Source organism: Athene cunicularia (genome assembly GCF_003259725.1).
Source record: "Athene cunicularia isolate RWA chromosome 8 unlocalized genomic scaffold, athCun1 chr8_part1, whole genome shotgun sequence".
Classification (NCBI taxonomy): Eukaryota; Metazoa; Chordata; class Aves; order Strigiformes; family Strigidae; genus Athene; species Athene cunicularia.
Window position 1 is genome coordinate 8,871,054 of NW_020799109.1, and position 62,459 is coordinate 8,933,512.

The 62,459-nt window shown below is 44.0% G+C and overlaps 2 protein-coding genes across 2 annotated transcripts in view; one reads left to right on the top strand and one right to left on the bottom strand.

The window, feature by feature from the left end:
• Positions 1 to 15,824, top strand: part of SPATA6 (spermatogenesis associated 6) — a 47,389-nt gene extending 31,565 nt beyond the window's left edge. The window contains exons 12-14 of the mRNA XM_026853883.1: positions 4,559 to 4,658; positions 9,339 to 9,424; positions 13,248 to 15,824. Of these exons, the coding sequence (XP_026709684.1) occupies positions 4,559 to 4,658; positions 9,339 to 9,424; positions 13,248 to 13,428 (367 nt within the window). The 3' untranslated portion in view covers positions 13,429 to 15,824. The remainder of the gene's footprint in view (positions 1 to 4,558; positions 4,659 to 9,338; positions 9,425 to 13,247) is intronic.
• Positions 15,825 to 27,341: 11,517 nt separating this feature from the next.
• On the bottom strand, positions 27,342 to 51,688 carry SLC5A9 (solute carrier family 5 member 9). Its single transcript, XM_026854068.1, has 14 exons — positions 51,545 to 51,688; positions 49,483 to 49,554; positions 46,894 to 46,998; positions 44,849 to 45,013; positions 42,194 to 42,299; positions 41,539 to 41,619; positions 40,555 to 40,760; positions 39,613 to 39,748; positions 38,612 to 38,719; positions 38,282 to 38,432; positions 36,909 to 37,077; positions 36,137 to 36,352; positions 29,709 to 29,856; positions 27,342 to 28,293 (listed from the first exon to the last, which is right to left on the bottom strand). The coding sequence occupies exons 1-14, from the start codon at positions 51,671 to 51,673 to the stop codon at positions 28,085 to 28,087; spliced, it is 2,001 nt and encodes a 666-aa protein (XP_026709869.1). The 5' UTR covers positions 51,674 to 51,688; the 3' UTR covers positions 27,342 to 28,084.
• Between the last annotated feature and the right edge of the window lie 10,771 nt (positions 51,689 to 62,459).

The following is a 62,459-nucleotide window of genomic DNA, read 5'->3' on the forward strand; positions in this document are numbered from 1 at the left end:
TCCTCTTCAAATATTGTGAGAACATAAGGATTTTTATGTTGGTGTATTTTCATTACAATTCAGGAACCAGTATGTACCAATATAGTCTCTAAAACACTTTTGTGCTGCATCTACACTAAGGGCCATAGCCATCAAGCATTTTAAGAAAAAGCAAAACAAAATTGTGTCCTTTACTAAGTCGACCAGTAAAACTCTTCAGTATAGCCCAGCCTTTCTATTGTGCCTCCATACAGACCAATATACACTGAGAACCCAAGTTCATTGTACTGAATTACCACTTCATGTCCTCTTAAATGAGAATAAAGCAACTTCTCCACTTACTGTGAAAGCTGCATAAATGCCTACTTGGATATAAAATCTGGGAGGGTTTTTTTTTATTTCAGAATTAAATATATTTGGTTTCCTCAAGAATCTCTCTTATTCAATGTATAAGTTCTTACAGATTGTGTTTTTTTCAGGTTATACTTAGCTTTAAGAGCTCTTTCTCCCTCTTCCCCCCAATTACAGTAGCGTTTCTCCAGGCTGGTACTACAGTACTTCATTGATTTCTGTCCTCTGATAGTTTGTCCTTGTATGTGGTTTTGCTCAGCATGAAGTCTGTGTCTTTGAAGTTGATGAATTCTTCATGGAGGCCACATGCACCGAGTTGTTCACAAGGCTGGGAGGTGTGATGGTGGGGGAAGGGGTCATGATAGGCATTGCAAATGTTCTGCAGTAGGCTTTTGCATTAATCCTACTGATATGAAATGTATTAGTATCTCCTGCTGAAATGTGATATTAACATTTTTGCTGTGTGCAAGTGGATGATTGGATTGTCTGACATTTGAAAATTCCTATTTATTACAGCTCTCAAGTTCGCAAGCTGCTGTTTGACTAGAGTACATGGGTGGATGTATCCTGTTTGTATTTCTAATGGAGTATTTCATCCTAATGGATAAAATTATACATGAAAATAACTTTAATCTTTAGCACAAGATCTAGGCTGTCTTGGCTGCTTTTTTTTTTTCCCATCAAGGTAGATGTTGTCTGCATGACCTTAAAAAAATCCTCATCTCATAAAAGAAAATAAATGCCTTTAGTCACATTACAAGGGAAAATGGTTCTGTTTCCTTGATCAGACTCGACACAACATCTTTGAAATTAATCTTGAGAAGTTCTCTGATTGATCTGGCTTTTTCTAGGTCACTGAGCTATATTTCCAAAGTGTTTATACAATCTATTGGAATCAATAAACAATTTAAACTGATGTAACTGCAGAATGTTTGCAAGTCCCAGGGAAAATTGAAAGTATGACAAAGAATACAGCTGTAGAAGTTTATTTCGTTTATCAGGACAAACAGTCATTGAAATGAAATTACTTTCTTTTCAACATTGCAATGTGATAGTGACACCTTAATCACATAAATAAGTAGCTAGTCATTTTAAAAACTTGTTACTGGTGATTTTAGCCAAATGGAATTCCTTTATTTATACTCTAAGAAGCTGTGCTAGAAAGCCTGTTTTATAAAATATTTCCAATAGAAGAGTTAGAATATCATAAAAAGGTTTTACTTCAAATTATGGCTGTTACATTTCAGGCATGATTTTATTTTAGTTTGAGTTTTGGTTGGTGTACATATTAACATTATGACTTTAAATGTGGATTGGACGCTGTAGTTATTACTAAAATTATATAATAACAATACTAGAAAAGCTAATTAAAAAGAAGCCGATACTGGTTTTAATCACACTTAAGGCTTTTTTTTGTTGTTGTTGGGGGTTTTTTTTGTGAATTCAATTTGGGGTATGTGCAAGTGGCTAACGTTTCTTATACCACAGCGCACACTAGTGGATTGATCAATAAAATCATCTGAAGAAAAAAAATTTAATAGTTCTTGAATTAAGTACTTAAATCTTCTTCTTCTTCTTGCAGACATAGCCATGTATTTTCTAAATGAATACAATAGCAACCTGGGTTTTCTTTTTTCCAAAAGTAAATACATTTATCTCCAAGGATATTTGTAAATTTAAGATTAATAACAATGATCTGAAATCTTACATACGAATTTCATAAAATTTATTTCCCAAAGGCAATCTATTCCAACTCTCTTCTCAGTGCCGGCAACCTGGATGTTGGAAGAACAGCAACTGCTCTATAAATAAGAAAATGCCATGACTTCATGGGTCTATCTTTTGTTTGTCAAATGGGAAATGACTCACTCTTACTGCATCTAGGATGCAGATTTTTAAACATGCATTCAGAGGTTCTGTAATATTAGTGTTTGTAAATGCCAATGGGAAGTCATAAGATGATAGTAGCACTTCCACCCGTTTCCTTTACCTCTCTTTAAAAAAAAAAAAAAAAAACACATGCATGGTAATGCAGTACATCAAACTGGGTTTGACTGTGTTATGGAAATGAATGTTCCTGCCTGCTTAACGCACTTAAACTTCTGTTTCTTTAAATGCAATGCTTTCCTCCCCTAATCAAATTCACAAACCATTTTGCTTTCTTTTAGAAAAAGTTATATGAGATCTTTTAGTGCAACAGATCGTTAGATTCTAGTATGCAAAAGAATTGAACAGTATGGATTTGCCATACATGCTGTTGGGTTTGAAATTAATTGTAAATGTTCAGGATGCTAATATGAATGTTACAGCCAGCTTCGTGAAAATGGTTGCCTGTAATGATCCAAAGATAAACAATGTTAAATGTCACTAGAAATATGGAAAATACATCCCTCTATAGATTATATGATTCATCCTTCCAATATTGTGTCATTCCTTGGCACCCTTTCTTGAAGAAAAATAGAAGCATTCAGAAATAGATTATTTGATTTAAGGAAATTCATAAATAGGCTGAAAGTGTTGGGGCTGTTAAGAACAGAGAGAGATATTTCGGAACGGTAAACAATGGTAAGTGAGTCCAAATAAGTGGATTAGATGCAAAAAAAATAGGAGAATGTTACTCAGAAGCAGACAGCTGGTCACTTTCTACTTATATCTCTATCCCTGTGGTAATAGAAGGAATGAACCAAAAGATTGGTTCATTCAAAGAGCTCCTTGCCCTGCCTGTAACCTTCAAGGCAGCCTGGCACTTCCCGTTTTCAGGATTCTGCTTCCATTAATCTTAATGTTGCCAATTTACTTGTTTTAGACTGAAGCTTTCTGTGTGTATTTGGTTTGTTCTTTTTGGAAGGAGCTGTAGAGTTATGCAGTTGTACTGAAATTTCTGGAAGTTTGATGAAGGTAAACTCAGTCAGGCACAATCAGATTGGGGATTTCAGAGTGATAGACTGGGAATAATAACACAGGGAATGTGATAAATTGGAGAGAAGAGGGCAGGCGGGCTTGCAGTCCCAGGCTCACAAACCCATCCAGAGCCCACTGTAGAATCTCACGGCTCAGAGTCATGATGTTTCTCCAGTGCATCAAATTTGTGAAGCAAACTATCAAAGCATGTCACTGTTTCTTATGCTTCTTAATCCACCCAGAGTACAGCAGCCAGTACTGCTGTTGGCTGTTGTTCCATTACCTCAGATTGCAGCGGTATGGCTTGCCAGCTCGCAGCTTGCCTGGTGATCTGTATTCCTATTAGCATGATACCACATCATGAGTTTTTATTTTCTTGGTGCAAAGTCAGGTTCTCAGAGGTTGGGAAGCATTGAAAGGAAGATGCACAATCTTGATCTAGTGCCCTGTTTCTATCCACTGTGATGAGATTGTGTAAGTAAACATTTCATAATTTCTCCCCAATATTTTTTTTTCCTTATGTTGATCTCCCTCCCCTCTTTTTCTTTAAATAATACATTTTTGAGTGTACTAACATGTGGTTGATGTGTAAACGATCCTATTCTTAAAATCTTAGTTGCCTTTCATAAGTCTGAGAATAACTATTGATACGAAATTTCTGAAGGCTTCTGAACTTTCTGAGAAGGATGAGTTGGCTTTGGTTTTTTTTCAGTAAAGTGGAAAAAGTGTGCTGCAAAAAATGAAATGGTAAAATCCAAAAGTAGCTGTTGGTTTTAAGTCACTCTTATCAAGCAAGCTACCTCATTTTTATTGAAGAAAAGCAACTTAAAATTCAGTACCATCTTGTGAAATAAAATTGTGTATTTGCAGGTTTTTTAACTCCATGGGCTTTCCAATTTGCACACGTTGGGGTTATCTTCCTGATAATTTATTCCAGTGAAAAGAGTTTTGTGTGTAATACTTGCCTTAAAAAGAGGAAAATGAAGCTTGATCACTGGGAACAGAATAACTATAGAGCTTTTTTATTCTTTAGGGACAATAAAAACATTATGGAAATATTACGCGTTGCAAAATCATCAACGTTTTCTATTTTTTGTATTTTCTGTTGCTAATGTGGTTGCATATGATTTGTGCACTGATTTGAAATGTTTCTTTACTTGTATCCCAGAGGAGGAAAAGAATCAAATCTAAACACTGTGTATGTTCCAAATAGAAGGAAGCAATGCATGCTTCATAATTAAAAAAAACTTAATCTGAGTCAAAAGCATGTTTGATCTTTTCAACTAGAAAATATTTCTTCTGTTTGTTTTCCCTCTTCCTCTTGCAGATTTAGCTCTAGTTGGCCTTCACCAGCAAATGGAGATGAGATCCATAAAAGAGTGAAAAATATTTTAAGGACACACAGTGCTAGACAGCGCCTAATTTTTGTAAGTTTGACTACAAACTAAATCCTTTATTTTCTCCAAGATGGCTGAGGAAGGGAACTGTGCCTACAGTCTTGGATTTATTATAATGTTGTCCTTTCAGGCAGCTTTCATTGTAGAAATATGGATTCAGTATATAAGTTGAACTGTTTCATAATGATTTCAGTAGCCTTCTTTATGTTTAGCATTTATGGACAGCTGGTATAGGTAACCCTCTCATGGGTTATTAAGGACAATTACATTTTTTTTTATATCTGTTTCTCCATTTCTGATTTAATCAAAGACTATGTTACAGATCTGTAGAGCATTGAGAATTAACACGTTGTGTAGCTGCGCATTGGCAGCTGCTTGTGTCCAGCTGTTTGTAGAGCTAATATTATTCTTTAGATGTGTGCTTTTTTCCCTTAATTACCTGGCTTTGTCCGTGAGTCTGATGGAATCTCGAAGTGTGGTTTTTAGACAAATAAAAATTTTTGATACTGCAGTCTGGAGAAACCCAGTTATGGCATAGTATCTCCCTGACCAAAGCATTGTACAAAGTGGAGAGCAGTGACGAGTGATGTTCCTCGGGGCTTAGTGTTGGGGCCAGCGCTGTTTAACATCTTTGTTGGTGACACGGACAGTGGGATTGAGGCACCCTCAGCAAGTTCACCGACCACACCGAGCTGTGTGGTGCGGTCGACAGGCTGGAGGGAAGGGATGGCATCCAGGGGGACCTGGACAGGCTGGAGAGGTGGGCCCGGGCAAACCTCATGGAGTTCAACAAGGCCAAGGGCAAGGTCCTGCCCATGGGCCGGGGCAATCCCAAGCACAAATACAGGCTGGGCGAGGAGTGGGTTGAGAGCAGCCCTGAGGAGAGGGACTCAGGAGTGTTAGTGGATGGAAAACTGACTATGAGCCAGCAATTTACGATCACAGCCCAGAAAGCCAACCGTGTGCTGGGCTGCACCCAGAGCAGTGTGGGCAGCAGGGCGAGGGAGGGGATTCTCCCCCTCTGCTACGTTCTTGTGAGACCCCCCTGCAGTGCTGGGTCCAGCTCTGGGGGCACCAACAGCAGAAGGACACGGACCTGCTCGAGTGGGGCCAGAGGAGGCCACGAAGATGCTCAGGGGGTTGGAGCAGCTCCCCTGTGAGGACAGGCTGAGAGAGATGGGGGGGTTCAGCTGGAGAAGAGAAGGCTCCGGGGGAGACCTTACAGCATCCTTCAGTACTTAAGGGGTGCTACAGAAAGATGGGGAGGAACTCTTTATCAGGGAGGGTAGGGATAGCATGAGTGATTATGTCTTTATACAAAAAGAGGGTAGATTTAGATTAGATATAAGGAAGAAGTTCTTTCTTGTGAGGGTGGTGAGACACTGGCACAGGTTGCCCAGAGGAGCTGTGGCTGCCCCATCCCTGGAAGGGTTCAAGGCCAGGTTGGATGGGGCTTTGGGCAACCTGGGCTAGTGGAAGGTGTCCCTGCCCATGGCAGGGGGGTTGGAACTAGATCATCTCTATGGTCTCTTCTAACCCAAACCATTCTATGATTCTGTAGTTCTATGAAACTGAGTAACAAGTTTGTTGATGTGCAAAACCTTAGCATCTTTAAGTGTAAGATGAGAAAAGAGAAACTTAAGATAAAAGGATATAATGATGACAGGTAGGTAAGATTAAGATTAGGAGCTGTGATGAAATTGTTATTTTTGTCTGACAGTCTATACAGAAATATTATTGGTCAGTTAGAAGAGACACAAGTCTCTCAAAGTGGAGAAAGACATCTTTTTTGCTTGTTTCTCCTCTTAGAAAAATGAGTGGTGACAGCAATCTGCTTTTTAACATTGCTGCAATTTTTAAGTTACTGCTTTCCCCAATTGTCCACCTTTCCCCTCTGACTTATTTTACTGTATCAGTGGGAAGCATGATAAAGATTGAGAGCACCCTGCCACCCCATCCCCACCTCACACTTCAGCACAGGAAGGGCAGGCGTGACACTAGTGCACTGGCATGTGAGCTGTGCTGATGTATTGACTACAGTAAAGCCATGGCAGAGCGCAGGGGCAGAAGGGAAGGTGGGTTTTTTTCAATCCGCTGCTGCAAGATGTACTGAAGAACATCTGTCTTAGCTCTGAAATCTCAATTTATTTATTTATTTCCCTAAATTTAGTTATCCTGGGGAGCTCCTGATGTTGCCTGTGTGCTCTCTTAATCTGATTATTTTCTCATTTTGGTTCAATCTTCATTTTTAGCTTAGTTGTTGTGCTTTTTGTTTTAAACTGAAAAACCTTTTCTCGGGCATGCTAAGACTGTTTAATCTAGTCCATGCTGTACCTCCCTGAGTTGTATACAAATGTTATGATCTTGTGAGCTGCTGCCTCTCAAATAAAAGATGCCCATCACATTTTTCTGTGCTTCAGCCACTCCAAAATAGGTACAAATCATGTCAAAGGCTTCTCTGATGTTTCAATGAACTTAAGATAACAAATTGGACTTCATGACGGTCCATCACCTACATGTAATGAAAGTTTGCACAGCCTGAACTATCTGCAGTGGTCCTTGACTACTTTCCTTGAACAGTAGACCATGACTTTATGATAAAAGATTTACTAGTTTGTTAGGAGAGCTGGATGGCTGGTTACACGGTCTCCATACAGTCATAAAGACTATTAAATATAATAATGGGTAAAGGAGAATTTGATGATTTTCGTCTTATTTACTTATTTTACTTATATAATTTAAAACATTCTACTCTAAAATGACTTACACTATGCTGGTATTGACTTGTTGCAGCTATATTACACAAATACACACAAATTTGCAAGCATGATGTTAGAATCTTACAGCACGGTACTTTCTGTTGGCTTTCCGTTAGCGTACCTTGTCACTTCCAGTATGGAACACTTGCTGAATACTCACAAGGATTAATGATCAGAGATTATGCTTTTCTATTTCCTCTCCTGTTGGAAAACCTCATGTTTCTGCCCTAAAAAATGAGATATCGGGGTATTGGGTAAGATTTTTCAGCCTTTAATTACCAACCTGGTCAGAGCAATACTGGAAAAGAACTGTTTTTCTCAGTCCATTTTTTTCCACAGAGCAAAAGGAATAGGAGGATGTTACAGAGAAGTCTCATGGTGTTTGTGTACAGCTACCTTGTGAAAGCTGTGCTAACAGCAACTGACCTGCTTAAAAAAAAAAAAAAAAAAAATCAGGTCTGCTTGCAGTGAGTTGTGTAAAATACAACAGGATTGGTTGTGTTTCCCCAGATGGCCCAAAATCTAGGCTGTGTTGTTACGCAGTGGATGGATGAGCTAAATGGGTCATCTTGAAAGTAGAGAATAGTAAAGCAAGTGCACTGGCAATGTAGTGAGTAGATTTTGGCTCCAGTCTGGATTCTCTTCCAAACTTTGAAAGGTTACAAAGTCTCTCTTACTCTGTTTCATTCCAAGGAGCCTAATGCTAAATAACTATTCCCAGAAGCATCCAGCTGTGTTTTCCAAAATTTCGTTTCCATAGTGCTCTGTAAAAATAGTGTGACTGGAGCTCTGCTACAGATTCCTTAGGGTGTCCACTGTAGCTTTCTGCTGTGACGTTCTGACAATATTGTAATGTTTCCCTCTTTCTTGCTTTTCAGAACATAATTTGCCTCTGGCAAATGCTGTGGTTTTATTTACCACTGTACCCCATTTCCTTTTCAGTGCTTTGTTGTCTGTGACTGCTGAAGGAGGAGTTTTCCTGTTTACAAACACACTTCTTACCTTGTATTTCACCACAATAAATTGTCTTGGGTTTTTCCTCATCCATATGCCTGCCATTTAGCTCGCTCTGCATCTTATTGCCATCTACTACTATATTTATTGTCTTTTCTTCCAGTTATTTCTTCTATAGCATAAAAGATTATTTTGTTTACTAATCCTTACAGCAATTGGTTTCTGCTGAAGCTGTGAAAAAGAGGTGATCACTTAGTATCACCTCTTAAGTAGTGTCTTTGCTCTTCAGAGTACAGTAAACGTGGTTGTGTATGGTGGAATTTCTACCATCCTGTCTCAGGTGAGCATCTGGCTCCCTGCACATGAGGTGTTTTGTTTCTTACATACCTAAGAGGGCAAATATGAGTTAATTACTGTCTAGATAGCATTTGGAAGGTAAGACTGCTTTCTAGAGACTCCTGAGAATACTACTGAAGGGTCATTAAGTGTATCATAGATTTTTTTTTTTTAAAGTTGGGTAATCATGTTCTCAGACCTCTGTGTAGAACCAAAGTATTCAGATGTATAGAATGCTTCTGTCTGGTAAAATGCATTCAATGGATAATGATAGCTCATGATAAAAGCTAATAAATAGTAAGTTTTAGGTTCTTTTTCCCCTTTTCTGCAAGAATCAAAACGCATTGAGCAGTAGGTTTCATAGTGTTTTACCAACGTTGTTTGTTGAAGATAATTGAAGCTTGTGCTGTCTGCATAGTTCTCTAGATCTGCACTGTCAGAAATTCTTTCCAGTTTATTACCTGAAAATTATTAGCTGAATTGTACTGAACTTAATTAAAAGTGTTAATAAATGGCATTTGTCTCATACTTTGTCCCTTTCTCCCTCAAGAAATGTAAGCACTTTAATAGTCTTCTACTAAATGGAAAGAAAGTATTTTTGAAATGAGATTATTGTAATCAGAAACCAAGATAATGAGAATTTGATTTCTGTTTTTTTTAGGATGAGACTAACTCATCAAAAGACTTGACTAAGACAAGAGCATCTTCGCATAAAGCGCCCTTATCCCTGAGTGAACTGCAGAGCAGGTATGGAGTTTTTCTCTGACCAAGACAGAACAGCCATGCTCATGATATTGCCCTTTAAATTTAGCTAAAAATTTCTCTTCGTATTTTGAGCTATGTAATATATTGCACTGGGCAAAGACTTCTGTAGGAGTTAGTCCTACCAAGCTTTTTCACCTTAAAGCAAAATACGGTTAACTATAATTATGCCTTTCATGCTGTTTGGCAGTGTGTCAGTGTAGTCTTCAGTAAAACACTGATTTTGGAACTGGACTTGGTCATAAAAATTATATTTGGGCAGTAGTTTTTAGATTTTATCAACCAGAGAGCAAATGTCACTTCAAAAATAACCAATTGGTTGTTTTTTTTCTTAAAACTACAGGAGTGCAAAAATAAACTGAAGTTTATTTAGTAATATGGTTTGGGGCTGTTTTGTTGGTTTGTTCTTTCTTTTCCAAAACACATTTGGAAAAGAGAAGTATCTTAAAAAAACACAGCAAATATATATAGTATGGTTTAGTGATTCAGCATGCCATATTTCAGAAGACATCTTGAAAACCTGAGGTCTTCAAAACCTGGTTTAAGTGGGTTAGTTATTCTGTGCACTCCTCACATATATGACTAGGGTTTCATTTGAACGTTTACTTAAAATACACCAATTGAACTAATTTTGACAACTTCTGTAGTAGAAGTTATCAATGTGGGTGTTCTCTATGTACACACACGGTATTTTGTACAACATTTTAGGTACTTGCTGGAGGAAAGATACAAAGTCATGTAAAACATTTTTTGGGTTACATGGCTTTTCTGCTTTTCTTCATAGTAAGAGAGAAGTCCTAAAACTGTGGTGCTAAATTTGAGAGTGCTTGACATTAGGAAAAAAAGGGTTTAATTTGATAGTTAAATGTGATGCAGTATTTTGTAACAAAGGCTTCCTGAATCACCAGTGTATACCACTGAAAGGAGGGTAATTCGATTTGGATGTAATAGTCAACTTCTGCTTGCAATTAGTAAGCTCAGAAAATTTCATTTATGATTTATTGGCTTTTTTAAAAATTCCTGTAATTTGTAGTCACCTCTGCAGGGGATCTAGTTAGTCAGATTTTCATATGTATGTGAAGTTGCTACTGGCGTTGTTAGTATTTCTATACCTGTGCTCACTCCTGTATTCTCTGTGTAGCCTTTTTGCTCCCTTATCCTTTGTCCTGACAGTTGCTGCAATTAAATTGTGTAGGATGTGTTTGTGAGAGAGAAAGTGCAAGTTTTTGTTCTGAGGCAGCTTTGGGACTTTGAGATTGATGCTGAAACTGCAGACTGTGAAAAAAAAGAAAAAAGAAACCCTAATACTACAGAATCATGGGATACGAAATGTGGTACTCAAGTTGGGAGAGGACTGCTCCTTGGGTTTAGAGGCTGGTGGCACTAGTCCCATTCACTGAAGGGCAGGACATAAAAGGACTCGAGGACAGTCTGATTGCTGAGTGTTTGCCACAGTGCTCATAAACAGGATACAAGGACAGAGACAGAGTTCATAGAAGGACATGGTACTGTCGACCAAATGTTGGCAGTAAAGTAGATAGATGATTGAAAACCACTGGGAGTAAGGAAAAGGACCGTGTTTTCTGAAATATTTAGTATATGATTCACTCAGAAAAGAACTTCTGGGACTCTTAAAGGAGATGTATGAGGGAACAAAAGCATATGACAGGTATTTCAGAGCAGGGAGTTGCGTGCAGAAATCCTGCTGTTAATATGATTTGTGAGTGTAATTCCCAGATTGCTTAGCTCGAGTTGTCAGCTGGTTTCCAATTGAGACAGGAGGAGGACTCTTCCCTAGCTTGGCTGTATCTTTGTCCTCACTGGTGCTATCTCATGTGCAAGGACTGGCTAAAGGAAGTACATACACACACACACACACACACACACACACACCCCCTCCAAAAAAAAGAAGAGAAAATTAAGCTTATGTCTTTTTTTATGTCTTTGTCAGTACCAGAATAAGGAAATTGTGAAACTTACTGTTGTTTTTTGAGTCTTTCCTTTCCTGAAGTTGAAGTGGTTAGATCTTGAGTGTCTCTATGTAGATTAAACTTTTAGTAGAAGAAAAGACAAACATAAGGCTGACTGCCGAAAATGGATTCCAAGGAAAAGAGAGTCCAAGCTGTTTGTGTATAGTTACAAGTGCTGCTCCTAGTGCCATGCTTATTTGTTGGCCTGAGAATTCTCCATCGGAAGTGAGGTAACACAGACTGCAGAAAGGAGGAGGTAAAACTTCAGTTGTTGGTGGGTCCCCAGGGTATTGACTTGTCTACATTTAACACAGGCCTGTGTAACCTCTCTGTTGATTTTGCTGTTTGGTAGGTTGGTTTCTTTGTGTCCAAACTGTGAAAGACAGTTCACCCTCTCCAGGATGATAAACCAGTTTAAATTTGCTTCATGCTGTTGACTGACTTTACATGTTGGAGCTTTTTTGAAAAAGTGTGAAAGTGGCTTTCTTCCCTTTTTAATATTGGAGCTACATAGAGATCTTGTTGCTTTATGTGGTATAGGTTGGCATTGCCCTAATTATTTCAATGTAAGAAATCTAAAAGCAAAAGCTTCTTCCTTCTTTTGTTTTGCATGGGACAGTGGAAGCTTAGAAATGTGAATTTAGAAAACTGATCCTACATCTCCCTCTTCTCCTCTCACCATTTTCCTTTCTTAAACTGAAAATCTTGTGTTTTGATGCACCTAGCTAGAAGTATAATTGTGAGTCATTTGACATAAGGTTTCTTTAAGTTTTGTCACAGGTGTTTACTGATATTAACTGGAAGACAAAGTTTTAAGTACTGGTTTGTCCACAGTAGATTGATTAAATGATATTTATATAAGAAAATGTAAAGCTTCTCTGTGAAATGTAATCCATTTCCTAAGTGAAGATGGTTACTCTAAGCTTCACATCTCCAGTTTCATATCCCAGACTGAGAACATTCACAAAAGGCTGAAGATAACTCAATCCTAATTTTTAAGTGTCTTAAGTGCCTAAGTCTCTGAGCAGATGTGAAAAATGTCACCTCAGTGGTCATTTTTTGCTTATGAGTTTTGAGCTACCTCTTTCATTCTTTGTTACAGGAAAATGGCTCATTTCATTAGATGACATAAGCCTTTGTTTTGAAAGTTTCAAGAGAAGGCAAATAGTCCTGAAGTTTAGACATATACACTTCAGATTTGTCAGTCTTTTGTAATGATTTTCAGAGAATAAATTTTACTTCATAGATCCAGGAAATAATTTCTCAAAGCAACTGAAATATGAGACTGTATTTGTGTTTAGTATTACAACAGTGACACAGAAGATGGGGTGGGGAAGGAACACTCGATTGCCACTATATCATAATGTATTTGGTAGAATACTTAATCCAAGATGCTTCTGATAGAGCACTTTGCAGCTGCAACCACAGTAATTTAATATACCTCTGATAGATTGTCTTCATATTGAAATAGCTGCTTGTGGTTTCATTTTGACCTTCAAAGGACACAAAAATCCTACTGTGTTGCTCTTGCATAGGCTTAGTGCCTAGTCACACTACCTATCAAAATACAGCAAAATTACTGCATGCTCTTTGAAAATTAATTCTTTATTTGGGAGGTATTACCGGGTGCACTCAGATAAGTGGGGGAGAATCTGTGTGAATTAATAACATGGGGCTCCCATTTCTTAGAAGTAGCTCCAGTGCAGGTTTTTTATCAATTTGTGAAAGGTAATCTGTGATTAGCAGCTCTGCATTTGGATTTCTGGTGGTTTTGTGCTTCTGATTCCTCTTCTTTATCTTGATTTGATCATTATTTCTTATCTTCTTTCTGTTGACAGTTCACCAGTGCATCAGAAAACTACTGTTCACTTGAATAATGGTGAATATTGGTCTAGTCGTGCGGCCGTATACAAGGGGAAGCCTCACAGAGTGATCTTTGAAGAGAGTCTCGAAAAAATATACAGAAACATGTACCGAAAAGCTTCTGGCACTGTTTCAGACCAAAAAACACACTCCTGATAGTAATTCACCTGGAAACGCACAGTACACAGTGTTCATATTTGTAATGAAACCTATTTTTATGTAACAAATATTTGTGCTCTGTTTTTAAGGTGGAATTATGGTTGGGCCGGGTTTTGGAGATACAGGGGTTTGGCCTGTGTTGCCAAAAGGGAACTATTAAAATCCTCCTGCTCCCCTGCCTCGCACCTCCCCTCCTCCTCCCCCAAAAAAACTCAGCAACTGAGCCCCTTCATGGTTAAGCACGATGTTGTTGCTCCTTTGAGACTATGAAAAGGTAATCATTTGAAGACTAATAGGTCTGCTGGACACGCCTGTCTGACATAACTCAGGTTTCAGCTGCAGCCATTTCTTATTAAATAATTAAAGCTATTTAGTAATATAACCAGAATTGATTGAAGGAGCAATATGTCCTAGTGTTCAGACAAAGGGTCTAAAGATGAAGGTGAATGTGAGTGTTGATTTAAAAGCATCTTATCTAGGACAAAGGGAATTGTTTTCTAGAAAATTGCCTTTGGATTGTTTATTTTTGAGAAGGGTAGAAACTGATACTGACCTATAGACACACTTTCTAAGTAGTTGCAACCACCTTTAGTCACAACTTTTCTAATACTGTCAAATTTTAAAAGAAACCACCCAGCCCAGCAGCCTTTGTATCAAAAGAAAGGTCATCTTCACACACCCTGTGCATTTGAAAGTTTCCAGGTTCTCTTGAATGCAGCCATGACATTTGCCAGTATACTTGTAATTTTAAAAAATATGAATAAGAAAGGAGTGCAGAGGGGAAAAGACTAGAGCTAGTCAGCAAGCTCCTCATATACCCCGTACAGGCCGTCTGAAGTTCCTGCATCACAATCCCACCTAATTTGGAGCTTGTCCTTCCCGGTCTGCTGGGATCCTGTTGGCAGAAATCTCATCGTTTTTGCTAAAGGCCACCAAATGTTCATCAGCAGTTTGATGCTTTCCCTGGGGATGGAACCTTTTCAGCCTTGCATTGAACAGATCCCACATTAGCAGACCGGGGCAAATTGCCCATCTACTGAAAAGCAGAATGTTTTAAAAGGGCAAGAGTGTCCATCTCCTGCTTCCTTTCAGAATGGGGGGGGGGGAACAAATGCCTGTTCTGGCTCCTTCCCTGACTGAGCGAACAGATTCAGTTACACCAGTGCCATTTTACCTGTTATGATTGGATAAAGGATGAAGCTAGCAGTACAGATGGCAGAACATATGACTGTAACCTGCCAGCATGCCTAGATAAACAAAAAGTTGGTCTACTCTGCCTTCCATCCTTTAATGCTGAGACAACATAATTGATTTGAGAAAGCAGTTGGTGAGCAATTATGCTAGTGGGGAGGCACATTGAAAGGCTGTGTGCTTCTGTTTCAGGCAAGGGGACTCTCAGAGGAAGTGTCTTGCATATAGACATTTCTATTCCTTGTAACTGTTAAACCAGTTGAAGTGGGTTAACACTGGTAACTTCCTGTCCCTGATGCCATTTAGCACATTAGTGCTTTCAAAGGGCATTAGTAGCACAGTCTTATGCTATGGGTAGGTGTTGAGTCACTCTGTGAAGTAGCAGTACACTTTTTTTGCAGAAGTGAGAAGTCGAACTTACCCAAGCTGTGCCACTGAAGGCATGGTGGCCATGGAGTATTGTGCTGCTGGTACCTGGTATTCATTCGTGAGCCTGTTCCTGTCACCCCATATTATTCCATAAAGAAACAGTTCTTCCTCCCTGCTGTTCAGGAAAGTAGGTATATTCAGATGGATCCTTAATAAGCGGGACATATTCTGAGAGATCCTTTCCAAGCTTTTGCTTTAAAATGTTATCTACTGGAACCTGAAGGTTGCTTCAGTTTCCTGTATGTGTTTTGAGTCATAAGATTTAGTGTTCTCATGGTATCCCACAGTTTTCATTCAGTATTCTCTGTGTTTTCCCTCCCCAGTGTCATAGTTTGGTAAAAGTTACAGTCTTCTGAAGGTTGGCTGTTCCCCTTTGGCCTAATCTGGTTCTGTGACAGAAGTACCGTTCGATTTTTCTCTCCCCAGCAATGCAGCACTGCAGATGTTGGTCCCTGTTTGTTCAGCATGTGAGAAGGTCTGAATGCTGAGGCGTTGGGTTTTTGTATGGATGAGTAAGGACACAAGTTGCCATGAACTCAAGGCACAAGGAAGGGATGAGTAAGGTTGATTGGAGGCCGCTGTGAAAAGACAGGGGAATGTTTTTGAGGGGTCCAGAGGAACGACAGGGGTGCATCAGTTTTATTCCCCCAGCTAAAGAAAGGAAGCACATGGTAATATAACAACCTTCAGATTTTCATCAAAGATGAAAAATTTTTCATCAAAGGTGAAAACTGGATGGGAAAAAAAAAAAAAAAAAAAAAAATTTTGACCGGTATGAATATTCGCACTGTAGCCTTCATATGCAGCATAACAACAAATGAAGCAGATAGACTACGAGTGTCTCTGGCCCTGCTCCAGCTGCGAGGGGAGATGGTGTGTATAATGTCTTTCTGAATCAGCTGCTGCAGGATATGTGTTTCTCTCTTGGGTCGGAGTCATTCTGCAGCTTATATGCTGTGATACAGCAAAGAGCGTTCTCTTCCAAGCACTGTGCTGAAAATGCCGTTTGGATAATGGAAAACTTTTCTCTGAAATGTGACTTAAGTCCCAAATTACTCCGATCTGTCCATAAAATCTGCAAACCGCTTTTTTTTCCGAAGCATTTGGCCCCTTCCCTGTTTGCTCAGCTAACCCTCATATTAATATGCATAGAGCTCCAGTGCACCGAGCACTGCTGCTCCTTTGCTACTGCAGTATGTGATAAGTATAGGTTCAGGCAGTGAACCAACATAGTAATAAACTGTAATTGTTTAGTGCACCTTGCCTTCTAATACAATTTAAATCCCTTCTATCAAATGCAAATTTCTAGGTTCCTGAGTGGAGCTTTAAATAGCATTTTCTATGCTCATTCCTTATCTTTTGCCATCCACAAAGTGGTCTGTTAGTGACAGTGGGATGGCATAATTCCACCCCCATCATTTTACCTCCTAAAGGAAAGCTGCCTACTCAAATCTAGAAATAATGGGCTAGATTAAGAGTGAATTAGTGTTTTTTCTGTAGAGTATGTCTCTTTCTCTTGCCTTCCCCAAGTTATTGTAACCCATGAGTATTCTCACCAAATGCTGTTCAGCATCCAGTGTTGCTTGCAGTATGCAATCAGTGTAATATTGTAATCACTTCCATTTTAATAAGTCAGAGTCTGCTTCCTATTGCTCCCTTCCCTCTTTCCTGCAAATAACTTGATCTAGTTTAGGATCTTGGGGTGGCTTTAGACAAACTGCCTGCCTGTATTCAGTAGAAATGCAAATCCTTTGCTGACTAGTAGTTGCTTTGGAAATCACTCAGTCATTGACCTGTTGTGGATTAGAGGCAAAAATGTCAGAGTCTTTAATGATTTGCCTTATCTAAGTTTTAAACTAGAAGAAGGGAATCTTAAGTGGGTCCACTGGGGCCCAGAGGCACAGGGATGGCTAGAGTAAAGGGAACAGCTAGGAGCAGCCTTGTAAGATAGATGGGCAGCAGTGTTTATACTCCAAATCTGAGCAGCTTGGAAGATGATGAGGGCTGTTCTTTAGATTGTGCATCGCATATTTGAGTTTTATTATTACTTTGGAGGCTGCCAAAATGGTGAGGGGAGAAAGAAATCTACCTATAGGTGTTGGGAATCTATTTTTTGGGCAAAATAACAGAACATTTAGCTCTGCTCAGTATTAAACAGCCTTTTCCAAACTCCCTCTCATTGTTACCTCAGCTGTAAAATGGGGAGTTTGTGCTCTGTTGAAGCTTAATTAAATGACTGTGAAGTGCTTTGGGATCCTGAGGTGAACATTACAGAAATTATTTTGTAGAAGCCTGGCTGAAAAGTCCCATCTCATCTCCAGGTTACTAAAAAGGCTTTATTTTAATTTTCCCAGGTTTATTATATTTTAATCAGACAATTATTAAGCAAGTCTTAATCTTATCAAGATAGAAATCTATTAAATCTAAGAGATGGCTGAAAAAGATAATGAACTGCTTTACTACATGTGCTTTTAGAAGCTAATCTTTACAGTTGGTATCCTACTCAGCTTCTGTCTCCTGCCTGATCTGGGTTCATCATACTTATACTGATTGCTCTCATGATATCTTTTTTTTCTAATTTTTTTTTTTTTTTTTTGTGTCATCCTGATGTCTTAGTGCTGTCTTCTATGTGTACTAATCAGCACTATTACCATCTATCGCATCCTCTCCCCAGGAGCAAGGCATGCAGTGGTGTGTGCAACTTGACAGTTTGTGTGGTAAGAAGTTTGCGTGCTGTGCCATAGGTTTGTCAGAGAACGTCAGTTGGAAGGAATCTCTGCCTTTGCAGTCTGTGTACAGTGCTCTTCCTAATTTGCTTGAAAGTGTTTTCTGAAACACTGAACTATGCAACAAAATTCCTAGCCTTTTAGCAGTGGTCACTTAACTGTATAAATCTCGCAATGTGGAATCTCTGGGTCATAGCAAGTCCTACCATAATGTTAGTTCAGTGGTTATGGAGGGATCATTACCGGGATGCTGAGAGTATCTCAAGAGATTTGTTTACCAGTCGAGGAATTTGGGGAAACTTTCAGTGAATTGTAGCATCTTGGTTCCGGTGAAAACAACTGAAGCTATGAGAGAACAGCACTTCTGTGGATGATCTTAATGATCTACCTGATCATTAGATCTTAATGTTAATCTTAATAATTAGATCATCTTAATGATCTACTGACAGAAACCATGTCTGGTTTAGGTGATGGTCTCTGGTAGCAGCAGAGAACCGGTCTTTGCCCAGTTTCTTTCAGTTTTAACAAATAAACCAGTGTTGTGGGAAGTGATCAAGAATACCTAATATTCCTGTGCAGGATTAAGCACCAGCCCCATTGATTGCATTGGATTCTACTGCTTTCTCCGTAGAATTCAAAACATCATCGACCAAAGCCCTTAAAAGATGAGGCTGTAGCTCCTTTTGTTATCGGTGTTGGCTTGCCAAAGACGTGCAGTTTGTTCCCTGTTTGTCTTCAGTGAGAAATTCTCTGAAGTGCAGTGATAATTTGTCTGGATGGCAACATAAAGGAACTGTAATCTTTCTCTTTGCTTGATCAATGTGGAGATTGTGCTTTTTCTTCATGTGTCTTTCCATTTACTTCTGGGTGATTGCTTCTGACCTAGCCAAGAACTCTCTGCAGTCTGAGAAGTGGTGATCTGAGCCGCCTTCTCACCTCTTCAGGGAAAGGAGGTGTCTGTTGCAAAACAACATCCCTCTTTGTTCGTAAGGATTTACTGATCCTGAGGATACAGCACAAAAATTTTGTTCTGCGTTCAGGTGTTTGCGTAGCCCTGTAGGGCTGATTCTATAAAACAGAGCTTCACACAGAGGGGGGGTGGGAGGCTGAAAGCAGGGATAGACTTTGAAAGTGGTTTGATGTGTGGCATGCCATGAATTACCAGTGTGTAAAACAACCTGTGAACTTCGTAAGTGTCAGAAGCACCACTTACATCACTGAACAGTGGTGAATTCTAACACTCCTGTTGGTATTGTTACACAGACTTGAATTTTTGAATGTTTAGCTAATTGTGCTGTTACTAAGACTATAGTTATAGGAACTGTTTCATTCAGTACTCCAGTAGTAAACATTTGCTGAGAGGTTGCTTTCCCTGCCTGCCTTGTTTTCACCACAGTCATCTAGTGTTTACATACATTTTAGCCTCTGTGCCATTTTTGAAGGCTTTATTTGTCTCATTTACGTTGTTGGTTTGGATAATACTTAAATATGAAATCCATCTGGGAAACATATTGTATATTCACGTTGAGGGGTAAAACCAGTTTTTAATTAAAATTTTATACAGCACTTGTATTTCACTTTGTCCTGTTTTATTATGAAACACTTCAATCTTCTTCCTAAAACACATATGTCTCGTGCGTTTCAAGATGTTCCTTGTTGCTCATGCAGAACCAGTTTCTGAGCTCTGTCAGCAGAGTGCCATATGTTCTGGGGTTCATTTAGCTTCTCTGGCGTTTGTGTAGGCAGCATATTGGATGTAATGCAGCTAAGCTCTGCTCCATTCTTTTCTTTGTAAACTTGTCAAGAGATGAAAAAAGCAGGGAGAAGAAAACACTGAATAATACTCGAGTGATTTGAATTATCGGTAAGTTATGGTAACTCAGCCAATCAAAACTGCGGTTTCTCATGTACTTGAGGATTTTCCTTAATTGCGGCTTTGCATAGCCTATAAAGTGATGCATGCCTCAGTGCTGCCCAGTATTACACCCAAAACAAGAATGCTGAAGATTAAGAGATAACGCAAGCCATTTGGAAATGACAAGCATTAAGTGATCTGAATTTTGCATTGATCTGCTATTTTAAATTAAAAAAAAAAAAAAAAGAGAGAGTGAATATGAGCGCGTGAAGGGATTGTACTCCCCTTTGTCATCTCCTGGCTTTGTGGAAGATAACTCTCTGCTGTTTAAATGCCTGGCACTGCAACGAAACCTCAAGAGTGATGGTGCCCTCCTGTTTAAAAAAAATAAAAAAGTGATTTTTCTTACACATCCCTTCCTGTTTCTTCCCTGCCCCCTATAATCTTGACCGTGAACCAGTAGGTACCATCAGTCTTTAATATACCGCGGGTATGTAGGGACACAGCCCTGACTGTTTATTGATAGTGGCCATATATTGTCAGATAGTGATTTTATCTGCTGAAAGCTTTTCAGAACCGTCTCAGTGACTGTGACAGAGGAGCAAAGTATTTCTGTGATTCTGCAGCTAGAGCTTAAAACCAAGAAAGGACGGCATAAGAAACTAGCAAAGAAAGAAATACGTATTAAACTGTTTACCCCTTGCTGAAGTGTAAGGCCGGAGGGAGAGGGCTTGAGTAGCTGCCTGGGATGAATCTGTGGAGGAGCTGGGAGGGAAACTTCTGCAGTTCTGACCTAAGGTCGGTCAGAAATAACCAGCTGGAGTGACATGAGTGTAAACCTGGTTGAAGTGACAGACAGCTCAGCTCCTGGGACTCTATTTACATATGTTTAAAACAAACAAAAAAAGCTGCCTTTGTTCCCCCGGAAAATCTATTTACTTGGCATTCAGCTCATGTATAAACTGGAACTTCTTTCATGGAAGATGTAGAAACAAAGCAACTGACATTTGTGCTTTGATGTGAGGCTGAAGCTAAGATTTGATTTTGAAATATGAAAGTAAACTGAAACTACCTCCAATTTAAAGGTGGGGGTTTTTAATGACCTTAAAAGTTTTGAGAAGTTTTTTTTCTCTCCCCTTAGGGACCAGAAGAAATTATAACAGTAATCTTACTTATAGCTGTAAGTCTACAGAGACAGTGACTGTAGGTTAATGAAAAATTGACACTGCTACTTGCCTGTGCTTCCAGCAGAATTTTTTTTCTTCAAACTGATGTGAACTGTTGCACTGCGTGAGTTGGTTATGAGTCTCACATATTAAATTGAATGCTGCTTTTGTGGAAGCTGCGGGAGCGAATCACAGCTGAATGTTTTGAACAACATTCCTGTTTTGAACAAATGCAGCAAAAATTATTAGTTTCTTAAAAACGGTTACCTTGGTCCTCCCCCCTTCACACTCAGAAATAAAGCTTGATGTGTTAGTCTAAACCAGAAAGTAAGCAGAGGAATTGTCCCCAATGATCTCTACCCCAGTACTAAATCCAGAGTGCCTCGAACCAAGCTGACAGTCGTCTAGTAGAGAAACCACAGCACAGAGCAGTAACCAAGTGGTGCAAGTGCAGTTGCTCTTGTGTTTTGCATGCAGGTGTGTGCTGTCATGCCCTTGCACGCTCCCCGTGTGTGGCACTGGGCCTCCTCGGGCGTCTCGCTGTGGCTCACAGAGCGTTGTTCAAGTGCCCTCACCAGGAGCGTTTGTTTCCTCAGTGTCCTTTGGGGCAGCTTGTTTCTCGTTCCTGGGAACCATGCGCAGAAATGGCATGAACTCGGCAGCTCAGGCTGACTTTGCTTTGTACTCTGACAACTTAATATCTGTTTGTTGTCCTTGGCACAGTGGTGCCATCTGCTCTTGCTTGGACAGCTTATCTGTAATATTGCACTGCATGATATTTCGGTTTTTGCTTATGAAATCTTGGGCTGTGCTTGAATGGCACACCGAAACCTTGGTGCCAGGCTTTGACCAGATGGCACATGCTTAAATAACATTCCCCCGTGTACTGTGATGGAGACGGATACACAGAGGTGTTGGGAACGGCATTTGAGACAAGGGGAGGGAAAGCATGAAGACGGCTTCAGGTATTATGTGGGGTCTCAGGTCAGGAATTGAAGAGCCATTGGATATCCACAGATTTCCCTGCTCCACTTGAAGGACTTTAAGCCTATAACAGACACTGAAGAGTGCCCAGTACTTGGGTTGAAGGGCTGTTCTAGGGCACAAGCATTCTCCATCCCTTCTGTAGGAGTTTCAAGAATCATTGGGTCACAGAAAGGTGGAGAAAATGCGTGACTTGAGGGTCAGGGCACACTTGGGAAAAGGCAGCGTTGTGTGCAGTGGGACTTGGGACAATGATGGCCAACAGCAACAAAGATTCTACCTTGAGCATTTCTCTGAGGAAGATCTCTGTATTTTGGTGTTGCCAGTGGATTGTCCATCTGCAGTGGGGAGAGTTTGTGTCTGGGTGATGGGAACTCGTCATCTTTCACTGTTCTGAGGAACAGTGCTCTGAGGAACATCTTGCAATCCTTCGCAGTCTCCCTCACCTGTGCAGCAGCAGCAGCACTGTGTTGGGGCAGCAGCTCCACAGTTGGCTTCGCCATCTGCTTCAGAGGAGATTGTACAAAAATGTCAAATTGTTCCTACACCAACATTTTACCTATGCTAAAAAAATCATTTTCATCTATTGAGCTTTGTGTTGCTTTCACAGCACACTGTATATTGCCCTTGCTGCTCAGGGCAAACAAACTGAAAACTGTCCATACCTGGCTTTGGGGAATCCCCTCCCACATTACGTTGGCATTAGTCTGAAATGGGGAAAAGAAACACACCCCATTAAATGTATGTACAGGACTGTAAGATAAGAGGCTTGAATGTGTTTTCTTGCATCCAGTACATATTGTCTTTTGCCACTTCTTTTTGGCTTTATCCCCTTTTTTTCCTGATTATAAAGCCCTGTTTCTCTGCATGCACCATCTATGATTTTTATTTATGTGGTATAAGTTCATAACAGACAACTGCTTAATGTAACTCAAGAGGCTTGATGAAATCCAGCAGTTGAAAGCTGGAGTGAGATGCAGTCACACTAAAAATAAGATGCAGGTCTTTTTTTTTTTTTAATGTAATTAATATTTAGCTTTTAGAGCATCTTAGCCAGAAACTGGTTTCTTCTTAATTTGCAGTCTTTACACCATGGCTTAAGCTAGCAGTTTGATAGAGAAATAGGCAGGGATGTTCTGTCATATGCACTGTGGTTATAGCTCAGTCAAAGATCACAAGTTCTACATGTAAATGCTAGGTCAAACTAGAAGATTAGACCTTTTAAAAGCTTGGAGTCTGGTCCTACTTCAGTATGTATGGCCTGGACGTGTGCAGCCTGAGCTCTCACCACTTATCAAGCTACAGTGTCTCCAAAGTGGAGATAAAGCTCCAGCTTAAACAGAGGGCCAGCTCGCTTCTCTTATTAACTCATTACCTTTTAATCTGCAGACAAGCCAAACCTTGCTTTGGGGGATATTCAGGATTTTCTTATTTGTCATAAATTTTTCAAGACCTGTGCTACATTGATGACTTTTCATTTTAATTAAAAAAAAAAAAATATCCAGAAGCCTTTGTTATGTAGCAATAAAATGTATGGTTAAATACCAACCAATTTAGCAACTGTGCATTTGCTACTCCACAGAGATACACAAGTGCGCACTCAGAAATCCTCTTGCTGATATGTCAGCATTTCGAAACTGCTACAGCTTGAGGTTAGCAGGGTTATTTTCTTTTGTCTGGGGTTTAAAACATTGCTCCCAACCTGGTATCTGGGTAAGATAAGAAGAATCCACTGAAGGTAAGAAGTTGACTTTATTATCTGTAGGAGAAACGCTTCTTGACTATGTAATTCAAAATTGTTTTAAGAAACCTTCTCCTCTTCCCCCTGGCAACTAAGAGGACTAATTTTCTTGTGTTGGAAGCACTGGAAACTGCGATAAGTGAGCTGCAGCACTGGGGGCGAGAAGGGAACACCTTCCAGGCACAAAGCTGTGGAGGGGAGTGGTGAGACTCCCAGTGCCAGAGATGTCATGGGCCAGAGCCAGACACGTGGAGAAAGTCCTGCGGATACGCAGTGGTAGGTACCTGCACGAAAACGGGGCTCAAAATACCAGTTCACATGTATAAACAAAGCAATGCAAAAGGAAAGCTGATGTTAAGTTTTTGCATTATTGTTCACAGTAAAGGTAGGAGGGACATTCTGGTATGTTCTTTGGTGTATATTTATTGATTAGTATTATTTTACTCGAAGGGAAGAGAAAGTAAGAAGAGAGGAAAGAAGGAAGGGAGCTAAACCAAGTAAATTTACTGAGTGTGCTTCGCTTCTTCCCTGGGCCTAAAAGTGCAGAAGGGCGCTGGGCGTCTGGCAGCCCGCATGTGCCCTCCCCTCCCGCAGATCTCCATGATCTTTACCCTGCTGAATTTTCCTTCTGCAGGAATTCAGGGAGGGCAGTGATCCCTGCAGGGATGAGAGCTTCTGATCCCAGGTGGGATCTGCTTTTACCCAGAAGCAGTGAGTTCCAGCTATGATTCACCTGGGCAGGTGCCTGTCTGCACATGCCAAGGCGGCTGTGGGTGCTGCTCCCTCCTTGTCCCAGAAAACAAGCACAAGGAACCAGAGAACACATGGTGCCCTGTTCGCTAACTTACTCTCCAGGCTGCTAAAATGCATGTGGTTTCATTTCTTTCCATTGCAATAAACTGTGCCCACCATAGCGTATATTCTTTTAAATAACATTTTAAAATATTTTCCAGTAAATTAAAGTGATGACATGTTTGTAGGGTTCATTGTTAATTTCATTTCCTTTGGCTCAACCAGCCAGATAAAATGCAATGTTATTAATCTTTGTTTAAAAGAAGATCCTTTCCCGAACAGTAATAAATGATCTTGATAGATTTGTCAGGAAAATGAATGATAATCATTTGCAGATAGACACAAGCCTAGTATGGAAGATTAATAAGAAAATATGTATTGGCATCATTAATAACATCTGCTGCCAATGGACTTGTATATTGGTTACAGCTCCGAAAGCGATGTGTTCTTGTTAGGATATTGCAGTTCATCACGTGCTGTGAGGAGCGAGGCTGCAGAGTGCTCCTGGGGCGATGACAAGCTGCTCCCCGGGGACGGCTCAGGAGGAGCCCCAGGCCGAGGCCGTGCTGCACCCGCCGTGGGCTGAACCTGTCAGCGCTGAAGCCCTGGTTCTGCTGGGCTCCGACTTCTCACATGTCATTGCTAAAACCTCTTCCGGACAGCATGAATTTGCTAATTCCTTGCTTTTGGGGCTATGGCTGGCTGGATTTGCCAATAATCCCTGTTCCCTCGCGAGCTCTGCCCTCACGGTGTGGGCTGAGCAGTGCTGGTGGAGAAGCTGCTCCCGGCGCAGAGCAGCTCAGGCTGCAGCAGCTGGGGTTTGACAATCACTGTTACTCAGGGTATGCGCTCATCCCACCTCGTGTACCTCTAAAAAGGTTCCTCCACAGCCTGCCACAGGCTTTTAAGCACTTGTGTGTCTTCAGCTGTCACAGATTTATAAAGTACCTCTGCTTCCCTGGATGCACAATGTGTGAGGAGATAAAGCTCGTCACGGTGCTGCAAGTGACTGTCAGGGGCCTTGGTCCTCCCTGTTAGGAAAAGAGTGTTTTATTTTGGGCCTATAATCACTCTACCTGCAGAGTTTCTTGGGGTTTCACTCTTAAAACCCCCAGAGCACATCTGAGATGGTGCAAGGAGCTGCACACTCACAGCAGTGCTCTCTGCCACAGCATCACACCTGCAGCGGGAGGGAGCTGAGACCCATCCCATCCCATCCCATCCCATCCCATCCCATCCCATCCCATCCCATCCCTGCCCTGTCCCCATGGCTCCTTGGCCCACAGGGGTGAGGCTGACAGGGATGTGCTGTGGTGAGCAGGGTCCCACTTGCTGCAGGGAGGCGAGTGGGAGCTGGGGCTGGAGGGACACCACGTGTTCAAGTGCAACCCATGGGGAGATGTAACATAAAATGGAAATTATCAAGGCTGGGAAGGAGGGGCTGGGAGAAAACAAAACTCCCCCCATCCCCAATTTTCAGTCAGGAGGAAAAATATAAAGTCTTTTTGGTTTGGTTTTATTTTTTTTTATGCCAAATATGGCATTTCCTTAGAAAATACAAGGAAAAGTCAAGATGTTTTGAGATGACTTTGATTTATTTCAATAAAACATTTCAAACTTCTCCTCTCCAATGATTCTTTTTCCTTTTATTTCACTTTAGTGGTTTGAAATAGAGTAGTTAGTCAAATAAATTTGCCATTGAAATGTCTTTCTCCTGTGGGGTGCACAGCTGGCTGTATCTGGCAGTGTGGATGTCTCTGTTCCTTCTGTGGGCCAAGCACAGGGATGCAGTCACATCTCCCAAAGCACATTACTTTGTTTAACTGACACAGACATCATCATTTTAAAGAAAAAACACATCATCTTCTAGGGTCCATGGGGTGAGATCGGGAGGGGAAGTGTTCAGCATTGTATATCCAAAGATCAAAACTACTTTGTGTTGTTAAAAAAAAGGGAGGAAAAAAAAGGCTTAGTAGATGTCACTTCTCTGCAAAACTGCAGTTTTCTTAGGGGAAAAGAATAATCTCAAACATTTAAAAAAACCTGTCCCAGTATTCCTCATCCTGCTCCACATTGCTTTCCCCATGGCTTTCGCCGATGTGTGGTCCAAAGAAGCCAGTAATGGCATTGAGGGAAGTGCTGCTGGGGGGCTCTGCGGCTCAGGAGCGCTCAGCACCTCGCTGCTCTAGGTGAGGAGGCGAGAGCCCTGGTATTGCTAAATGCATTAGAAATCTGTCCATTATTATTATACATTTACCAGCTATTAATCACAGCTGGTAACTTGATTTCCTCTAAATATTTTGAGGCATCCTCTGATGTGGGCACCACCTGCTCAAAATTGAATAGTGGAAATACAAGACAAGCTCTGCGTCGTACGCCTCTTCCTGCAGGGATGGACAGGCAGGTGATGCGGCTGAGATCTCCCTTATTCAAAGGAAATCTACTTTTTCCTCTTAGAAAAAGCAATTGCTTGTATTGACCTGCATGACCACAACACAGAGCCCATCCTGCACGGCCAGTCCAGTCTCTTCCATACGAACTGAGGATGAGTGGGGAACCATGACCTGGGCTCCCTGTGCCAGGTGGGCACAGAGCCTTGTTTCTCCTCTCCTTGCTGGATCACAACTCATTTTCTTCATCTTTATGGTGTGTGATTCACTGTGTTTCCTCCCCCTGCACAGCCCACACCTGGTGGCTTGGACGTAGTCCTTGGATTCTGGAGTGGAGGGTCACATCCCCATGGGCATATTTAGCCTTCTCCATCTGAGCATCCGACAAAGATATTTACAGTGAGTACTGCTGTCTTTTCCTCTGGAGGTGGTTTAAAAGGTTATGGCCATGCGACATTACATGTTACCAAGATGGGTCAGAGAAGCCCATACTTGCTCAAGAAAGCAAGGTCCAGCCTTGGATCTGGCCCAGGGAGGGATATTTCTTTTCCCGACCACAGCCAGGTCATCGTGGTCCCAGGGAGACCTTTGTGCGTCAGTGCAGGATATATAACCACAATAACCCAAAGTCAGAATTGGCTTTGTTACTAAGGCACCTTTATTGCTGGTAATGCTGTTAAGGGGCAGGATTGGCCCAATGAGTAAACAGGTCCAGGCTGTTGTAAGAAAGACCCACCGTCACGCAGCAGAGTGGACAGGGTGGGGATGCTCGCTGCCAGTGCCAGTGGCTGGGGTGGGGGGTGGAAGGGGTCCAACACTAGTCCTGGGGTGGCTGTGGTAGCCAAGGTTGTCACTGCAGAACTAGTCCAGTGGTCCCACAATAACCCCATCTGAATTTTGGCCATATAAAAAAACTGCAGGTAGTGCTTAGGTCTCCTCCCCCACACCAGTGTAAACCATAAGCCCTTCAGAATTCCCTCCCCTCAGCAAAACAGTGCAAAGTCAGCCCTGAGCTGGTGCAGGGAGGGGGAGAAGACCCAGCCATGCCACAGCTGGGCTTTCCTAAGCCTTTGTTCTTTGCTGGGCTGAACTCTGCACCTTTAAAATTGACCCCAGGTCTCCTGATTTGACCCACACGCTGTCCCACACATCCCCTGCATCCTGGATATGACCAGTGTTGAGTCTTGGTCACCCCTTATGGAGAAACCGAGCCCCGCAGCCATTCCCAGCCCGCAGTGCCTCCAGGGAAGGGCAGTGCTGAGGCGTGCCAGCGCCTCCGGGGACCATCACCAGGGCCTCTCTCACCCGATGCTTCTGGATTAGACATGAAGATGAGGCCCCCTGAGAAAAACCAAAGCCACGTGCTGCGTGACCCCACCTCAGCCAAAATATGCCCACAGAAAGACATTAATGGTCATCAGGACAATCGCGTTAACGTTGCAAACAGTCTTCCACAGGGGCTTCTCCTCGATGCTGGTGAGTCTCTGCTCCAGGGCAGCTCTCTCCTCCGGGGACAGGGTGGGTGTGGGGACAGTGGACAGACCACAGAACCACAAGTACAACATTTTCCAGCAGGGAGGCTTGGCTGCTGCGAGAGACAGACCAAAAAATGGGTGTTATCACCTAGCTGGGACTCTTCTTTCCTTCCTTCCACTAGTCTGGAGGTGCATTGACCAGTCTGGAGTGGGGCTTGAGATGCACCTAGGCTGGGAAGGGGAGGGAAAGGGAAGGGAAAGGGAAAGGGAAAGGGAAAGGGAAAGGGAAAGGGAAAGGGAAAGGGAAAGGGAAAGGGAAAGGGAAAGGGAAAGGGAAAGCTCTGCCTCAACCGTGTACAGCACAGCCTGATTACAGTTGGTTGATTGCAACACCAATCGTTCATTAGTTAATTAACAGACCTCTTCCCCCTCCTCCCCGACCCAGCTTCCATCCACTTTCATAAATTCCTGACAGCATGATGGTCCATTTAGAGATATCCTGGCTTATTTATTACACGTGACATGCCAGGTGAAGTATGTGTTTTAATTGTCAGCCCTGTGCTGTGTGTATTTCACTGGCTGTTCTTTCCAAATATAACCTTTTTTGAAATGCAGAATGTCATAAGGCCTTGAAAAAGGTGTTACCTGGAAAAAAAACATCATTAAACTGTCAACTGCTGTGTTTCGCATTTCCTTTCCCATCATTAGTAATTACCAAAATACCAAGACATTTGTTTATAAAAATCTGAGCTACTTAAGTGAACTAGGAAGTGATAAGAAATAATAAATAACGCTGAATGGCTGCATTCAACTTAAACCCAAACTTACTCTACTGGGGAAAAAAAACTATTAAGAGATTTCTGTCATTGTTCACTTCCGTTTAGCTTGGCTGTAATTGGTACCAGTGTCCTTTGGACTGACCAGCAAATGGAAGGTGAAGAAGTCTTGTGCACATGCCCTTCTTCTGAGACTTCTGCTCTATAACCTTGGAAGGTTAAGCTCAAAACCAGAAAGCTGCATTTTTTTCAATGGATTTGTAGAATAAACCTCTCTCCACTCTGAAAACAACTTGCCTATGTATCATGTCCTGCTACTGTTCTCTCTCCTGACTCTAAGGAGTCCAGCACACCATTAAGTGTCCAGATCTGAAGTGCTAAAACACCACTGTGACTTGGGCAGGACTGGACTGGGGTAGTTTGTGTGGGTAAATAACTTGTTCTGAGGAGAAGGAGGAAAACTTTTTACTGAATGGTGGGTTTTCTTTTTTTTTTACAGAAATGGCAGCTCTTCTGAGCCGTTCAGAGGATTGTGACATGAAGGTAAATGCTAGAAGATGTGCTGGGAGGACCAAGAACTGCAACAGTTTCATTTGTCACATCCTTACAACTGATATATACCCCTAAATACAAGCCCCAACTCCACTGATTGCAACAAATGGCCTCTCATGAGCTTTAGAGGGACTTGAATGAGATCTGGGCTGTGCACTCACATGCACATGAGCGTGCTTGTTCACAAACAGCCACCCTACCTGCCTCCTCCTTATCGCCTGAATCTGCACTTTCGACCAAGTCACTCTCTCCGTTGGCTGGATTGATCTGTGCTGCTTCACTCTTGTAATTTTTCAGGTCAATGGCAGGCGCTTTTCTGTGTCTTGTCCACCATGTCAGGCAAGCGAGCTGCAAAGTAGAACAGAGAACAAACAGGTTATTGCCTGTCAGTCCCAAACTGGCATGCCAGTCTTCTCCTTCTCTGGGGGGCACAGATCCAAGACAGTGCCAAGAGACCTGTTCTGGGGCAATGGTTGTTCCCCCACCTTCTCTCACCTTCCCTCTGCACAGGTGCCCACACCCTGGAAAAGAAGGTTGGTACCATCCAGTTGGAGATGAAAAGCTGAGAAAAAGTGTGAAGTAATCTAGTTTCTTTCAATTTTTTTTAATTAACTTGTTCCATCCCTGTCTTTACCAGCTGTAACCTTTTAGTAGACATTGAATAAGCAACTTCTTATTTGCCAAGCTCACTTGATTGACATGTAATAATGATGATCTGTGTCCAGAATGGCAGCCCTCCAACGGGGAAGGGTAATAAAGTAAATTAAAAAAAATAAATAAATAAAAGAAGCCAAGATAACCCTCTCTGGTTACAGTCAATCACAGACAGCAATTGTATGCTCATCAGAGAAAGATCGGTCAGGTGTTGGAATGCAGATATATGGCCATAGGGGCACCATGCAGTTATATGGCCATAAGGGAACACTGGTATTTGAGCTGCTCCTTCTCTGAGTCATGGGGAGGGACTGGAGGATCTTCTGTCTTGTCTCAGTTGTTGTTTTATAGAAAAAGAAAGCCCGATGTGAATATTAAATGCCACAGTGGAGACAAACTCACATCAAACTGGCAACCTGTACTTCCAGATGAGCTTATCTCAGAGCTCTTAATGGGAAAAGTAGCCGTATTGTGTCTCTGCTCTGTTACTGCAAGTACGTGTTCAAGAAGTACAACTATGTGGGCAGACAGCCATGACAGTGAATACCAAGTCACAGTTTGCAGGGAGGAGTATACCTTACATTAGACCAACAGGTGTAGTTACAAGTAGAAAAAAATGAACTCTGGGCACACACTGTAAGACTTGCCCATCCAAATGCCTGTTCTCTTTTTTGTTTGATGGTTGGTTTGGCTATTTTTCCTTTGTTTTATAATTCCAGTTTTCTCTGTTGGGCCAATACAAGACATTACCTCTCTCTGCGATGTTTCAGTGAAAGAACCACCCAAAGCCATGGAAGATGATCAATTTTGGACAGGCTGCTGTGGCTGCAATCTGATGGGCTTTACAAAAGCAGAAGATCTGAAACTCATCCTAGGGCAAATCTGAAAGTCGTCTCCTCCCTGGGACACAGGGAGCACACAGGAGGCATTGGTCTTGCAAGCCTCACGGTGGTCCTTTTGCAGCTGTGGGGTGGGCTGAACCATCCCAGGGGCTAAGGTCTTTGAATCTAAGCCAGGCCTGCTGCTTCTTTGGCTGACCATGGCACACCAAGGAGCTCGGTGGCATCGGCACTTCCTAACCTCTGCGTGCTCTGGCCAAGCCAGGCAGCAAGGACCACACTCATCAGTCCCACAGAAACGCAGCTGCCCAGGTCTGTGGCTGTCCTCCCGCTCCAGCCTGCTGGCTGCCCTGCAGAGGAGCCCCAGGATGGGACCGGGGCAGCGCGGCTGCCGTGCTGACAACAGGTCAGGCAAAGTCACGCAGCTGATGAGCAGCTGTCTCCCTGCTCTGCCCGTATGGAAATGAATGTCTCAAATGGGTCACTTACAAAGTAACGTGAGTTTAATTTTTGAATTTTACACACACAAATCTAGGCAGGAGTTTCCAGCTGACACAAAATGTTGCATAATTTCCAGAAGATTTATAGCTTTATTTAAATCATTTTCAACCAAGATGAGCACTGGGCAGGGCTAATCCTTCTTGTCACGATGTGCTAAATTGCTTTGATTTGATGATCCTCATCTTTCTCAAGGATTTTTTTTTTTTTTAATCACTTAGGAAATGTCACTGGAACATAGCAAAATTTCAGGGTACTAAAGAATTTCAGAAACTTTAGAAACTTTCTTCTTTTCCCTCCTCTTCCTATGTGTCACTGAATGACTGTCTTCACATCTGAATGACTGTCTTCACATTGCAGCAAAATTTGCAAGGGCTAGAGTTTCCCTGGGCTCAGACTCTGCCAGATGGGAGTGATTCCTAGTTTAAAGCAGCATAGACACACAGGTAATCTCATCGCATACCATCCCACTGACCCACCCAGGAGCTGGTGGTGACCACAGCCAAATAAAGCAAACCACCACCCTAGAGGGCTCCTTGGTGAAGCATCACACCAATGCTCCAGCTTCAAGCTCCCCTGCAGTGCATTTTGGCTGGCTGAATTCCTTCAAGTCCCCCTTTCTCCTCTTTGCCATCACCAGAAGGGCACATGCCTGGCAGCATTGTGTGGCCATGGAGGCCACCGTGGTACTGGCTATGCTCTGCTGGCACAAATTTATGAAGGGATGGGGAAGGGGGAGGCAGATGATGGCCACGTGTTCTGCATGCCTGGAGAAAGCAAGCAAATACATAATTAAGAACTGCTGATGGGGGAGCTGCATTAGCAGAATTGACCTGGACCTTGGAAATGATGCCTGAAGCTACCATGCCCAAGGGCAGGGGAGCCAAGGTAGCTGCTTGTCAGGTCCTGGGGAGCCCTGTGGGTCTGCTCCCCATTGCAGAGCCATGCCTGGGCACTGCTCAGGGAGCCCTTGCTCCTCTATGAGTGCCTGGCTCCCGCAGGAGCTGAACATGCTTTGCTCTCAGTGGCACTAAAGGATGCTGTGGGAGCTTCAGTTGCAGCACCTCAAAGTGCACGGTGTGGGCTCAGGCCATCCAAAGAGGGCTTGCTGCTCCTCCCAGGTTATGCACAAAAAGGGCAGACCTAAAGACACAGGGAAAACATCCCCAACCCCAGAGTACATCAAATGGAATTGCCAATCTATCAGCCTGTCTGTCTGGTGAGCCCTGACCCCTGGGGAGGTGCCCTGCTCGTGTAGCGCTCATGCTTTGTGGGCTGTTCCTCTCCCTTTTCACCCTCACATTCTCCTTGGACAAGGGAGTTTGCAAGAACTCAGCAAAGTTTTTCTTTTGTTGTTTGTAAAGTAGAATAAATCCTTCTGTTCCAAAATGCCATCTGGCACCTGACAGTTGTGTTTCAGCTTCACAGTCTCAAATTTAATTGTAAGCTCTTTTGCAAGGTTTTCAAGGACGGCATGACACAATATGGACTATCTACAATGAAGACATATGAACTCTGGAGCATACCAAACAAATTCCTTGCATACTTGTTTTCCAGCACAGCATCAATCACCACAGGGATGGGAGAGTGTCCAAAACAGCAGGAGAAAATGCTACAGCTTGCAGTTCTTGGATTGTAATTCATTTAAAGTCGGGCACATTAGCTGTACCACTCCAACATCAGATACAAATCTCTTTTCTCCTTTTGCCTATTTACTATCTCAAAAGCATTGAGATTCAATATTTAAAGTTGTCCAGTGTAGATCCTCAGCTGGTGTAAAGCTGCATAACTGCGCTCAACAGCTGTTCCTGGTCTTTGAAGGCAATGGAGCTATGCTGATTTACATCTGCTGAAGTATGATCTATCACTATAATTCCTTGGCTTTTTTCTTTGGCGGCTTGTTTTTCTTTTCCTTTTGCTTGACAAAATAAATGGCATAATTCCTAGCTCTTATACAGTGTCCTTCATCATTACATCTCAAAGCGCCGCACAGATAAGGGCTGGCAGAACTAGCCCCATGCAATTTTTATGGGGGAAATATCTGAGGCCCATGAAGCGAATTGACCAACACATGGGACTGGGAAGCACCAGAGCTTCTGATATCCTCAGCTAGGACACCCACTGCCAGTCTCCCCCTCTCAGCCACTATCATGGGGACATACAGGCTCCTCCCCACAGGGTTGCCCACTTGCATGACAAAACCCAGCAACCCGAGGTCGCTAATGGCCAAACACAAAGTTCAGGTGCTAGTTTCTATCCAGAGGGTTAGAACCCGACATGTCCATCCTGATTTTTACCCCCTGCCCTTCCTTCCCAAAACCCTTCTGTCCTTGAGCCACTTCAGCACAGCCACAGACAAACTTAAGGTGAGGAGACAGGCCTTGCCTGCAGGACACTGTGAGGAACCATGCTGCCAGGAGTGATGGTCCAAACCTACACCTGCGCTCATGTCTAGGGCAAAAGCTGGGAGAAGCCTGACTGAGGGAAAATTAAAAATGTTGGGTTTAAGCTGCCCACTCAGATTCATGACAGACAGGCAGCAACCCATCAATGTTGGCACCTAACTCAGCTTAAACCCCATGCCTTCACTTTAGTTGTTCTCTGAGGAACAAGGTCAGACCTTTCCTGTTGAAAATGGGGATAAATAGTAGAAATTGAATGGAAATTAGACTAAAACCGAATAGGGGCAGACTCTCCCATTTCTACTGAGATATGGGAAGAGGGAATTAGCTACCACTTAGTGGTTGAAATTGCCTAGCAGCCCATCTTATTTTCCTTGTGGCGGGAAGATACTGATGGTGGGGGGCACATGGGACATGAATGGTCATCACTATCATCAGATGATTGATCTGAGTCTCTGTTTCCAGCCTCTCACTGTCACAGGAAATATCATTAATTCTCATTAATTTTCTTCGACGTAATCTCTTATATAGAGATCAAGCTCTGAGCTCAGCACTGTGTGGGGTCCATAGCCTACCAAAAGGTTATCCTGACCATCCCTCTTTAGAAAACTTCCCAGAAAAAAAAGCCCAGCCTATGTTTGTTCTTGTCCAGCACTTCTCTTTAGCAAGACCTCCTACCTCCCTGTCTCTCCTGATATACCTGGGGTCCAGCCACTACCTCTCATCCTTTATTCCTCTGGGATAACTGCACACAGCTGTTTCAGACAAAATCCTCCCTGACCATCCAATCGGCATTTGCCCCTGGACTACTTCCAGTCTGAATCCACATTTTCTGAGCATTTGCTCTTTGAAGAATATGTCAAATAAGGTCCTTTAAGTCCAGCACCTATAAACTCACCTATTTCTACTGAAAATCTCCTCTAAGGAATCACTTATGATAATAAATTCTCTGATCCTGATGCTACTGTAGTAGGTCTTTATCCTGAACTCTCCTCTTAAAATATGCTTTAAATGTTTTTATATCTCTGAGGTCACACTAAAAAGCCTGTAGGTGCTGTGGCCAGTTTCTTAATTTCCTGAACTGTTGGTATGATGTTCACTATTTGCCAGTGCTATGTTAATGCATCTTATCTTGCTATTGCTGTGGGCAGGGAGCACTGCACATGTTTAGCTATCACAGGTCAGATGATGAGTGGGAACTCATTAAACCACAGTAATTAATTGCTGGCAACCATCTGGCCACCCCTGAGCAGCAGTGAACAACGTAAGCAGCAGAACTAATGGTGCCTCCTTGCCAGTATTTCTCTCCCATGTGGATCCTCTGATAGCTAATAAAAGCAGAGACTTTATCTCAAAGCAGACACAAAGACAGTCTCTCTCTCTCTCTCTCTCCCCCCCCTCCTCTCCTCTATCTGAGCACCTGCTTTCATGTAATCTTTAGGAACTGGGTATCTTTGACACTACTAACATTCAATCAAACATTGATGGAACTGGTTAATGCTTTACAAGTTATGAGGAAGCAACAGATAGAAAATGCTATGATGGCATCACCCTCATTTCCTCATGCAGTTAGACAGGAAATAAATAGGTCTTTTAAATCTACCCAGTAACCTTTGTTTGGAGGTAGACAGCAGTTTTGTTATATTGACAGCTGCTTTAAAACTTCAGACTGGGAAGAGCTGCTTTAAGGTTTTATTATATAAAGCCTCCCAACTCTGCACGATTTTAATGTGTTAAGTAAAAGAAAGTTGTGCCTGACTCAAAGTTATTAAATGTAATTGAGATCACATTGGGACAAAATGTTATTTTCCTAAATGCCCATGTTGCAAAAGATATTAATCTTGTTTGCCTGCAAGATTGATGCTGGCTCTGCTGAAACAGAGTAGATGCTACAATTAGATATATTTAATTCCTCCTCAGCAGTGCTCTGTAATACGATTTCATCTTCTTCCCCTTCTTCTTTTCTTTCCATTCTAGTTGTGATGGGCTGCGGTGTCTGCCCAGCTCTAGGCACAGCATGGGAACTCACACTCAATTTCAAGCACTCAGTGCCCTCAGGAAGCATTAACACTGTGCAACCTGGGGAATAGAAAGCTGAGAAGCAAGGGCTTCTTTGCAGCATATGCATTACACACCATTTCTTAACCAGGGGAGGAAAAGAAAAGGACAGGTTTCAGAGATTTTTGAAAACCAAACAGGGGCTCTGAGAAAAGGGTGCCTCTGCAAGTCACTTACCTTTTCTTCAGGGATCGGTGGGGTGCAGAGACTAATAAAGACGATGACAATCGCAGTGAGGACACAGAGGATGAGGGCAAAGTAGAGGTAGTGCAAGTCCTTTAGCACAGCTGGTCTTCTGTCCTCCTCACCACAAGACGGTGTGCTATAAATAAACTCGATGATCATCCGAACAAGACCAACAGCTAGTCCAACCATGAGGCCCCAGAAAGCACCCTGAGAAAAGGCAAGCGTAAAGAAAAGGTCACTGCACATTACCTTTGGTTGGAGTTCTCTTCTTTTACCCTTTTCCTTTTTCCCCTTCCCTTCCTTTCCCTTCCTTAGACTAAGACCTTTCATGCCTGATGGAAATCCACACTGACATGCATCAAAGGAGGACATTTTCAGTTAAAAATCCTCATTTTCTCTTTCTGCCCTCGAACACAAAACACACAGAACATAGAAAATGCAAGAGTGTCCTCCTAACAACATTCCTCCAACTAGACTTTGATGCATCATTCCTAAAGCATTGAACAAATTTGCCTTTTGTCCTTTCAGATGAGACTCAAGAAGTACCACTTGCAGTGGCTCTTTGGAAGTAAATACACATAGACTGGAGACTGGGCTAAGTTCCACTAATGCATGCCAGGGAAAGGCTGTCTAATTGTCACCCTTTAGCTGGACTGGCTTTGATTTTAAAGAGTCTCAAAGGCTAGGTACTGAGAGAAGAGTTGTGTATTTTATTTTATCAAATTAAATATGCATATCAATTTGTTGTTGACACTCCACTTACTGGCTCATTAATCCTCTTGCAGAAGATTGCCAAGATGAAGAGAGCTGTGATCGGTGGGGCTAGATAGCTGGTTATGGACTGAATGTAGTCAAAGAGCTTGCCGCTGTTGGCTGACTGAATGATTGGTATCCAGAGAATACTGATGACTATAAGGATGAGGATAAAGACTCTGGAAGATGAGGATAAAATTGCATTAGCTCTGCAGGTGGTGGAGTCCACCTGAAGTTTTGCAGCAAAGCACACTTACAATTGCTTTCAGAATTTCCTAAGAAAAAATCCACAGATCACTCTCAAGAAGAACCTTTCCTTGTTACACAGGAAAAGAGTAAATTGCTCTCTTCTAGAAAGTCAATTCAACCAATTCCCAAAAATAACTTCACAGATTTCAGAGTGAGCTGAGCTAAAACTTGCCAGTCAACATGCATGAGAGATCCACAAGGGCATGGTGGCTCCCACTGTCAGCTGGATCAGTGCAAGCCCTTCAACCTGGTGTGTCCTGGAGAGTAACGTTCTCTGAAGGACTAGCTCTTGGATGCAAAAGACAGAGGGAGCTGGTAGTTTGTGGAAGCAATCTTTCTGCCACCTTTCCAAACAGATAACATGCTCAGACTAGTGCCTTTGCCAAATTGCAACTCATTTGCTGCTTATTAAAATTGCTTCTGGGGTCTCAGGTGCATACCATAACCCTTCTTCATCTTTGAGTTATATGTTACAGAGGCTTCTCCAGATTGCTGAACAAGAGGTACTTCACCTCTCACTACTCAACAGTGGTAGAGTATGAGATTGCCTGCGGTCTTCAACCACCCCACAGCAAAGTTCAGAAGTTAACGCTCATGACTGGAGAGGAAAAGCACCACAAACACACAGAAAGCAGCTTAAATTCCGCTCTTGGGAGGAGAACTTTATATGACCCTGATATCATGCAATACCAAAGCTTGCTTGCAAAGGGCACTACAACATCACAGAGATAGAGAGCTGGGAGGCCTGGCTCTCTGCACTTTTCCATGAAAAAAAGGAGTAATTGCAATGTATCACTCTTGTCTGATGCAAAAATAACATGTTCTTAAAGACCTCTGGTGACAGTGACTCTAGAGCACCTTTGGCTTTTCTAAAAGTTACATTTAAGGCACTATTTATGTTAAGTTTAGAGAAGAGAGAGGCAATGATCTACCAAGCTCAGTGGTACACTCAGTGTTTCTCTCTGACCAGGTCTATCTGAGATGAAGCTGGAAAATGTACTGTTCTTTCCCAGGCTGCAATCCTGCTCTGTATTTTAGGCACCAGATTTTTCTCAGTGAGTCTAGACGGAAGAATGTAAATGCTGCACACAAAACAGATGATGAGAGCAATGAGACATAAAGAAATGTAAGGACCTGCCCACAATCATCAGCTCCTGCTCCGAAGCCTTTCTGCGGATCCGCTGCCAGATGTCTATAACGAAGAGAGTGCTGCTGCTGTTGAAAATGGAGGTGAGGGAACTCATCAAGGCTGCCATCATCACGGCAATCATCAATCCCCGGAGCCCTGGGGGAGCAAAAAAAGGTAAGGAAAATCAGGAATAGACCTTTGGCCTCTCAGCACTGTTTTTTCATCCTGATGTCTGGTAACTGCAGTAAGATTTCCTCAGGATGGATAAGGGCAGTCTGATCCCCCCATGCAGAGCATGGCTCAAGCCCACCTCCACAAATGTAAAGATTTCTCACCATCAGGCATGAGTTCTATGACGAGTTTGGGGTAGGCAATGTTGGAACAACCCACTGCAGCTCCACAGACCCTTTTACAGATGTTCGGGTCCACGCAGCCCACTTCATCTGCAGAAGACAGGAAAATAACAAGAAGCCAGTGTAAATCCTGTTGAGCCACAGGTTGTTTAAGTCAGGGGAACAAATCTGGATGCCTTGTGCAGTTTTGTACAAATTCAGAGGTGCAGCTGAAATACAGCTAGAATGAGGGGAGCCGAAGAACTTTTTACATCATAAAATAAAGGTGAAACTTTGAGAATACAATTTGTAATTCTGTTCAGAGTACAGATATAACTCTCCTAGATATTGTATAATTGCAATCCTTGATGATTTTTTATTTGTGGGAACTGGACTGTTTCCATGGATCTGTCATCTGGGTTACCAAGGATGTTGCAGGCTGACTTACTCCTATTTGAGGAAATGTGAGAGAGACACTTTTCTCCAGGAGTGGTCCCCTTAACCGGGGTATTCTTCCTGGGAAGCAGCATACTCTGGAGAAACTAGCAATGAATGCTCCTTGGGAGACAAGAAGAAAGGAACTCTTGCTCTTTCACAAAAGTGGGCTGTTTTGCACAATCCACCAGGAATTGAATGAATCTGTGTGGTAGATTGCTAAAAATCTCACCAAATACCTAATGAAAGTAATCCATAGGACCTGAAGGACAACCTCAGTGCTCCGTGTATTTCATCTCACTGACCTCCTCCAGATAGATAGATGCATGTCCACGGCATGGAGCTGTATGCCCCCAATGGCAAAATATGCCCCTTATGAATACTCCCAGTGACTTATGCCAATGTTGGAGAAATGGAGGTAGAGGTAGGGCATGGGAACACCATTGTACAACAGGAATCTATATGAGTATGCCTGGAGGACAGTGGTTTCTGAGGTGTTGGTGGACCTATGTGAGATTAGTGGTCATGGCAGGTATAAAGCCCTGTGCAAGGAACATAGCAAGGCTTACCTGGGTAAAGAGCTCTGCTGATCATTCCTGGCATGACAATGAAAAACATAGGGAAGATTTTCAGATATCCTCCCAGCACCGATCCACCTTTGGCGTGGGAGAGGTTCTTGGCAGAGAGAGACCTCTGGACTATCACCTGCAATCAGTGCAGAAAGGCAGCAGAAAGTAAAACAGAAGCACTACAGAGGGAGCAGGATCCCTCCTCTGTCTCTTGTTCTCATGGATGGTCTTCATCCAGCAGGGTACCAGGGTGTTTTTCATGCCAATGGCAACTTTCCCATCTTGGTTGACTGCAGCCTGCTGCCACTGCTCAGAGCTCTGTGTGCAGGCTGTAGGAGAGCGCAGCGTGGAAATTTCCTTTACAGGAATCATTTTGCCCTTGTCTGAAATGAAGCCACCTTGAGAGCTGGAGACAGCAGCTGTACGGCAGCAAGAGACAAGGAGTGAAGCAGACTGTAGGTGTTTTTCTAAAAGTTCAGCGATGGGTTTTCATAATTATCCCATCTTAAAGCACAAAAGCATTGTGTCTTGAGAAACACATACAGTCTTCCTTGTTTCTAGCTTGGAAAGGAATAAGAAACATGAGATCTCTGAGAATATGAATGGCTTTTCTGGAGGTCTACACAAGGTCACTGTAAGCCAGCTCCACATCCACATTTTCATATCCTTTTCACGTTAACTGCAGGAAGACACCCGGTACTCACCAGTCCACAGTGGGATAAAGACAAAAGAAAATAACCTGCTCTCTCTGCACTAAGTGCACAAAATTAGCAACTTGCTGAGAAGGTGGAATGAGTGAGCTATTCTGGTCTAGACCAGTAAAGAGGTAGAAACTCCTGAACAGTGAGACATAGTCATGTTTCAGCTCACAAATCCACAGAGGAGTGGACTGGAAATAACAGTGTGGTGGTTTGCCTGGAGAGAGAAAGACTTTTTTTTTACCTGGTCAGTGCACCAGCACCAAAGAGCCAGCACAGAGAGGCCAAATATAAGGCCAGGCCAAGGAATGTCTCCTGTGACTGGATCCCTGAACAAATGAAAGGCATCTGCACGTGGGAGGTGACAGGTTGTGTTTGGGACTATGATCTTTGGCATTGCTGTGCTGTATTTCTCCTGAAGTCCTTCATACCAGCCAACTTTTTCAAATCCTAAAAAGAAAATGCCAGTGATTTAAGGTCTGGTGCTCTCTGCAAAGTTACTTCCTTATCTGAGTCTCATGATTACTTTTCTCTTACTGTCCTCTCATCTCCTTTCTTTTCACTCCATCCTTGCTTTGAGCAGTCAAGGTTTTTACAGGAGACAGTTGGATCTTGCCCAGAGTCCCTACAGTTTTAACAGTGTACCATAGAAGAGGGACAAGGCAGGAAACTCTCCATGATCCTAATGCCCACAATGTCCTCAGCATCTAGTCTTTGCTCACACACCCTCCAAGGGCTGGAGCAGGATGGTATGACATGAAACAAGATACATCTATATTTCTGTTTGCCAAGAAGGCTTAAAGCAAAGACTAATGATGGCCAGTTCCTTGTTGCTTTTTTATCTTTTTGTAATGCTCAGTTACACCCAAGATGAATCCACTGTAACTCCCAAAGTCAACAGGGAATGTCAACAGAATTACTCTGAATTTACATGAGCATTGTGAGAGCTGAATCTGGCTCTGGGAATGCAGTTTTGCAAGCTCTTTAGCAACTCCAGGTAAGCCCAAACCTGCAAGGTGAATTTATCCCGAACATCACCTCCATACAGTTAGTGCAAAGGATGAAGCAAGTCTGACAACTTGGCAAATAAGAGTTGTGCTGGCACGACTTCTGTGAGTGGTTAAAACTTGTTCCTGCACCATACATGAAAGGGAGAGGTACCCTGCTAAGGTCTAACGACCTTGGGACCATTAAACTAATGTGTGATGCCACTGCAGGTTCCCCTTACCTATGAACATGAGGACCAAAGCTCCCAGCACCATGATGAGGGTCTGCAGCGCATCTGTGTATATCACAGCCGTCAAACCACCTGTCAGAGAACCAGAGACAACGGGCAGCACATCACCATATACAATGAAATGGGTACCTCTCCTGGAAAGAGGTTTTTCTTGGCCCCAGCCCTGTGATTTCAGGACAGACCCATTGGGAGAAGCTGGCACTGAGCTGGTCCCCAGGAACCTATAGCTCTCACAAGCCCTTCTGTGAGGAATGGCCTGAAGGTCTGGTCCTTGGTCATGACAGGACTTGGAGGCAGTTCAACATCTTAGTATCTAAAGATGCTAATGTTGAAAAAAGAGAAAAAAAAACAGCAAATACGGGCAGTGGTAGCTATCTGCACACAGGGAGCTGGGACCCTTTTGTAGTGTTAGAAAATTCTCTAGAAAATGGTGATGTTCCCCCCATACCAGTTTCCCTTGGGCCATGAGGGGAGAGGGGAATAACCAGAGGTCTCCAACAGCTGAGAGTAACAGGGCAGGTACTACCAGCAACTGGGGGAATCTCTCCCTCAGACCAGGACCTGAATACCATCCTCTATGTAGGAAAGGGGAAATATTTATCTTGGGCTACAGTTTATAATGTTTCTTTTAAAATCAGCTATTTACCAGCTATGGTGTAGACAGCAGTCACTGCTAGCAAGACCACAGTGGACAAGTAGAGGTTCCAGCCCAAAGAGATTTGGATGAACAATGCTCCGGAAAAAATGTCTGTCTGGAACAAAAAAAACCCAAGGGCAGTCTGGCATTAGTAGTGCTTCGTGCAAGTGAAATCTAATAAAGCATCCTGCAGCCCTCTGCGGCTGAAAGCATTGACGAGGGAGGACACCACGAAGGTGAAGTGGAGGAGGAGGAGAGAGCATGGGGCTGTTGGCTGTGAACCTTCTTGTTCTTGGTGTAAGGAAAACCTTTCCTCCATTTCAGAGCTCTCAGCATCTGAGAGATGGGGCAGTAGGAGGCTGAAAATCAAGGTCCCATGCCAAAGGACCACAAAGCAATCAATCTTACAGGCAGCCTTCATGGCATGTAATCCTCACCGGCACAGACAGGTATTGATGGAAACTGCCACTCCTTTTACTGACTGTGAAGACATCCGTGGGGAGCAGGAGCACATGTATTCACAGGCAGACACAAGAGGGAAAGGGGGGACAAGTAGATGAGACCAGTTTCTACCCATGACTATACCTTGGTGGTCTTGCATCCAGGAGACACTCCAGCTTGCAAGACCCCTAAAGAATCACTGATGTCTTGCGCCATGATTTACTTATCTGAAAAAGGTCAAGAGCTTGCTTTTCTAGACACGTAGTTCATCTTAGTAGAATGACCCCAGAAAAACAGGTTATACCTGCTGAGGACCTCACTAGAAACACAGAAACCTCCATCAACTTTGTTTTGCTTGGACCTATTGGCAGAGAGAGTGAAACCAGAAACTGGGGGAAACCTGGAATTATACAGATAACATCATTCAGATACAGAAGGTGATAGGGGAGATGTGTATGTTGGCAAACCAATCTGAAGGACACCTGCAAATCTGGTATGGGTTGGGATACAGGTAAAGACATTTGCCAAGGGAGACAGAAGGGGTGGGGCAAGATTTCTATTTGCTGTGCCAGAAATAAGTACTTTAAAAGCAAGCACCCAGTGCAACGCCTGACCTCTGCAACCCTGAGACAGTGTGTCTTCACAGGTTTTTTACTTCCCAGCAGGAAATAAAAACACCTCTGTAGCCATGCAGGATCAGTTTTTTGACAACACTGATATTGAGATCTCTGGGTTTTTTTGCAAGCAGGGAAGACTCTGCAATGCCCTAGTTGCTAACCTATGTTTGGGCAAAAGCTCTGGGAGAAATATCCTTCTTGTGACCAACTGCCTGCTGTCCAGCCAGCCGCTAAATGAGCTCTCTGCAAACAATAGTCCTGCTTAATAGAAAGCACCTGTCATGCCCATAAACTCCACCAGCCACATCCATCAGCCACGCGTGAATTAGCTGCACAGAGGAGAAACCACTGAGATGAAACAGCAGTGACTGAGGCCAGGGTCCTGCTCTGAAAGGCATTGGCAAATACCGCTCTGCTGAAGGTCATTTTAAAGATTGGTCTCTCTTCACCACGTACACTGAGTGTGCACACTGTGGTGCTGTTGCAGGAAAGATCTTCTATTTACCCCTCATGGGTAAAGAGGCTTCAAGTGCCTCTTTGCAAGACGTCATCCTGGGCAATGCTTCAGTCCCACAGAGCAAAGAACCTGGAGGCATTGATGACAGCAGTGGGTGACATGACCAAGAGCTGGCCATTAGAGGAGGAAATTTGTCCCATAACCCCAGCCTGGGATTCCTCATAATGCACCTCCCAGGACCTGAGACATAAGAAACCTGGGAGAAGGACCCTGAAGCCACCTGCCAAAGGCACATGAGTGCCTCACCTCCAGTCAATGTCTTTAAAGGCAGTTCGACATCTAAATACTTCAGTAGGATCTATTGAAAACTGACTTGTACTGGCCACGGGACAAGCAGCAGAACTCAAAGGACTGTATTTTCAGTCCTTCATGTAATGGGCTCTGAAATACAGTCCTCACCCTCCAAGGGCACAGGTAGTTCTTAACAAATCTCTAAGCATAAGTTCTGCCTCTATTAATGGCATTTAAATGAAGATAAATACCCAGTAGCATACACTGTATTTGGCTACCAGCACGGTACAATGCTACAAGCAATCCAGGAAAAATTCTGAGTTTTTTTAAGAAAAAATTCTTAAGCCAGAACCTACCTCCCTTTCACCACACCCTTTTTATACAACACAAGTGACAGAAAGAGACATACCTAATGCTGAAAACTCAGCTACTAAACAACAGATTTATGATCATTTAAGGGAATTTCACATCTACAAGATGCAGCCAGCCAGATCCTCAGGTGGAGTAATGCTGCAGCTCCCCTGGCTATATTGCCTAAGGTTTGGTCTGACAGAAGAGGAAAAGCAGGCAGACAACTCATGGTACTTACACTGTTTAGTAATTAACTGCCATAACCCTGTAAAGTTCTCACTGTGCATTGCTGTTTAATGAGGGCTCTCTCTCTCAGGATAGGTCTCCATGATCAATACAGAGGCAGGTATTTACTTGAGCAAAGCAGCACACTAACACACTGCAACTGTTTATGGTAGCTGAACCGGTCCTTTCAAGGACGTCTGAGTTACCAGAGCTGCCCTGCATTGTACCAGGATGATCTACCCCTGCCCTAGACACAAGGGTTATGTTCAGTTGGATACATACGGATATCTTGGTGAATATATAGAGAATGAGGGACAGTACAGACATGTAGATTTGTATCCTCTGCCCTCCAAATCTCTTCTGCAGGTATTCAGGCATGGTGACCACTCCTGCTGCAATGTAAACGGGCACAAAGATCCAGCCAAGAGCCAGAAGTGCCCAGGTAGCCTGTTAAGGAGACAGAGAAAATAAAGGCACATGATTCAACACAGGGGAACATCCTTCTCCTCTGTTCTTTCAGCAAACATCCTAAGAAAGCAGAAAGGTACAGTGACATGCACTATATTTGGTAAACAGTCTGACTTTTTCTCCCTTCTCAGAAGATGAGATGGCAAATGGAGGAATTATTATAATTCAATTAGAAGCTTTTGAAGTTATCCTCCTAAGCCCTGTGTCTCTCTGTCATGGGTGGCACATCCTGTTCCATCTCTTGGTCTTTTGGGCAAGATGGTGTATTCTGTTGCTCTAGATTTCTGAAAGATGGTGTTGTATTAGGTGGCCTTTGAAACCACTGATGCTGCGGTAGTGAAGAGTTAAGTGATTCAGAGAAGGATGGGAGCATCTGTTTGTTGCTTGATTAGCAAGTGATGAGGCTGAGGCAGCAGACTGTCCCTGTGGAGCATAAAAATAAGCAACAGCAAGACTGCTGGGATGTTCTCCTTGCAAGCTGACACAGATGTGCTTCTGCTGCTGTCAGATAAAGGGGCAGTTCAGTTGCTTTGCCACAGGTGAAGGGTCTTTTGGAAGGTGTAAAGGCATCTCCCATCATGTATTTTTTCTCTGAAACACAGCAAAAGGCCAAACAGGAAATCTTGAATATAAATAAGTCATTTGACTATCAAACCTCACCTCCTGGCTGTCTCATGCCATTACCTTTCATCTAGGTACCTTACATTAGATCAGATTTTACTTTGATCAGTTAAGTTATCAGAAATGAAACTGATCCCTGTGAGCAGAGACTGTGAGTGATGAAGGTGAACAGCCATGGTTCCTGAAGTGCCTGAGACTGACTTGGCTAAAAGATGCTCATATAATCCCTGCAGCTGAGTGATGTCACATGACAAAGGGAGAGAATAATGGCATATCTAAGGTCCTTTTCCCATCTGAAAGAAATGAGTCTAAACTCATGAAGTTAGATGTGCCCTGACATACAATCTTCTGTTCAGGGGCTTCTAAAATGACTTGAATAAATTTACTTTAAGTACAGCGATATTGGTATGTCTTACGTGCACCAGGCTGAACACAGGCTCTGGTTTCTTCATGAAGAAATTAAAGGTGATCTTAATGGTTTAGAAAAAAAACCACAAACAAACAAACAAACAAAAACCAAAAAAAACAGTGCCATGAATAGATATCCCAGGAAAGAGACTTTGGTTGGCCTTGTCTGTTCTTGGCAAGTATCTGGCACTATTAGCAGTCTCTGCTGGTATAGACAAGAGATTTAGAGTTAGGTGAGTGATATTTATTGTGAGGCTGGCACTAAGCTCAATCCTCATCACTGCAGCTGAGAAATTTCATTAGCATCACACAAAAAAAGGCCTGGTTTTCATGCTCTGTGTGGTGTCAGTGGCAATTTTCCAGACCACTTCAGTAGGGCAGAATGAGACCTGCCTTCACACCCAGATGTTCACCCCAGAGATGTCATATTTTGGCAGTTGACAGGTGAATGCAGTGTTGCCAATTCTCATTGCTTTACGTTGAATTTAGAAGCACATGTTGCTTTTTTTTTTTTCAAACTCCCTGTACCCAGAATCCTGTGATTATCCAAGTACATTTTCAGCATTCATTATCTTCATAAGTGCAGACTAACACTTAAAAATATGGCCCTGTGCTTCCTGTGAAGGTCAAACAGCTAATAATTTTAGTGGATTCCACTTAAACTAAAACAAAGATCTCATGTTTTCACAGCTGTCTGAATGCCTGGAGGCTTCTCTCCTGAGGCTTGAGAACTTATAGTTGCCAATACTGTTAGCATCTGATTTTGGCTACACGTCCCCAGTCCGTTTGTAAACAGTGACATCTTAGTTGACAACATAACTGATGCTTACATTCCACTCAAAGCCCCCCACAGCAAGACCCCCAGCTGCTCCAGTGCCTGCCAGGCCGATGAATAAACCACTGCCCACGTTGCTTGACATCAGGGATGCTCCAATCTGAAACACATGGCACAGGCACAAAACCCAGAAAGTCACCTTGAGGAAACTCTGTATCAGCCCAAACATTTTCCCCAGGCACTCTCCTCCCCAGGGCCTTGTCTGCTTGTAGGTAGCTAGCTAGATGTTAATGAAGAGTTGGGTTTTTCTTCTCCTTTTAAAGAAAACTACGGTTTTATATCTTAAAGTGTGTGTGTCTGCTCCTTTCCACTAACCCTGCTCCAGTGCAGCTTAATCTCAGAATCAGGGTTCACTTTGTCAGTGGTTCTCCTACACGCCTGTTATGGGGAGTACAGCAGAGTGAGGGAATTCTGGTAGCAGCCACAGATGCCTCAGTGTCTATGAAACATGACAGATTTCTCCATTGCCTTGTTCCTCAGCCAGCAATGTGCCCTCTCCAGCCTTGCTGACCCTTGCTCTGCCTCTCCGTGTCTTGCTGACAGCCCAGCCTCTTTTAAGTCTTGCTCTGAACATGCATGTGGAGGCTACACAGCCATGGTGACAGGAGTGCTCTCTTGGAGCTCCTCCTGAGGGAGGCGATTCCTGAACCATAGCAGGGACATGTTAGAAACATGCAGACCTTTTGTGTGCAATGTCTACACATAGGTTCAAAGATAGTCAGCTCTGCTGTAGGCTGGAAAATGCTAATGCCTCACGTTAACTTTAACTGTAGACTGTGGCCTATCCTTACCATGGTTCATTGACACCCTAATTGGATGAATGCAAGTTCCAAGGAACTTTAAACGGGGCAAAGGCTATCAGACTTAATTACTACTTTTATTTGGCACAAAGCCTCACCTCCTTTCTGTATGACGACGTCAAATCCCTCTCAGGGTCAAACACGAAGTTACCCAAAGGACAAGTCTAGACCTTTTGTCTCTAGAGAAAATCTGCTTTTAGCCTATGAGGAGCTTTACTCTCCTTACTACTGCTACATGCGAAACAAGGAATGATGACATTTGATCTGCTTCTCACCTTTGAGCAAGGTAAAACATTAATATGGCATCAACACCCACACGGATTCCTGACAGCAGCTCTGCCTTCTTGTCTAAAAAACCTCTTGATTAGAGAGCTGGCTGCTGCTACACGAATTTGCAACTGAGGTGGGGACTGGTGCCATCAAGAAATGTAAACTGTTCTCTGTATCTATATCAGACACAGAAATACAGGAGATACATTGCACAGGAGCAGCAATGTAATATCAGGGTTTAGTTGCGACTATCTAACACACAGCAGAAATCTGTCACCCCTGTAAAAAAAAAATAAAATACACGTAAACCAGTCGTGTACTCAAGGTGAAGGCCACGAGGAGCTGAGCCTGCAGGAGTGCTGCAGAGGTGGAATCAGCTCTCTGACAAACAGAGCTGTAAAGTGAATAGCATTAGAGGTTGCTTTGAACCTAGAATTGTAAGTCAGGAGAGCCAAGAGCCAAGAGCCAATCTGTACCCAACAGACTCTGTTGTCACCTGTGATTGGAGCCAAAAGCAGTGAGAACTTTTGGGGTTTGTTTGTTTCTTTAAAAAAGAAAATAATAATTATGTTGGGGGGGATAAACATTCCATTTTACTATCTTTTAATTTTTCCCCTCCTAATTTGAGAAAACCATCAAGCTAAGGTTTTCAATTAAACGTCACTTGGCCAAGACAGAAGTATAAAGAACATTTAAGAAATAACAGATTTAAGAGAGGTATATGTGTCTCTGATGGAAGAGGTTGAAAATTTAGCCTAGTGAATTTATGGGCAATGTACATCCAAAGGAAAAAAAAAATACAATGTTTTGGTTGAGAAGTGCATTCCGTTACCCATGACTCACTGGAGAGATATATGGGGCTAGAGTCTGGCATTGGCTGAGAAGGATCTTTATTCCTGTGGTGGTTTTATTCCTTTCAAACTTTAAATTATCTTTATATGTACCTTTCACTCCCAAGAAAAGGCACCTTCAATAGATTTTTTTTTTCCTCATAGTGAAGATTTATACTTCAGTGGTTTGAAGTTTATATCCTTTACATTGTTAGTCAATAATCTCAACTTTACTCTAAACAGCAAGGGCTCAAAAAGTCCTGGGCTTTGGGATTATTTTTTCTTGAGTCTCTGAATGCTTTTTTACTGGATAACACTTTCCTAGATTACTTAATGCTCTCTTGGCTTGGGGACAATGGTATCTTCAGTGAGTTAGGGCCAAAGAGTTTCAAACCCAGTTAGGCAGTCAGTGCTCCCTCACTTCCATCAATGTGAACACTTTTATTGCTGACTTTAGCAGAGAAATTGAGAGTTGAAAAAACCTGAAAATGCCGAACAGCTGCTGGCCCAGCAGCTCCACACTGTAGCCCATTAACAAAGCTGCATGGGATGATTACTGGTGGATTCTCTTCATCTCAAAACTACAGTCAAAACATGTATGGACTGGGTCCCCTCACTAGACCTGCCCTCCTTACATCAGGAATTGCTTTCAAACCATGAAAAAGAGGGACGCATTTCACTCACAGGCCACCAAGTCATGGATCGTCCAGCTAGGAAATAGCCTCCAATGGTCCCCCGGCTTGCTCGTATTGATGACTGGAAGCACAGGAAAAAGAAAAGTGTTTTCCTCCATTCACCCACACTCAAGTCGTACCCAGTGCCCATCCCAGTAGCCTTGAAACATCCCATCAGAAACTTCTTGCACGACTCTAGTCCTACCCCCTTGGGTGTCACTGCAGTCAACCAGCTGAGCAGCACAGACAGGTAGTGTGTGGCTCTGATGCAGGCTGAAGCAGGGCCCCTCTGAAAGGCATCTAGTTTTGAGAAAATCTGGGGGTTCTCTCCTCTCAGCCCTGTGAAATACATGTTTGCAGCTCCAAGAAAGGCTGCCCACTTTCTGATTATGGTATGCATTAAAAAGGAAACAATTCCCTCCTCACTGTCCAGCACCCCTAGAAAATGCCTTCAGAACCAAGTAAGGGAGAACATGGCACAGGGGTGAGAACCAGAGGACAACCTTGTACCCCATGGGATGCCACCAAAGACTGCAAGTGCACTCCAGGATGGCTACCAACGTCCTGCTGCAGCTCCTGCTGCCTTGCTTCTTCCCGCTGCTGCGGATTCAAGGTTTCCAGCAGCCCCACACTTGTACGGTCACGTCGCACAGTCCCATCTAGGAACTGCATGAGAACTGCAGTTCAAGAGCAATAGGATGCCCACAGGCCAGCAAGCCCCTCCGATGTGACTAAGGCTGACTGTGTGTCCTGGTTTCGGCTGGGATTGAGTTAATTTTTCTCCTTGGTAGCTAGAATAGTGCTGTGGTTTGGATTCAGTATGGGTTTGGTATGAGAAGAATGTTTTTAGTTGTTGATAGACCAAGGACTTTTCAACTTCTTATGTCCTGCTGGTGTGGCAGGTACAGAAGAAGCTGGGAGGGAGCTTAGCCAGAGCACTGGATCCAAATTGGCCACTAAAATATTCCATATCATATAATGTACTGCTCAGTACATAGATGAGGGTTGGCCAGGCAGCTGGCACTCTTGCTTCCAGGATTACAGTTTCAGGCCCTTCTCTTCTCTGGGATCACTAGCTGGGAACCTGCTGGGCATCTGTCAGCGTGTGGTTAGCAATTGCACTGTGCATTGGTTTGTATTTTGAATTATTTATGATTATTAATGATAATTATTAATCAATATTAATCAAATAATGATTATAATAAGAATTTTATTTATTTTATTTCCATTACTTAAGAGTTTTTATCTCAACCTACGAGTCTCCTCTGCCCTCGGGCAGGGAAGGGTGAGCAATGGTGCTTGCTGCTGACTGGGTCTGACCATGAGACTGTGCTTGCTGTTTGCAGCAACCAGGAGCTTGCAGTCGAGCACTGTAATAAAATTGTTTGCTGCAAAACGCCTATGCACATGGCAGCATCCAGACTGGTGAGCAGCACTGCCACCAAGCCAGGAGAATCCTGAATGTCTGGTCTCTGCATCAGCTCCAAAATTTTTTTGGTGTATCTGTGAAGTATGCCAGGCTTCACCCATTGCTTCTGACTCTCTTTGTGCAGGTTTCTGATAGTCCAGCTCTGGAAAGAAGCTGCTTGTACCTATTTAATGACTTCTCCTTGAATGTACCAACTGGTAGTTAAAAAACACTAGAACAACCAGAACATTATGAAAGAGGTCTTGGCAAAGCAACAAGAACAAATAATTAGCAACAACCTTTTGAAGTCAACCAAAGCTTTTTGAAGTCTCATTTCAGTCTTCTCCACCTCAACCCTGGCCTTTCTTTTGCCCCCTGCCAGCCCACACCCTGGTATGAGACTACTTTGCAGAACACGAGTTAGACCTCCCCCCCAGAACAACCTCCAGGGAATGACCCCTTCACTGTCCCCATGTAGGGGTAGGGGCTCACAGGAAGGTCACCATGACCCCCAACTTGTTCACTAGGCCCCTGGATAACGGTGTGCACAGAGGATGCCCTTTGCAAGCAAACACCTTTGTACCCAGGAGAGGCCCAGAGAGGGTCAAAGGCTCTCTGCCTCAGGCAGACCTAAACCCCCACCTCAGTCACCTCAGAGACTCACCCATATCCCGACGGCGAGGACGAAGGCGAAGTAAAACACGACAACGACGATGTCTGCCACCTCAAGGGCCACTGTTGTGTCTCCCGGCAACATGGGCAGCTCCGTGGTGGCTGGGGTTGGCTGGCTCATGACTGCAAGCAAACTGCTGATTTTCTTTCTCACGCTGGACTTTGGTGCACGCTGGCCTTCATCGCTTCCCTTGTAATAATTAACAGGGTGAAGAAGGTGTGAGTGGGGAACAGGAGCCAGGCAGGACTGGGGCTAGCATTCTTCCAGCAGGAGGTTTGGCTCCATGGCTCATCAGTGAGGATCTCCACAGAGCTCTGTGGTGTGAACATCCCTCCCAGATGCTCCTGCATCCTTTTACTAGCGGTCCCCTCTCCTGTCCATCTACCCATTGGTGACAGCCACTGGGATGACAAATGGGTAAGCGTCACATTGTTTGATCCCCCACCCCTCATTCACATCACTTTCTCCACAGCATCCTGTAAGGGAAAGTTCCTCCTAAGAGAAGCTGCAATAGAGAAGGGTTGCTGTTTCCCCCTGGTGTGGGTGGTAAGGATTCTGATCTGTGCAGGATGGGTGCAGCACCTGCACCCACCCCCCAGGGGCAGGACCAGCCACAGGTGAGGGCACTGGAGCCCCTTTCTTCATTTGTTCCAGCTGTGTGCTGCCTCCTTCCCCATCCTGTGCTGCAGCCCAGGGACAGTCCATGCTGCAGAGACCCACAGTCCTGGCAGATGGTCAGCAGGCAGGGAGCACGTCTTATGCTGTACATTCACTTTGCAGATAACAACAGGGAGTGCAAGGTGGAGACAGCTGAGTTTTCTTGGCAGGCTCTCCAGCGTGCACGTGGGCAGCAGCAAAGGAGTTAAGCTGCTTGAGTGACGAGCAGAGCCAATGCCAGGTCACCCACATAAGTCAGGAAAGCTGCAGTGGCAGCAGCTGTCTTAGGCCATGGGCAGGTAGGAGGGGACTGTCCCCTACCACAGCAGCAAACTGCAAACCGCAGGTCCTCCTCCCCATCCCACCAGCTGCCTGGTGCAGCAGAGCCATTCCTCAGCTGCTTGGGATGTCTCATCCTTCTCCACCTCTTAATGCTGTAACCAGGCAGGACCTGTGCCTCTCTTCCTCTGCACCAGGGCCCTGCTCGGAGGCACCAGGACAGTCCCTGTGGGTGCTTCAGTTAATGGTCATAACCCAAGAGCTTGAAACAGGCAGACAGGCACAGACCTGGCTTCTCAGTGGGGTTCCTAATGATGCTAGAAGACATTCACCTCCCACAGATTTTGGCTCCTGATGTCACCCTTGTGGCATCCATTTCTTCCTTAGTTTATAAATACAAACATCTCCAGATTATGGCTGGCCCAGGTCATCCTCTGGAGGTATTTCTCCTCTCTCTCCACAGGCTGAGGAAGAGCTACTTTTCACTGCCCACAGTGCTGTGAATGCCCCTCCGAGACAGTGTCAGTTCCCTGCCTCACTTTCCCCAACTGCACCTGTGAGAAATGAAATCATGAAGGGCTCTGGCAGGATGACAAAGAAAGAGGAGAACACTTGGGACACACGGGCTGGTCCTGACTAGGACACCAGCCACCAAGACCCAAGCTCCAACTTATTTGCAAAGGTCCCTCTGTTACCTCTGCCTGCAGCTATCTCATGAGGGACAGGACACCTTAGCTGAGGGCACCAGTCTGGGCTGGAGAAAGGCAGGGACCCTCCAGCATCAGCCCAGCTCTCCTTGACACCACCAGCCCTCTGAATCAGGGCACAGGGTGTGGGTCACACTGCCCATCTGCTCCTTCGTTGGGACCGCTTGGGAGGGTCGCCCAAGGCTCCTACTGGGGTTTGCAGAATTATTACAGAGCTGGCTGCAGGGCACAAGCCTTCTCCAGGCAGTTCCCTGGCCCTCAGAGTAGAACCATCTCCTACCTCCCCCACCCTCCGCCATCTGTCGTCCCGCACTCCGTAACACATCAGGTGGGACATTCTGAACTTAGGTGAGTTTTGCTTGTTCTTGGTTTCAAGGGAGGCAACAAAACCTTTCTCTCATTTTGTTTTCTCACCCTCTCCTAGCATTTTCTTGCAAAAGCTGGCTACCTATTTGCTCATTAATGGCACTGCTATAGCAAGACCCCTGTCCACCCCTGCGCCACAGTCAGAGCCTCTCTGGGAGCGGCACCTCCCCATAGTCTCATTATCCACAAGAGGCTTTTCAAGACTAAAATGTTTCAACAAGATGAAGAACAGTTAGCAGAAATTAAATACCTGGAAGCCTAAATCCCCAGTGTAAACAGGCAGCTCTCCCTGTGCAGAGCTGATTTACACTCACCCACACACTTTTCCCTCTTAACATTGCAGCACCTGAAAGCAAAAAGACAGTTGCCTAATCTTGAAATGCATCGAATTCCTGCCAAAGAAGCAAACAGTGCCAGTATCTCCCAAAGCAAGAATCCTGCTCCTCATGGGGAAACCAACACAAAGTACTTGCCTAACCTAGCACTTCACCTTCCCAAAGTGCTGCACCAGCAGCAATTAACAGTTGCAAACACTTGAAAGCTTGCACCCCTGAAAACTAAATAGACCTTCATAAGCCATTCCTAGCAGCTGTGAGCTATCGAGTCCATTTGACTCACTAGAATGAATCGGCTTATTCTGGCAGGACCCTGTCAAGTGTTACTACACCGACTGACCATCCCAAGCCTTAGTGGCCAACCTCACTGCTGGTGCAATCGGGCAGGATTGCAGCGGCTGCACCTCCAATGTGGACGATACCTTGAGTGCGTCTGCGGCAGTGCCCTTCGCTGCTCAGCAGCCTCGTGGCCCTCCTGCTCCTGGTCCCGTTCAGGCAGGAGTTGCTCTGCTCACCGCTCCTCGGGGCCGGCTGTGGAGGTGTGCTCCTCCTGTGCTCCCCCCGACACGTGGCCGCCGTCCCTCCCCGCAGCGGAGGGGATGACGCATGCCGGTGTTGCGTGAGGCTTGTCCTGGCTCCCAGCCCCGTGGCAGGAGCCCCAAGCGAGAAGCACAGCGCAGGGTGTGAGGTGCATGGCTCTGCCGGGCCCCAGCAGCAGGGCAGCGCTTATCTCCCACTCCACACACTCTTAAGTCAACACTGACGGCTATCCGCTCCCAGGAGACGTGGCACACCTTGGCCTGGGAATGGATGGGGGAATTCACATGCCCAGGAAACAATAAAAATTCAACACAGCTGACAAACAAACAAGCAGCCACTGGAGTGAAAGATATTGCAGCAGCAGAAAGCCAGCAGGTGCCAGCGGACAGATCTCTATTGATTCTGGGGAAGGCACATTACTTTGCTCCCGCTTATCTCCGGGGGTCCTGGCAAGGCACCTCCAATGCTCTGGTTTACTGCTACAGCAAACCCACCTACCACAGCCAGCAGAGAACCTCAAAGCCTCTTGGTCATGCAGACAAAGCTGAATTTTACTTCCCCAAAGCTAAGGGACAGGTTGGCTTATGTTATCTGTGTTGGTAGGAGCGGTGGTGGTGGCAGAGGAAGCGTAGGGAGGGGTGAGCTTGTGAGCATCGGGGAAAAAGCTGTTGGGGGGGTGTCACCCATGTCACAAACAGGTGCTGGTGGAGGTGTTGGCTGTACTCATGGAGGTAATGGGGGCAGAGGGCTGAGCTAAGGAATATAGATCTCCATCCCCATTCCCTTCCTGAGACATCACTCCTCTACCTCCAAAAAACCTTTCCTTCTCCCTCCAGGACTCGCTCCCTGGTGCATGCCTGGCTTCATGCAGTCTTTTTTTTTGTCATCATGAGTGCTGAGGGCAGGGCTAGAGAACAGCAGGCAGAAGACAGCCTCTGGAGCTCAGATGACAGGGCTGGGGCTACTTCATGGGCCCATTGGCACTGACCCCTGCAACCACAGCCTCTCCCAGCACTACCCCGATGCCCAGCAAAGGTGCGGGGCAGGCTGGGGAGGAGCAGCAGCCCTGTAAACCCACACAGTTTAACCAGTACCTCGGAGCTGCAACCTGCCTGCCAGAGGCCTCCTGCAGCACAGTTACCACTCTCTCCTCTCCTTGCAGCAACAGTGACAGGACGTTTAGTGTCCTCTTGTGGAGTGTGCTTCCTCATTCATGTCACTGCAGCTGAGAATGAGCCTTTCAGGGACTGGAAATTATAAGTGGCATTTCAAAGTGTGCAGCTCAAAGAAAAAAAAAAAGTGCTGAAGAGCAAGTGTTTCTGGGGCAGAGGATGTTTGGTTAAGTGACAGGCAATTATTTTCACAAATGTTAAGGAACAAATGGACTTCCTCTTCATTATGAAGCTACTTCACAGTCGTCAGCAAATAGCTCCAATGACAATTAGTGAATTTCTAAATGGATTGAGAAATTGGCTTATATACAGATAACAATGCAATGAGGCAAGGCGATAGCCAAGCCTCACTTCTCACCTTACCCCCTGGAGGGGATTTTTTCTGCATGCTGGATGGGTGAGGCATTCAGCTAACCATTATTTTCTTCTAGCCCTTTCTCAGGGGGAATGACTCTTGAATGAAATCCAGCAGTTTAATTTCGGTTTGATATGAATGGGCTTTAAATGTATTTAATGTTTAAAGGCAACCTATTCAGCTCAGAGCCTGCTCGGGAGGAGCGGCGCGGTGGGGAGCAGGCAAAGGCAGCGGGAAGAAGAGCAGACCCCCGGGAAGCCACGGCAGTGCTACCACAGCTCTTTTCTTCCCTCTGCAGGCCACACTCTGATTTTCACTCATGGACTGTCCCAGAAACCTGGAACAAGTCCATCACCTCAAGTCTCCTTGCGTTATTTTCTGTGGTTGTTGTTTAACCCCAGTTTTGCCTGGGGTGGCGCAGGGATAGCTGTGCCGCAGGCGGCGGTACAAACCCCAGGCACAAGAGCAGGGAAGGTGCTCGTTTCAGTGGGAATCTCGGTACCTTGGCAGGCTCCTTTGTGCACCCATCACACCCGGGGAAAGCTCAAAGCTCCATGCGCTGGAGAACATTCCTGTCTGCTCCTGGGGCAGAGAAGAGCCCGGGGAGGATGCGTTTGCTCAATTTCAGCCGTGCAATGCTGGTGCAGAGACAGGTGGGCTCACATGGGATGTGCTTAGTTTGGGTGTTCCCCTCAGCAGGGAGCTGCGAGGATGAATCTCTCCCAGCAAGCAGCCCTGACCGTCGCTTACTGCCTCCTCACTCTGTCCTGAAGACCACCTGTAGCTCCAGCCTCAGCACTGTGGACCCATGACCCTGCCATCTGTGTGTAGATCGAGGATTCCTTGACATACAGGGCAGTTTCAAGTTAGTGTATCAGAGATCATAGAATCACAGAATGGTCTGGGTTGGATGGGACCTTAAAGGTCACCCCATTCCAACCCCCCTGCCATGGGCAGGGACACCTTCCACTAGCCCAGGTTGCCCAAAGCCCTGTCCAACCTGGCCTTGAACCCTTGCAGGGAGGGGGCAGCCACAGCTTCTCTGGGTAACCTGTGCCAGTGTCTCATCACCTTCAGTGTAAAGAATTTCTTCCTTCTATCTAATCTAGATCTACTCTTTTTCAGTTTAAAACTGTTACCCGTCATCCTACCCCTACACCCCCTGATAAAGAGTCCCTCTCCACCTTTCCTGTAGCCCCTTTAAGTACTGGAAGGCCACTCTAAGGTCTCCCTGTAGCCTTCTCTTCTCCAGGCTGAACACCCCCAACTCTCTCAGCCTGTCCTCACAGGGGGGTGCTCCAGCCCCTAATTGTTATTGGTGAACTTGCTGAGGGTGCACTCAGTCCCACTGTCCATGTCACCAACTAAGATGTTAAACAGCGCTGGCCCCAACACTAACCCCTGAGGAACACCACTTGTCACTGATCTCCACCTGGACATCGAGCTGTTGACCGCAACTCTGAGTGCAACCGCCCAGTCAATTCCTTATCCACTGAGTGCTCCCTCTGTCAAACCCACGTCTCTCCAATTCAGAGACAAGGATGCCATGTGGGACAGTGTCAAAAGCTTTGCACAAGTCCAGCTAGATTACATCAGTTACAATTTTTGCTGCACTTGATTTGGACAGTTAAATGAGAGGAGATGCCTTGGGCTAAGCATAGTATTACCAACCAAGCAGTCTGGGCTGAAATGAACATTACTGAGTGGAGTCTTACCCCATCTGCCTTCATCCAGGTGATTCATCTGTCACCCCGAACATGGGATTGCACCTCCCTGTTCATCTGAGCTGCCACAACTCCTCTAGTTGCCCCTTCCATTCTCACGCACCCCACGGGGAATCTTCTGTGACTGCTGGGAAACTAATGTGAGAAGTCACAGGAGGAGTTTCACTGCACTTCCAGCCACAGCTGCCTAGAAAAATCATTCTAGGACTGAGTAGACTTAGGCTGGATAAAATATGTCACATTTACTGAGTGACTTTTCTGACTAACAGCCAGACTTTGAAAGATATTAGCAAGGGTGAAACATTAAGTGACAGAACAAGGACACTTTAGATGAAAGATGTTGTTCTCCCTTTAATTTACTCCCCTGTACAGCCTTGCGAAGATCTCAGCAGAGTAAGTGTCCTTATTGATGGATATGCTATCCTTGTTAAGATGGGACAATATACTTATTTACAGCTTTCATCATTGTCACGAAGGCACAAAGCAAACAGATATAACTAATGAAGATTTAGCTATTACATAATGTCTTTGCTAAGTCCATGCAGAAGTCTGGGTAAAAGCCTTGGGAATAAATCTTTTTTTAAGAGCGTTTTTAATGAATTTAAGACATGAAGAGATCTACTTGTAGTTTGTATTAGGACTCTGGGTATTGCCTGTCTGGAAAGATGTCTCAGGTTTGGAGTACAAATGAAATGAGAGTCTGAGAAACACCAAGGAAGTGAAAGCCACATAAGCCCTGTGATCTGAGCTGTGTTCATGGTGATGCTTCACAATGCGGCTGTTGTGAGCTGCGACCATTAGCTACCACCAGCAAGATGGAGATTCAGTAATAATGAATCAACAAGCAAAAGCGACGGAGGAGTTGCAGTAAGAACATGTCCACCTCATTTTATCCTCGCTGGGTGCCTCTGAAGATGACAGCCAGCCAAGGGGGAGGGCAGGAGGCAAGTCATGCTGCCTGGGACAGTAATGTTTCACAGCAAAGCACGTAAAGTAATGCTTCACAGCCCCTGAAAAGGGCACGTTTAGTAAGTACTACAGGAACAACCGGTTTCCTTTGATGTTCTCCTGCAATCTGTTGTCTGAGAATCACTAGGAACTCGGGCCAAGACTGGTAAAACTGGAGATGGTGCATTATCACCTGGAAAGCTCCTGTGGGGCAGGGAATAGGATACCTATCTCCATTTTCCAGTATGACCTTGCAGAACCCTTTTACAGATCATACAGGGGGGAAGAAAACAGTCTCTGCTGAACAATTTTGATATGTGCTCTGTAAAAAAAAAAAAAAAGCACTCCCTACACACAACTAAAATGCGATCTAATGCATTTAATTTTTTACTGTGTGGCCTATTTCAAGAGAAAAATGCCCCTTGACAAAAATCACAGATGTCAACAGCCTGGATGTTTTGGAACTGCAGATTCAGACAGGTATCGGCAGCTTGATCCATCTCTGTTTGGTGACTATTTAGAAAATCCTTCATGTCAGGGAAAAAAATGGCAAGGAAGAATTAGATCCTTCATTTTAGAGTTAGGAGGCAGGATAAGGACATTCTCCCTTGAGATAGATGAGTCAATGTTTGGGGGTTTGGCTGTTGTTCTCACCAGGAGGTGAAGTCTGGTACAAACCTGATTGTTTAGAAATACAGAAGTCCCATGGAAGGAATCAAGGAAAGGTTTCTTCCCAGCTGGCACTTTGTCCCAGAGATCTGCAGTGCTTTTACTGAAGTTAAAAGGTCTTCCCCATGATCTGCTGTGCTCCTTCTTTCCCTCCCTCATGTGCAGCTCCCTCACTCAGTGTCTGTTCCCCACATCTGTATTACAGCCCCAGAGAAAACGTCTCTGCAAGCATGATTTGGCTGCTGACCCTCCATGTAATGCAGTCATGAGTCTGGGGCGGCAGCTCCTTTTGCTCCAGTGAGGGGTCTGTGAACATGTCTAATTTATTTTCACATCCAGGCTCAATGAAGGACAATTATATTTTATTGTCACTTCCCTGTAGTCACTGTGCTATAGACTCTCATGGAAATGGAATCCATGGGTTTTGAGTCAAATGCTATAGCTGCAAGACCCTCTTTTTAACTTCAGCAAGAGCTTTCTACAAAGCCTGTCTATACATTCCTAGTTGGAACACTTTTCAAAGCAAAATGGACAGATAAGATACTTTTTTTTTTTTTTTTTTTTTTTGTAGAAAGGAGAATTTTTGAAGGATGCTGCATTTCCTTTGACTAGTCGATAAAATAGATGTCAAAAAGCTCTAAGGATGAAGGATATATATGAAGCAAGTACAGTCTTCACGATTACTATCCCTAAGGAAAAGAACCAGAAAGGAAGGCTAAGCCAAAATGGTTGCTAAAAGAACAGGAGGGGGGAGAGTGGGATCAAACTTAATGGTTTCTTACAGTTTGTGGAGACTGAAGAAACAAAGTCTGGAACTGAAGGAGTTGTCAGGCAGCGAGATAGGGTTACACTTCCTCCACACAGAGCCTGCAGTGTTGGCTTGATTAGGCGAAAGAACTTGGGATCACTACAGAGAAAGCCGCCTTGCTCCCTGTCAACTTGCAAAAGCTAATCAGCATCCCAAAATGACAGCTCCCTCCAGGGCTGAGATTTCTTAAAACAAAACTAAAATAAAAATAAGAAGTCTCTTCAGTCCAGTTTCAAACCTAGCTGTACTACCAAAAAAAAAAAAAAAAAAAAAAAAAAAAAAAAAAAATCATCAAACAGAGATAGAAAGACTATCACATTCTCCAGCAACATTGCCAATGCTAATCTTCACTGTGATAATAATAATAACAACTTATATGACTCCTAAACCTTAGTCAAGCAGCTTGTATCCCGAGGAATACATCAGACTTGATAAACTACTGCTATCAACTTGCACAGTGTGATGAGACTTAGTGTGGGAGGATGCTGCTGTTTCATGATGCCCTGGAGATGCTGAGGACAAAATGTGATAAAGAGCCCCATGTGGAGCTGGTTTTCCAGGGGACGGTTTTGAGTACATGGAAAGGGAATCATCCGGTTTGGGACACTGGCCAGGACACAAGCAATAATGCCCTTATTCTTGGCCAAAGCATCACTGGAGTTTTGTTACTGCCAACTCCAAGCCTTAAAAATTCTTGAGTTGGGGGCCAAAACTGAATGATATTGGCTTAAATATCATGAGGACTTTTTTTTTCCCTTTTTAGCAGTGAAGGTTTTTTGTTCCTTCTGGTTTCTGTTCCCTGAGGGCACGTTTTTATACTTTTCTCCACCACAATGAGTTCTAGTAGCAAGTCTCATATTTGCATGAAATTTAGGATACTTACTGCATTCCCATGACTCCAAAAACTGAGACTTTAGGGAAAACAATAAACCTCACCAGTTCCACAGGAGAATTTCCAATGGTGGTGCTCAGCTGAGGCCCCGCTCTTACACTCCCCCTCTCTGTCAGCAGTCTCTGCTCTTCAATGTGCGGCCTTCCTCCTGCAGCCCCAAGGGCGGGTCTCCAAGAAACAAGCTCTTCCGTGAGCAATGGAACGGATGAAACCTGCTTTCCTTTGGACGCACATCCCAGAACAGGAAGCTCTGGTGTCAGAGAAAGGCGCAAGGTTTCGCACATCCATTCGGGTGGCCAGAGTACACCGCTGCTATGGATCCTCTCCTGGCTAATGAAGATTACAGCTCACACTTTAGTTTTTCCTTTGCTAGTGGGACTGATAGGGTCTTTCTCCTCTGCCCCATCATTTATTTTCATGAATCTTGTAAGAATTTCACATACTACTAGTTCTCTACCACATGTAGTTGGTGTTAACCAATGCATCCCCCATGAATGTGATGCTCACAAGGACTGATGGACCCTTGCCTCCTCCTCCCTGTGATCACCCCAAGAAATTCCCTTTCCAAATCCAGGGAAATAAATTCCTCAGATCACTTCTGTCAGTATCTATGGCTTTTTGCCTCTGACCTACAAGAAGGAAATGCAGGAACGGCGTCACAGGGCCTGGCGCTGTCTGGGACATTTGCATACCTATTAGCTTTGTGCTATAACCCAAAGCAGAAGGGGTGATGTGTTGGGCTGCATGCAGAGGGGACGGATGCTGGCTAGCAGGTCACACAACAGGCCATGCCTGGCCACCGTGTTACGTGACATACCTGACAAGGTCCGAGATAAGAGAGGCAGCTGCAGGCAGGGGCTGCGGGCAGGGAGAGGCCGTTCCCAGCCCAGACAGAGGTACAAACAGCACCATGAACCTACTGTGCACGCTGTGAAGGACAGCGAGTATTCATGTGATAGACCTGGGACCGTCTGTCTCATATCTTCTTTGGCAAATATGCAGTAGAGCAGCTCTGAAGTTGCACAATTCAATTAAAACCGGGAAAACATGAACCCCAAACCCCATTAGTCAAAGACCCAAGCTCTCAATAACCACTTCACTTTTTGCTAACTTGCTTTTCTGTGCTTAAGTGACCAGAAAGCAGCAGAAACATATTTTAATAGATTGTTTCCCACCTCTTCCCCGCCTCCCTAAGGCAGGTTTAATGTCTCTCCCGAAAAAAATTAGTCTCCAATAAATCATCGAGTTTTCTGCAGCACTTAAGCCCTGCTTGCCCTTCACTCTCCGCTAGGCCGGGATCGATTCACCCCCACACACCTTGCGACCCGGTTCCTTGCGTTCGGGAGCTCTTTGCCATCGCTGCCGCGCTGCCTTGCCCCGGCTGGCGTGGGAAGCCGCCGGTCCCACGCGGGTCCCCGGTCCCCCGGGGGTGGGGGGGCAGCGAGGCGGCGGGT

Bases quoted from the DNA above. Each gene is read 5' to 3' on its own strand.
- SLC5A9 (XM_026854068.1), bottom strand. From the start codon at position 51,673: ATGAGCCAGCCAACCCCAGCCACCACGGAGCTGCCCATGTTGCCGGGA. The intron at 38,720-39,612 runs GTAAGCCTTGCT...TGTCTTCTGCAG, and splicing joins CAGCAGAGCTCTTTACCCAG to ATGAAGTGGGCTGCGTGGAC. The intron at 28,294-29,708 runs GTAGGGTGGCTG...TGTCTCTCGCAG, and splicing joins AGGCGATAAGGAGGAGGCAG to CAGCCAAGCCTCCCTGCTGG.